A 70,595-nucleotide genomic window follows, 5' to 3' on the forward strand; every position below is an offset into this window, starting at 1 on the left:
TCCCTTGGATTCGGGAACGGTATTAATATCCAATCATATATCGGTATCCATTCATTACATTTTGCACGGAACGTGCGAAATATGTAATCTGGTCGTTAAATTTTCAAAAAATAAAGTGCATCCTTTGCGATGTTCCATTCCACGCCATCTTCCCGCTTTTTTCAGTATAGTCGTTTGATGAACAATATTTCCGAACACCTGAACCTTGTGCAGAATTCTGGATCAGAAAGATGACACTTAGTACATAATCATTGTGTTCAAGTTCATTGGGAATCGCATGTATGAGGATCATGAGTTATTCCAATAAATCCACACGAATATCGATTCGAAGGTCATTGGGTTGTTGTGCTCAGTATTGAGAAAATTTTGATAGGAAAGCACCTAGGCGTATAAATCATGATTGAGGGATTTTTGTAGCCTCTTCGAGCACAGCTGACACTAAACCATCATAAGGAAAACGTTCAAATAACCAAAAAATAGCAGAACATTTAAGGGTCCCTTCAACAAGAAAATATAATAAAATATAAATATGATAAAAATAATATATAATACAAAAAAATGAACATCAAATACAAAACAAACGTTGGTACACGATTTTTGTATTTAGCTTCTTAGAGTTTCAACCAACACCAAAAATAGAGGAATAGAGGTTTCTAGGTGTTTATGTTATTCTGAGTTATTATTATTATTAAGTTTATATTATTATGTTTATATTATTATTATTATTATTATTATTATTATTATTATTATTATTATTATTATTATTATTATTACTATTATTATTATTATTATTATGTCATTTATGTGAGGAATACTTTTAAAATTATGTTCGATTATAACGTTTCAATTCATATTATAAAAATACTAAAACAAAACAACAATATAAAACTGGTAAAGATGAAAATAAAAGTTTAAATATTTTATGTGGTCCTCAAGGATTTTTGGATTTAAATTGAGCTGAAGATTGACACGAGTTCGTCAAGAAAAAAAAATTAGCACAAGCAAAAGGAAAAAAATCAAAAGAAAATTTCTATCTCTCTCATTTTACTCTTCGGCTTTTCGGACCAATTTATAATCGCTCACACCACTTTACTAAGAATTACTACTAGATTCCTAACGTTACTAGTGAATCCTTAAGGACAAAAATATAACAAGTAGCATTTTGGGAAGAAGTCACATTTTTCGTTCCTATTTCATAAATGGAATATTTCTGCAACGTCGCATACATACATACATGTTTCTACAGAATTACCATACATTTTCACTTTTTTTAAAAAATTAAACTGAATTGCACCAGGTTTCAGAAACGAATAATAGAAAACTAGACTTGATAAATGATCATTTTTCTTGTTCTTTCTATCATGCAAGTCTAAGTTTCGACGATTTTTCGGCGAAAGAATAATTTCGACTAGCGATGGGAGGAAGGTAAGAAAAGAACGAGGAAAAAAGTACATTAATGAAATTTAAATAGAAATTGTTTTTAAAATATAAACAATAAGAGTAAGAAATATAATTGACTAATAGTATAAACTTAAATAATAAATATATTGATTACACAGTATTGAGTAAGAATTGCTGTTACTACTACTTACAATTCATGTTTGTCAACAAGCGTGATATGTCGATAATTGATTAGAAAACTGCTTGACTAATAGTATAAACTTAAATAATAAATATATTGATTACACAGTATTGAGTAAGAATTGCTGTTACTACTACTTACAATTCATGTTTGTCAACAAGCGTGATGTGTCGATAATTGTATAGAAAACTGCAGTGAACATGGTGAAGGAAAAGAATTTAATGATCGAGTATGGTTGTAGGAAATATAAAATCAAGCGTATAAGGACAATTGTATTTCTTTTTTACCCAAAGAATAATCATAAAATAATTTTATGGAAGTAATTTGATATTTCCTACCCTTGGAAGTAAAACTGGAAAACTTTTTTTTTCCGACCAGTAGAGAAGAGGCAATATCTGGGATGAACTTTAACTTAATGGGATTATTAGCATGACGTCCAGATCCTAAGGTAGTTCGGAATAGGTAAGTGTTTGGCAACGGTTGAGTAGTCGGTTATAGTACAGAGAACTAAAAAAATCGATCGTTAAATTTTTCGTAAATTTTATATTTAAGGTAAAAGGTATTTAAGGTAAAGCGAAAGAGCGAGAATGACTCGCATCGCTATGTTAATCACTTGGTAAGCAAAATTCTTATCCAGACCAATTTTCGTGGTCATACATTGGAGATTTTTTCGCATTTCCCGAATTATTCTACACAGACACGTAAGCATATGGTATAAATAGATGAAACGATGAAAGATTAGATTTTGATTAGATTTGTAGATTTTAATAAATGAGAAATATTTCAAAGTGGTATAACATTTATTGCAAGGATCAACGAATCAACGGTCAATTTTTTTCTTAAATTTGCTCCTTATATACTTTGAATTTTTAACATGAGCTTCACTTCTTTACGCTACGGTAGATGAAAGAATAAAAGAAGTGGAAGGTAAGCACTAGCCTGGACTAACCAGTAAGCAAAGATAAGCGTAGTCGTCTACCGTGTCTACCGTTTCTAAAGTCCTAGAAGTATCAATGTTTCCCTTAGCGAAAAAGTTGAGGTAGCACTAACCTCAAACCTAATTAAACTAACCTAACCAACCAACCACGTAAAGTTTGAACTCATCTCCCAATCGATTTGTTCTTTACTAGAATGAAGTGCTATTGATGATTGAATGAGTTTTTTCTTTTGGTGTTTTCTCACAGAAACGACGAACACCGAGGGCCACCGAGCAACCCGGCGCACCGAAAGTGGAGCGAAAACATAGAGGGTGGAGCGCCTGGTATATAAACTGGTCACCAAATGTGCGCACACTCGCCGCGTCCGTTCCTTGTTCACACATCCTCGTAGAGCCGCCGTCACGACGTGGTCGTCATCGTCGACGACGACGACGATGACGACGGCGATGACGACGACGATGTGATGTGGCTCATAGAACAGACATCGTCCTTCAATTCACGATTTATCTACCGTCATTCGTTGTACCAAAACACTATAAACGTACTTTTTACAATTTTTTAAAAATTTTATACAGTGGCTAAAGCTAGAAGTGCTCTCTTCTTGGATCCATCCTCCCTTGAAGAACTTCCTGTGGAATTTTCGGAAATAGGAGCATAAATTCTAGAAGGAATTTTTTCCTGACTACAGTTTTCTTTGTGCCACAAGTTCGGATTTATTTCCTCAAATATTTCTCATGGCGACGATCCTATTCTTCTTTTTTCGCTATTGATTTTCATATTTACTTATTTATAGACAGAGTTCTTTTTCTGTGATTTACGCTGGACCTTTGTGCTCATTTTGAAAAGCTGGAAGAAAAAAATCCAAGAAAAAAAATCCAGTTGCTACTTCAGTAGAAAAATTCCCGTCACGTCAAGAAAAATCAATTCAGTTCCCCGTTACAGCGCACAGAAAATCTGGAAAATGTATTCACCTTTTTTGTGCTGTCTGCCACAGCTAGAACCATACAATCCTAAAGAAGCAAAAGACCTTGAATGCCATCGGATTAAAGAAGTTACAGTGTACGAACTACTGTGAAACCTATGAAACCGAAAACGATTATTCTTCTGCAGTTGTTTCATTTCTATTTTTATTCCTCCCAATCCGCTTTTCGTTGCTCTCATGGATCCGTTCACAGCAACTGTTTCTTCTCTACTCTGAAATATTTTTTCGGCAAATCGCTTTTACCTAATGCCGCTTCAGGCTCGAAGAACAATTCCGAAAAAAAAACCGATTTTCAGGTTTTTATTCATTTCCCATTCGTTATTTTACCCTTTTTATTCATCTTTTAGATCCATCCATTATTTGTTTACGTTAGAAGTATCGCGGCTAAATTTGTCTTTTCTTCTACCGTACTCCTCATATTGCAAACGCCCTCATCGTTCCTATCTTTAGCAGCGGAATCGGTGCTATTTGTGTAACGAGAACTCAGAATAAAGGAAAAGGAAATATTTTTTTCGCATCAATGAAGACGCTGGTAATATTTCGAGATTATTCTATTGATATCAGTCGTCGAAATCAGGCTCATTCGAGCATAAACATGACTTATGCGGATTTTTGAACGTGCTGCCACTTCCCATTATCCTAGAACAATAGGGTGATTGCAACTTGTCGATAGTCCAATTTAGCAACAGCTAAGATTGTTAACAAACTTTATTACGGCTATCGTTTCGGCGTCGTCGACTTCGTCAGAGCCTGAAAAGTCAGATCATTTGTGATATATCCTCTCAAATTCCTCATCCGGAACAAGTCATCATTCCCTAAGATGCTACATCCAAAATCGAAACCGAAATCGAAGTCGAACTTTCGCAATTTTGGAATGGGGTGATAAATATATTGTTCCAGTGAAAGGAAATTGTAAGAAACCCCTATCACGCTTGTTATTCCGCGAATTAGCAGCGACGCAGTTGTGACACGGCCATCTCAGGACAAGTGGTATGGACGAGATCAGAAACAGAAAAAAAAAACACATTTATTTCTCATTTTAAAAAGGAACCTTCGTTTCTTTAAGTAAAAGTAATTAACTCTTTATTCTGGAATGGTGGACTTAAAATTGTATTAGATTTATTATTATTGAAAAATTACTACATTATTAACCAATTACATAATTATATGTTATTATTATTAGTTTAAAAAATTAATTATTATGCTTGGGAATTTTTGGACCTATAACCTTTTGAAATGCATTGTTCGATTAGTATTATATAATATTATTTTATTATTAGTATTATTATATCATGACATATGTAATTAAATTTAATCTCCCGTAGTCTAGGGCAGAAATTGTATATACTCACTCCTATTTTTGACCGATATTCTTTTTTTAGAGTGATATGGCTGCAAAAATCTGTTTTCCCCACATAACATTTCGCTTTCGTTCCTCTACTTTTAAATTTTTAAGGCTTGTTTACTTTGATGAAAGGACAAAGGATAAAATCACTTGAATCCGCTTGGGATCCACTACCACGTTCACTTCAATTCGGAATCGTTTGAGGTTTACGAACGTGTAACTGGCCCATACAATGACTTGCGGTGGCTAACCGATGTGTTAAGTCAGTGTTTTTATCCTCCCAGACACGTCTGGTACCAATTTATCCCGGAAGGATGAAAGGCTTCATTTGCACTAGCGCGGTCCCGAACCATTGACCGTTTGGGCACAGCGGAACTCTAACCGACTGCGCCATCGTCTGCGTCACAAGGAAGGTCCCATTAATGCATTGTGAGGATTTTTTGAAACGAAAATGCATGATTATACCTTCATAAAAATTTGTCATAGTTAGTTTTGCATTAATTCAAGATGCAGAAATTCCAAGCATGCATATTTGAAGTTTTCTTCGCTTCTTTTTAAGTACTTTTAAGTCGGCACACTTACTAACAGCGACAATTTATAATTAAGATGAGTATATTATATTGTAGCAGATTTGATGTTTATCTAGTCGTTTCACTGGTTTTGCGTTTAGTGTATTTTGAAAAATTACAAGAATCTCCCGGACAATAGGGATGGCGAGAGAAAGGGAGCACAAATGAGATGGATTTCAACGACGCAGTAATTTAGGGCCATGAGAAATATAGGACCTCCTATTCTTTTTCTCAAAGGACCTTTGTATCGCTTCTACATCTCATTTCATCCACATCCAGATTTCAAGGTTGTCCTTTTAAATTTTTCAGATCGTATTTGTGACTCAATTGGTAGTGGAACGTTTTAAGATATCCTGGTTATAGAATACATAACTCTGATTTGTTCTGACAGCTTCTCATCAGCGATCAAACCGGCTAAAATCCCCAGATTTTTATTCTAAGAATTTTAGAAGAAGGATTCAGATTTAAGTGTAGAAACGTGAAAACATTGGTTTCTCCTAGCCCAATGAAGTTGTTTGATGGCACTGGAGAATTTCAAAATATGATTGGCCCATGATTCGTCGCATGAGCACAGGAATCTGACTATTCTAGCCCTTAGTTGAGGGGGGGGGGGGGATTCCATGCACTTAAACGTGTACAAGACGAAAACTCCTTGGAAACTGATGGTGAGGACCGGAATTTTTCAAAAAAAAACAGTGCGTCAATCACATTTCTCTTTATGGTATCTTAGTAAAAGTGACCAAATGATAATTGGACTGCTCATACAAATCTGACGCGAGGTTGGGCGAAAGAGTGATTTTTTACATTTTTTTACGCTCATAAACATAGTCACGCGGCGGTATTCCTAATCTAACGTGTGGTTCAAGAAAGAAGGAGCGTTCTCGAAAATTTGTTGCAGAGACGGATGAATGGTCGGGACACAGAGTGACCTAAAAAATAGGCAAACGAAAAAATGAGATGGCTGAGGAACCTAACGGCGAGAAAATAGTGCCTCTTTATTTTTTGTAATAAATAGATTTTGAAAGTATTGAATAATAAATGTTAAACACAACATTTTGTTTCCCTTCATTTTATAGGGAAAATTTGTTTTATAATAAATTAGCGGACCACTTGAATTGTTAGTATCAAAAAGTTCATAACATATTTCGGTTGAAAAGGTACAGATCAGTCATTTTTTTGGGAATCCTGTACAGATTATTAAGGAGTGTTGGTTGAAGATACTGTACTATAGCTGTACTGTAGTTTGTTTTTTTTTGCAGAAAAAAATATCCCCAAGTGACCTTTTGAAAGAAAAGGTTATCTGAAGGTAAAAAGTGCTGTCATTGGTAAGGTTTTTCAGAAGCTGTTAAGCGAACTTCTTGATAATGCACGTTCTTCTTTTGCAGAGAAATCCACGGATTTTTTTCTTCCAATTCTGAGTTTTTTCTTGTTAGAAAAAAGAACAGTGTTCGTGTAACCTACTAAGACAAAAGAAAAACTCCACTTACAACATTCTTATGCATGTATCGGCAAGTAATTTTCTCTAAAACCAGGATTTTACGGCGATTGTTTAGTATTAAATCGCTGTCGCCAGGGTTTTTTTCTCCCGAACCGCTGGCCGGTTTTATCCATCATTTACTGGCGTGAGAACTCGCCGAACTTTGAAGTAAAATATCTCCAACTGGATTCTCCTGCCGCCATTTCCGAATTCCATCGAAAAGTGTGTCGGAAAATTGTTTTTCCACTCAGCTTGGATGTTTTGTTTTTGATTTTCTTCCTTTCCCGAATGTTTTCGCGTCTGAAATCATCAGATCCCTTCAAAAACGATCACAACTCGCTAGCACTGTAGTCGTTCAACGAAACCAGTCATGCGTTGAATAACAAAACTCATAGATAGAAACTCGATTGGTAGTGGTGTTGATCGACCGATTCGGTTACTGAAAAGATGTATAAAGGTGTTCCTCTGTGCTGAAAGCGAAAAATTTAGGAATCCATAAGTTGATCCTTTTTTTTGGTTTTCCTTCAGCAAAAATTTAATAGGTGTAACTGAATATTTTCTGTTTCACGGTTCTTACACATTTTTCTGGAAGTTTCTGGAATGCATCGGTCGCAAAAAGCTTGTTTTTTTCCTCTATGACGTGGTGTTTTCTACAAGCTTCTCTTTCGAGGGATTTATTCATGACAGCATTCTTTTCATGGCGTTTCCTCGTTTTTCCCGTGCACACGAATGGCAACACTATGAGGTGAAAAATTTCAGTGGATTTGTAGAATTACTGGGAGTTAGGTGATTCATAAATGGCGACACATGATGTCAATTTTTTTTCTCAGGAGTACGAACGATTTTGTGGAAGTCCTTGCTTATTTTTACAATAGCCTGTTATTTTTCCTACTAATGCGAACAATTCTGTGGAGATTCTTGCTTAGTTCTGTAATAGCCTGTTATCTGAAGAAGTGGAGTGCAGTTCTGTTTATAAATGGAATCATTACCGCCACGTCTTTGTGCAGCGATGTGAAAAATTTCATATAAAGGACATCTCTAACTGTCACGGTTAAGGTCCCATTGTTTGAAACTTATTAATTATATATGAATTTTGTATGAAAGCTCAGTAATCGAAAAACACACCTTCTATGTAGGAAAAAATTCCTGTATTTCTATTTCTGGACCAGGGACCAATACGGAAAAGTGACAAGTACATGACTACCAATATTTTAAAGCCTAAAAATTCATTCACAAAGGAATGTTAGCGCAGGTGAAAGCAAATCCAACTTCCCCGTAATTCATTGCGATCGACGAGTGGCCGGTCAATTCTTTTTTTTTGGATTCTCTGAATCCAATGAACTGCAGCGTCTGCCGATGCCATCATGAATCTTCTCAAGGTCTGCATCGAAGAAGAGATAGAAGAGAGAAAGGGAAGAAAGAGAAGGAAAAAAATAGAGGAAGGAGATATTTGTGGATTGTTGGGTTGTTTTGATTTATTATGGAGCGATAAATGTTGCCACATCGTTGATTTTTCAGGTTGTCATTTTATTTACAAATTGTTCTTTTTTTATTTTACATTTTCACTTTAGACTATTTGAAGACATTCTCGCCATAATAATAATAATAATAATAATAATAATAATAACAATAATTTTAGCTATAATTTTAGCTTGAAATGTGGAGTCAGCAAAGAACTTTTAAACCAGTGAAAGCGATGAGTCTTCAATTCGGACATTAGGAGGGAGGAGAGAATTTAATTTAAATCATATATCGAAATGAAATTAAGAACTGTAGGCGGTGTGACCGTTTTCTCGTTTACCATACAACGATAACAAACTATCCATATACCTCGTTATCCACACTATTTAAAATTTTACCTACTGATCTATCAGTCTTTTGTTTTATTCTCCCAATAATACCATAATTATTTCATTTGTTTTACTTTTATTTATATATTATTTCCCAATATGTACCTCCGTATTCGGTTCAAATTTTGCAGCGAAAATGAAAGATGTTTTTCAGGCGTCAACCGCAAACCTTCTCTAACATATTGTAAGGAATTAACTGTTCTATCTATTTATTTTTATAAATTTATTTAATTTCTATTTATTTATTTAATTCCTATTCATAACGTGACGTCATCTTTACGAAAATTCTATTTTTTAAATCTTTATTTTAGATTAGGAATAATTGTAACACTAATGTTTCGAGGAGAACACCTCGAAAGGTTTTTTTTCTTAAAATGTTTTGATAGTTTTCTTGATTGAGCATTTTCCAGATTTTTAAGATTCCATTCTAGACCAACCGAGATTTTACAATTGGTTAAGTAACCGACGTGCACTTTATCTATAGGATTTTGCAGCAATATTCTGGATAAAATTTACTTTTTTCTCGAGTCAGAACTGTATTCTCTTCATTTCTTTCACGTCAATTGTAGATATCTATGAATATTCCTGATCTTTTGTTTAGCTGAGAACAAACAAACTTACGAGCATGGTTTTCTATAAAATTATCCAGGTATTGCCAGGCGACAATGGGAGAATGCAAGGAAAATCCTCGAATAATTAACTAAACCGGTAGTAATCATCACAAAGAAAGATACAGCTTGCGCGTTGAAAGGTGGCTCGCAGCTTCATCAGTACGCAGAGAATTCGTCTCTCCCGCAAGTGTGGTCTGGCTGGAACTTTCCTCCGGTGAGGTTCTCTTGACTCCTCGTCCTTGACTACTTTCTGTTTGATCATGCCAAAATTTTTACTATCACATCATTTCGGCATCGTAATAGTTCTCCGGTCATTTCGCACTTGCAGCGGTTCAATAAATTCAGAAAAATAAAACAATTTGCTACTAGATTAGTAACGTACCAGTTATTTTCTGAAACTTTTCCGTAAATCTGATGGTCTTGTTTGGTCTCCGCTGGTTCTCTTCTTTTACGATAGGGGAGTTTGTTGGGACCTTTAAGGGATGAAGGGACCAGCTTTGATCTACCTTGTTTAATTGCTCTCTCTCTTTCTCTCTCTCTCTCTCTCTCTCTCTGAATCCTCCTCAACTCAAAATTGCTCCTGAACACTCTTCCCACGCCCTTTTTGGGCATTAAACATAAACAAAACTAAGCAAAACATAATCATAAACAGCATGAGCAGAATCTTAATTCAACCTAACTTGCTTATTATTTTAACTAGTTTATTTTTCGATTTAGTCGGCAGTGTTTTGAAATAATGTGGGATAAAAGAGAAACAAAGAGAAACAAAGAGAAACGAAAAGAAATTCGACAAGCGATTTTACATTTATAGTGATTCCCCATAAATTTGAGAGCATTCGTCTGAGAGTAGCTGCGAAGAAAAAGGAAAACAAAAGCCCTTTACCAAGTAGAAACTTTAAAAACATATTCAAAAGGAATTTGATGAGATGAATCCCAGAAATTGTGCTCAATTCCATTTATTTTTCTTCTTTTGAATTCGAATAGCAAGAGAAACCAGAGAAAAGCAAAACGTTTCAAATTTCAAACAAATTCCCTCACATTTTTTCTAACAATTTCCTTTTGTTCGGTTAGGCTTCCAATGCACTGATCCAGAATTTTAATTCATTTACTATATACGATTTGTGCAACTGGCCATAACTCCCCCTTAGAAAAACCATGAAAACTTCGACTTTACTAGATTTTTACAAATATGTGGAATTTTTGATGTTTTTTTCCGCTAAAAAAAAGAAAACCTCAGTTTGACTTTCCATACTTTGTGCGGACGAATGTAGTCTACAACATTAATGCAAAAAAAATCCTCTGACATTTTTTCCCCGTGTCTAGATACACCAACGGACATGTTTTTGTTCAGAAAAACTCGACATAATTCTAGCAATTTGTCACTCAACCCTTATTCCCTTTCTAATGGCTGGTTTCTGAATGTTCTCGTTTGTCGTTCTTTTCCTAGGACCTCTGTCCTCTAATCTCACATCAAATGGATGTTCGCGCAAGAAAAAAAAACTGTTTTCTTTCAGAACATTGATAATTTTAACCGAATTTCAGACGGTTGGGTCTGGCTCCTTAGGAGATTATGGAGAAAAAGAATGAGAGCGATATTGTTGGATATCGTCGATTAACATTTGCCGGTGTTACGGTGGCAGCAGTGGCAACAATGACATCAATAATCGTCGTACCTCTACTATTTTCACATGCACAAGCTATACAATCACAACTGGATGTGGAATTACGCTTCTGTGTTATGAGTACACATAATCTTTTCGATGAAATGATCAAGGTATGGTACAACAATTTTTACGCCACTGAAAAATTCTTTTTTACGATCAATTCTCGAAAAATTCTCCAAAAACGTGCTGCCAAAATCATCTTGACCGTTCATCTTTCCTTATGGAATTCGCTTTCGAATAAGCTATTCAATTAAAATTCCAATTCGAATAAGCTATTCAACTGAAATACCATTTCCTATGGTGACCATGATCGTTTCACGTCAACATGACGTCGTGACAGTGATTAATTTCCTGATTGACGAAATAGGATAATATTGGTTGATGAGTGGACAGTTGGACACAAGTAGTCCTTCTAGTCGTGTGGGGTTTCTAGCCATGAGATCGTGAAAAGGGAGACAAGCGCTGTGAAACTAATACAAATTCCGATTCCGATTTATGGAGTCATGAAATCCAGATTATAGGACATTTAGTTGATTCCTCAGGGAAAAAAAGAGTTTCCAGTGTTTGACGCGGAAAAAAAATTGAATCGAACCTCGTTATGTGCAGCTGTGCAAGGAAAAAGTGATGTACCTCATACAAGCATGGTATCCACAAAATATGAACCTCATTAGGTAATTGAGCTTGCGTAGAAGTTTGAGATTGCCTAGATGTTTCAAACACAATCCAAAGGAGAACAGAGACGAGAAAAGCCAAGAATTAGAAACTGTACATAGAAATTGAAAACATAACAAACATAACATAAAGATATAGGATTTTTTTTGATAAGTTTTTTTTTTGAGGATATATGGATTTTTGTCAAAACGACACAGGCGACAAAACAATTGTAAATGTTTACTTAAATGAAACTTACGGTTAATTTCGTTTTACTGCTAAGCAAAGGCATTTCCCGACGAATCTGGGGTGGTGTGGGTTTCAGGTGGGTTATGATACCTATACGGGGTCGGGGATAACGGGGAGGAGGGTGATTCCGTCCATCTCTTCCTGATTGCCCTAGAAAAAACGTACCCGAAGATGCGGTGCGTACACACGGCTGGCGCGCTCCAATCGAACTCGTCGTAGAAAACAGTGCGCCGGAACGCTCGAAGCCGTATCTTCTGGGCGGTTTTTCGCGGCGATTAGGAAGAAATGGAAGGAGTTACCTTCCTATCCACAATCTACGACTCCGTATAGGTATAACCCAAGTGAAATCCGCACCACCCCGGATTCGCGTGGTGATGCTTTTAAGTTTCTGACTTTGGGTTAAATTAATTTTTAGGTCAAGTTTTAATATCTGATAAATAGCCCTCGTATGCTTCAAAAAAGTGTCAGAAAACATTGTCGATATAGAATTCCTTACAACCATGGCGATTCAGCTACGGCGCACTGTAGTTAGGAGATGTGCTACGTGTGCATGTGTTATTCAGATCAGGAAGCGAATATTCAAGGAAAAAGTGGAATTTAATCAATGAATTTAAAGCGAAATTTTGCTTTTTAAGCTTTTAAGCCATATAATTCCAATCTTGATGACCTCTACTACTGTGGCATCTTGTCTTTGCACTTTTTTTAGATAAATAAAGTAGTTTGTGAGAAAAAACATAGGAAATTACTGTGCGTAAGTTTTCTTTTTTTCAAAATCCATTAGTCACGCCGTCTGTTTGAAAATCATTTCGCACAAAATTTTGAAGAAAAAATCCTTAGCATTGGTATTTTTGCAGGACATATCATAGAACATTCGTCATAGCAAAGTGAATTTTGAAAATTGCTGCTATTCGTGAATGTGTTCGTGAATCCAGGCAATTTCCCTCAGTTTTCTTGCAAACAACGACTTGGCGATTTTTAGTGAGGCTAAAAATGTTGTTTGGTATGTGGCTAAGCGATCCATACTGTAATTGAAGAGCATTGAACAATCTTTTCGAATTGAAAAATAGTTTGGATGGTGCGAATTTTGTCATCTCACCCTACAATTTGCATCTAATAACCTTTAACGTGGCGCTTGGGCTGCAAAAATTATTTTACCTTTGTTCGGTAAAGAAAATTTAACCATTTGCAGGGGATGCATTTTCTATCAATAGACACCCATTTCCTAATCTATTCCATCTCTACTTTGTGGATTATAGTGTTTTTCGTTGATTAAACTTATAGGTTTGACGTTTCTCAGTGAATAACGTCAGCGATTACGGACTAAGAGATTGTTTTGTAACCAGAATAGTAGGACATTTTCATGCAGCTCTTTTGAAAAATTTTCAACATTATGAAAAAAAAGTGCAAAGGAAGTTGCAGTTCTAAAGTAGAAAGAAAAGTTTCATGATCAAAAAATAACGTAAGGAACTGAATTTGCAGCAAAAATTTGCGATTGAATTTTTATTTCTACATTTTGTGGTGGTATGAACGTAAAGAAGCGTCTTAGATCTTTTTCAAAAAGCGTCCGAGGAAGTTGATGATGCTTTTCCTCAGGAAAAATCAGCAAACTTCTATATCCTTTTCTCGAACTCCCTTTTCCGAGTCTTCATTTTTTTTTAGGGGAAAAGAGTACTATAATAAATACTATAGTAATTTTGGCTACTTTGATATATAGAACTTTCTAGCTTCAGGGAAAAAAAATTTCGGTTCGGGACTCTGACATTGAGGTTTTTCAAGATCTCGGTTGGGAAAAAAACGAAGGGAAAAAGGATGTTAGCAACGAGTTGCGTTTTTATGCAGAAATGGCGCAAATGTGAAAAGTAGTAGTGTAGCGCAATGTAAATAGCAATCGGGTTGGGTTCTTTCGATTTTTCGGAGCACCACTTGGCCTGGTTCCACTTTTACAAATGTGTTCGTCACACACACACATACATAATGTAGTCGGAACTGATTTTGTTAAGGTCGAACATATAACCGGTCATCAAAGTCGCGTGAAACGTCATGGAGGATATGGGGGACGTGGATACGTTACTGCTCCGGTACGTTTGCAATTTTTGAGTATTGTAGTAGTAGTAATAGTAGTAATAGTAGTAATAGTAGTAGTAGTAGTACAGTATTAGTTGTTAGTTTTTTGTCGGACGCAAAAACTCCTTTGGATAACCAAAGAAGAATCTGATCTCCTTCATTTTCCTTCTAGAATTCGTGGTTATTCCGTGTTCAAATATCTCTTCTTCCCATAGACGCAGTACACCAGGAAAATGACGACGTTTGGATTTGTTCACTGAATTCACAGGGTTAAGGATGTAGATCACGAGTGCGAGTACGTTCATCTCGTACTAATCGTGCTGAAAAAAAAGCGTGGGAGTCGTACCTCTCGATCGAATTTTCCTACGAGACACTTAACAACGTGAGGCGTACACACTGCGTGTGTGTGTGCGAGCGTACAATCAATAACCTGCTGCTGACGTTGTCTTATCTGCTGGACTCGGTGCGCTGCCCGCGCTCCCACACGTGTCACGTTGTTCGGTGTCTCGTAGTGAAATTCGATCGATATGGCCGTATCTAACGGCCGGCGCTTTTCAGGATAACTAGAGCAAATTAAACATGATTGCGATCATAATTCCTCCTCTAACATCCTCTAACATTATCTGTCCGCGAGAGGGTCCCAACATTGTCAAGGCGGTATATTCAAGTGTATTTATACCAAATCGGATTGTTTTGATAGCAACGTTGCTGCTGAAGACATTGACCCTTCAGGCGAGTGTTCAATACCTATCTCAATAGCGTTTTGTACTAAGCTTGCAGAAGAAAAATGAATTAAATAGTCCTTCGGGCGGAGCTGTGGGACCCATTACATTGTTAAGATACCATCGAGAATTATTTAAATATACACTGCAGTTTTCGTTGATGGATTTGTACAGTGCCGAATCTGTTCAACTGTGTTCACTTGCACTTTTGTTCGATTCATGGCAGAACGACGGGGACCTATGCGTGCGCCAAGAAGAAAAAAACTACAGTATACTACCTACCATTTAATGTTGTGAGTGCAAAAACTTCACAACTCATAAAGTGGAGCGAACAGAATCCATTGACTGGTAATCGATCCTTTTTTTTGTTTACTGAAAGGTTCGTAACAAGTTTTAAAGTGTCTCGAGAGCCCTTTGCGAATTAACTCGTTCTTTTTGCGCTCGCACATACTTCCGTAGGTGTCCTGAGAATGTCGCGCATGGCGATTTTATGAAATTCACGGAACAAACGGGTCTGCGTGCATTAAAATCTTTGTAAGGCTTTTTTACGGTGCTCTCTCATGTTTCCTGCCAAAGCCAACACTTGATTCGACCACTTAATTAACTAACTATTAATTTAACTTAATTAACTTAACTATTCTTTGAGGCTGCTGTTAATCTTCCATATCCTTGACCCATGGGAGCGTTTTATTGTTCCAGTAAGTCATTGTTAAGATTACATTAGTAAGTCGTGGCACATCCTTTCATGTAGGATAAAATAATTATGATAAAAAGAAGTGAGCTTTGCTACTAACCATAACCAGCGAATCGGTGAACTTATAGTGTACCTAACCGCACTGTCATACTGTATGAACCCTAAAGAACCCATGTAAAAAGTACCATCGCCTTACATTTCTTCGTGTAGTGTTTCAGAGCGATGAAGCTCTCTTCAGGAGCATCCTGTTTCAGGCGGATATCTCCAGTTGAGAGCCCGGTGTAGCGCAGTAGGTAAGAGGTTCCGCTCCGTCTGCACGACCGATCAGTAGTTTTTGAAACCGCCCTAGTCCCAATAAAGCCATTCATCCCAGTGGGTCGATAAATTAATTCCAGACTTTTCTGGGAGGATAAAAACACTGAAGTGATATGTCGGCTATCCCCGCAAGTCAATATCAGGATCTAAGGTGTGTACAATCGGAGGATTGAATAGCGTTACACAGATTCTCGTTTCTCTTCCACCGCCTCTTCATTTCTTTCTCTTTCTTTTTCCTCGTTCTCCCTTCATAGCTTCTGTTTTATTCGAAAATTAACTGTATCAGAGCCATTTATAGTTCCTTTATCTTATTTATCATTCTTATTCGTATCTATCATCATTATTTATCATTCTTATTCTTATTATCTTTTATTGCTGTTAGTAATTGGTCGCGTGAAAGTAAACGAAGGACCCTATATGTGGGTATTTGTTTGTATCAACACAAAATACCCCACTCTTGATAAATTCTCATGATAATCTAAGAATTGAAGCAGAATTGATTTTAGATGGTGTACCCACGTCCACAAGTGCCCACCTACGTGAGGGTAAGAGTTTGAAAAAAAATCACTTTGGGAAGAGATATCCCTCCTTTTTTTCGAACATTTGATAATTTGATATTTTTAGCCACAAGTGCCAGTTATAAGTCCACAACCTGTCATAAAACAGCAACGGGTTCGCTTTACTTTCTCCTTAGATTTCCAACCTATTTGATCTACATGTTATACTAATAACTCTAGTTTAGTTCTGCATCCATGGACCACCAGGCCCACCAGGACCTCCTGGTATTGACGGATCACCAGGCAATGATGGTCAACCAGGAGCGAACGGTATACCAGGCCCAGATGCTGCCGGTGGAGGCCCAACTGTAGCTGATTTTTGCTTCGACTGTCCACCAGGTCCACCCGGTAGACCAGGTCGACCAGGGCTGATGGTAGGTCTTTGAACAATATATTGATCAAGCTGAGTTACTTGAATTTAGGGACCACCCGGTGCCCCTGGAATGCCTGGTGGTGATGGCATGGCAGTAGCTGGACCTCCAGGTCCACCGGGGCCACCTGGACCTCCTGGAGAAGATGGTTTACCTGGTGCTCCTGGTCAACCCGGAGCGCCAGGTGTGATGGTGTCTGGCGAAAAGGTGTTTGGACCACCCGGACCACCCGGACCACCTGGACCACCTGGGGCACCTGGACTACCTGGACAGCCAGGAATTTCTACTCCAGGCTTGCCGGGACCGCCTGGGGACATGGGTGCTCCTGGCGCTCCAGGGCGTCCAGGGCCTCCTGGATTACCTGGTGCCATGGGTGGTGGTGGTAAGGGCGGAAATTGCGATCACTGTCCTCCACCAAGACTTGCACCTGGCTATTAACTTCGTAACAACTTCGGAAGCTCATTGTTCATGGGTTATTGTAAGCGAAATTGTCCTGATGTCATTTCAAGATAGGCTACTTCATGGTTGAAAGAACAGTAACCTAGTGTCAAAATAGAAATATTAGACTAATAAAGCAGCCGACATCAGAATTTGTTAACAAAGTACGCGAATCAATACGTTTCCTGACACTCACAAATTTTGTCCTTCATACTTTCTTATTATATTTTCGACATTCGCTAGTCGTAGTGATTACTAATCCTCTGGTAGCACTGCCACCTTCTATTGTACTGCTCAAAATTTTAGACTCGGAAATAAAGATCTGTTTCTGAGGTCTTGATCTTTTCATCTCTCTGATGCACTTTAAGTTTAAGTTGTTCATCTTATCAAAATGCGACTTCTGTTCTTGAAAACATCACTCAAAAAATATGTGTTGATCTACGGATTGTGAAATGGAGATATGATGATATAGGATATATTTGGTAACCATGATAATCGTAAATTTAGGCTGTATATACCAATCAAGAACCTCTGATCAATTAAACATAAACAAATAATGCTCTATCTAAGGTTTCTAACAACAATCGCATCATCAAAGCACTGAAGCGAATTACTTCAACTGTTGTGAGGACAGGAACCACAGATGAAGTTAAATTAATGGAGCAGATAATTAATGTGTCCGGAAAATGAGGGAGTGGTGGAAAAATAAGGCGTCAGATTTAACTCTTGCTTCTATCAAAGGAAAATAATAGTATTTGAAAAAGAGTGAAGACAACACTGATGTATTCCCATGGTTTTACCACAACATAACCCGCATAAAAGTCATAATGTCCAAAAGGAGATCTGCCGAAGTGTTAGAAGGATATAGCTAGACTGCTGCTGTGAAAACCGTTACAGGTTCAAGCCTGAAGTTCCATATAATTTTTCAAACATTTCGAAAGTTTTCAAAATAAGACAATTTCGCTAACGCATTTCGAACACGTGGATGTCCTGTTAAGATTGGAAAGTTTCACACTACCTGAATGTATAATACTGAGATGATTTGTCGTTTATTCTTACCCTTATTCTCTTCTCGCTGTCACGTGCACTCCGCCCTTTGGCTGTTCCTCCGGACTAATGCAGCGCTATCGCTCTAGAACGGTTCTGCGTTTTGGGCAGCTGCAATGTACCGATCGCTCTGGCACCACTTACACCCCACCCCACGTATCATTCGAGCCTTGGTCTTCTCGCTGATACAATAGCGGAGCTCTTTCTTAATCGCCAACGATCTCTTACCTACATTCGTTCTCACTTCAGGGAAAACCTTCCGAGACGCTACCGCATCGTTCGCACTGCGCCATTACTTTGGAGACTGTCCTCAGATCAAACGAGATGCCTAATCATTTGCACCGTAAGGCTGCTGCAGAGCTAAAAGCCACGCGGGGGCGCGCTTTGGCGGTTGTGCGGTTTTGGTGATTATTAAAGGCATCTCCCCACGAATGTGAGGTGGTATGGATTTCAGATGGAGTATTCGTTTACGGGATCGTAGATTAAGGAGAGGAGGTGATTCCGTCTATTTCCTCCTAACTGTCGTAAAAAACGGCCCGGACAATGCGGCTTCGAGCATTCAGGCGCGCTATTTTCTACAACGAGTTCGATTAGAGCGCGCCAGCCGCGTGCACACGCCGCATCTTCCGGACCGTTTTTTTTACCCCAGTTAGCAAGAAATGGACGCAATCACCCACCTCTCCATAATCTACTATGCCGTATACGAATACTCCACCTGAAATCCGTACCACCTCAGATTCGTGGGGAGATGCCTTTAACTCTGCGGGCAGCCTAACCTCGGCCCTAACATAGCACCGAGCTAGACGAACTGATACGTTCTCATTAACTGTGAGCGAGTTTTTTTTGTATAAAGTGGTTTCCCTCGTGTGATATCACCTGACTGGCGCGCACGTGACAGCGAAGTACAATTCAAGTTCAAACATACGAAATAGACAAGGCAAACGTGATGGAACGACAACGTTCAAGTAGCAGTACGCAACAAGTAGACAAAAAATTCTATATACAGTAATGTCAAAACGACATGAAGCACGGTGCAGTTGTGTAAGCTATTGCGCTCGAAGCGGTGCGGTGAAGCGCAGCGGTTTGGATCGAGTGAGGATCCCTGCTACCACCGTTCATTGCTGCATTCCACAATGGTCCCACATCGATTCCAACCGCTATCTCCAGTCGGGTCACAAAGCACCGCGCCACCACCGCTTGCGTAACTGCGCTGTGCTTTGTGACCCGACTTTATGTATACCAGTACATAATACAGACAACTGAACTTTTTGTAATATGGCGCAGGACAACATCTGGCACTGAATAAGCACGCAGGTGGAGATTGTTTCTTTCCGAGTCGAAGGGCAAATTGTACCTGAATCCTGGTTGTATGAGAATTAACATAATGTATTGGTAGTTCGTAATCAGAGGTTTTTTAACAAGCGGTGTTTTTGGTTGTTCTTTGCAAATAACCAATGGCAGCAAATTATAATGTCCCCTGGGTGAATATAGCATGACCAATTTAAGCTAAATGCTCCAAATACAGCAAAAATGTTGAGAAGACTCTTCTCCAAAAACAACCAAATACTGGAACGACGGTGATGCTGAGCGAAAAATAAGGTTTTCAATCTTTTCACATTTCTTGATGAATTTTGCACCGACTAAAACAATAATCTTTGATTTTTTTTCGATTTTTTTATCCATTAATATATAAGACCATAAATGTTATTATGAGTATTTATTCCTCTATTTTCTAAAATTTTTGTGCAATTGGTTTCAGTTCGTTTTTATTACTACTATGGGCTGTGTTCCTTGTTCTATTGGGTCTCCTTATGTTTTTTCCACTTTCGATTCTTTTCAGTTCTGGGATTCACAGGCTGTTCTGATCTGGGAGCTGCTGAAAGGTGAAGGAAAGCTGCTGATGGTAACGCCTCGAAGTCGCTCTGTGTATGACAACGCGAGACCACGCACGGCAAAGATAACGCGACAATTTCTGGAGAGCCTGGGGAAAAGTCCGGACTGTAAGGAGGGTTGGGCGACCGTGCCCAACCCTCCTTACAGTCCGTGCCCCTTGGACGTTGCCCCATCTTACTGTAACTTGTTCAGGGTCCTGAAGCAGAGCCCACTAAGTGGTTATAAAAGGATAAAGGATAAAGTTTCTGGCGTTAATCAATCCGCTTGGGATGCGCCCCCACGTTCACTTCAATTCAGAATCGTTTGAGGTTTACGAACGTGTATCTGGCCTATACAATGACTTGCGGTGGCTAGCCGATGTGTCAAGTCAGTGTTTTTATCCTCCCAGACAAGTCTGCTGCCAATTTATCGACCCCGAAGGGATGAAAGGCTTGGTGAACACTAGGGCGGATTCGAACCTCCGATCGATCGTGCAGGAAGCGGAACCTCTAACTGCTATACCACACCCGCCCTAAGTGGTTATATGTTGCCGATAATGAAGATAATTATATTGTTGATATTCAATTTGTATTAATGCAAAGAAAAATTCTTAAGTTTTCTCAAGTGGAGAAGTCCAAATACCCAGTATGTGTCTTAGAATGTGTCCAATTAATTGCTGCTGCTAATTATGCGAATTAATTATGCTAATTATGCTTCCATTTAGAAGTTTTTTTTTTCTTTGGTAAGATGTTCTTCAAATACGACAATCATAGGACGGCTTTTTGAGCTGCGTGTAATTTAGAATTGAAGGTTTTGTTGAACTCAGGAAAGAAAAAAAATCAGGCGTTATTTCACTTGAACTGGATGGAGAAGTAAGATGATTGCGCCAACTCACTTTTGGTTTTTGCCGGCTCTGATTTCAGTTTCTCCGATCTCTTATCGCTTTAGTACGGTAGTGCTGTTCGTGTCGTTGAAAAAACTCAGAAATTGAGTCCTGCCCATTCAGTGTGTTTCAAATGTTGAAAATCATGATGACAAATAGGGTTAGGTGGACCACATTCAATATGTAGAACACCTTCAGGATACTTGAACTATGAGCAAATGGATTACGGAGATAAGACGATAAAAATTTGTGAATTCACCATACATAACTTTTACAGCTGGTTCGGCGCTGTCTTCTTATTCATATCGATATTCCACGTCTGCACACATTAAAACAGCATAGAAATATATTGCTGTCAAAGGCATAAAGTCGTTCTCACCATTCGACGTTATCCTGACATTTTCGACTGCGTCACATTTTTCTTCACCGTCCCTGCTCTTTCAGGATTTAAAAGCGATGTGTATACTAGGCAGCTTACGCAAATGTGTAGATTTTCCTATTTTTCCTCGGTTGAGCAGTAAAAAAAAACAAACGAAGTGAACCTCATGTCTATTCTAGTATGTCGATATTCAAATGTAACCGCCAAGATTGTTAACAAACTTTATTACGGCTATCATTTCTGCGTTGTCGCCTTCGTCAGAGCCTGTAAAGTCAGAACATTTGCAACATATCCTCTCAAATGCCTCATCCAGAACAAGTCATCATCCCCTAGGATATTACACCAGGAAACTAACACCAAAAAAGCCTAAATCGTTGTGCCTACCTCAGTAGCCGCGTTGCCGTGACGTTAGCGGATATCCGCGTGGCGCAATCGCTCCGCTGATACGAATTAGGATGCGACGCGCATATGACTCCGTAGATCAAACCCGCAAAGGTCTTGATTAAGAGCCAGCTCGTTGGTCATGACTAAGCACTCTTCCTTTCTAATCATTTTTGGACCTTTTGCACTTATCCGAAACGCTTCTAAAGTTCTGCGAGCTATAATTTCGGGTTCGTAGGATAGAATTGTGACAGCTATGCAGAAAGGAACATTTTCATGACATTGTCTGCGGTGAGTTCCGAGGAAATCTCCGATCCAAGGTGACTAGTTTTCTCAACACAGCACTAGATTAGTCATCCATGTTATGTTATCTAGATGAGACATGTCTCATCCTCGGAAATAAAAAACAAACTTTCCAAATCGGGTTGTTTCATGCGTTTAATTTCATTCGGACAAGATTTAGCTGCCGTTTCTCTGATCAGATAAAAATTCTGTGGGGATTTCGAATACGTAAGCATCTTTAACTCTTTGCACTTCCCGTTGCCGTCGTACGTATGACATGTAAAATATAGGCTTTAAATGATAAAATTAGCTACTAATGGAGTTTACAACAAATAAATAATATTGCAATAATTTCTGCTTTTCTGCTTTTTCTTCTCTGCTTGGTTTTCTGCCTTATAAAATATTTGAGTTAGGAATAGCATGACATTTGTAACGAAAAAGTGCTGGAGTTGCTGGTATTCCATACGCATGACTGGGCTGGAGTGCAAAAGGGTTAATTTTCATTCTGACGTTTCGACATTACCAAAATTTATCCATTTACTTTCAGACGTTGCACCAGTCAGCTGACATTTTGTGCCACTCCGTTTTAATTTCAGCTTAAAGAATGAATTAGGTGAGTTTCAACTACAGTACTAATTTCTTAAAAGTGCTTCTCAGAGTTAGAGTTCACTTGCAAATCGATTTTGAACCAAAAGTTGCCGTTTGATTATTAACTAATATCGGCTGTCCCCAAAAATATTGAATTTATGCTTTCTGACGACATTGGATTGATTGGGATCTAATCAATGCTGAAATACATCTCGAGGATTTGTCTTCAACTTTTTTTGAGAGGAAGTTTTCCTCAGTTCGCCTGCTGCTCTCATTCTGGTCTCGAACCAATTTTAATCGCTCATGCTACGTGTCGTCGTGAATTTCTGGAGCACAATAATTTATTCCGGAGTTGATGGTTTCGGCACAGAATACATCAAAAACCGAAACAATTGAGAAAGACGAAATATGTATATGTGAATAATAATTATCTCAAAAGGCCTATGTTCAAATTACGGAAGTTACGTAGTAACTTTATAGTACTTTCATTCTGAATCGTCTACTACGTATGTTCATGATGAAGGGCCATTACTAGGAAATTGTGCACTGTTTATAAAAAAATTCGGTGATATCATGTGTTAAGAGAAGCAAGGCACTTTATTTGGGCACCATTTGTCACAAAGACGTGTCGCCGATGACGTCGTTGCAGTTCTCAACAGCGCAGCCAGTTTCAAACGCAGTTGATGGTTATTTGAAGTCAGCTGATAGCGAAAAAATTCACAAGTAGATAGACAGAAATGAGATGCAACGAATGATCTCATGAGATAAAGTTAATTAATTACGCTCGGTTCATCCAGCAGAATCTCCGGTCCTTCCGCCACTCATCAAAATAACTCCAAACCTACAGGGGTTCAAGCAAACATGTTCGGGTCACCCAATACTCGTCGAAATGTCTTATGCCAACTAAAGTTAGAGTGGCACGACCACCTCGAGTTCCAAGTCCACGGGCATTCGATGTTAGCACTTCGAGCTGAGACGGCAACGTATATACGTCTATCTATGTTCGTACTGATGCCAGTCGACGGTTCTGAATACCCCTAGTGTCAACCAAGCCTTCCACCCCTTTGGGATCAATAAATTGGTAAGTGGCTTGTCTTGGAGGTTAAAAGAAACAGCTACTTGATACATCGGCTGACCAGCGCTAGTCATTGTATAGGCCAACACATGTTCCAAAACCTCGACGGTTACGAATCGCAATGAAACGCGTTCACGCATTCCAAGTGGATTGATACGCCAGTGACTTTATCTTTTTTTATGTTCATACACACATGAATCTACACGTAACGTATGGTCGGGTCAATACGATATGAAACACGAGTGTAGTTGCGGTGCATTTACGTACGCGCTCGAAATGACGCGGTGGAGGCAGCATTTGGAACCAAGTTGGGACCTTCGCAAACTACAGCGAGGGGTGGTACCAAGAAGGATTTCACCACGCTCGTAGCCGCTAGGCTCCACCAAAGCGCCTCGAGAGAAGCCGCGTACGCAATTGCGTACGTGCTTCATGTCGTTTTGACCCTACTATACACAAAAACACGTAATATACATATATGTATGGACGAGTCGGTCGCATGCACACATATACGCGGTATTGTACATTAGGTAATAACTAAATTGTTGCTATTCGCGTGGGCAAAGGCAGAGCAAAGTATGAAATGGAATGACAGACACTCCCACAACCCATTAAAACACACTCGCTTCATAGATAACAAGACTTCAATCTTCAGGAACGCTAAACAGGCAAATGACAGAGTTTTTGCCTAAAAATTGATAATTTCACTTGATATAGTACGAATCACAACACGATTGATTCCACGAATTCGTTCTCTCGGTGTCCATTGAATGAACATTATGCATGTGTATAATGTTGATTCTCTTCTTCTGCTGAGCACTTTTCTCGTTTTTCGACACGATCCTCGTCCGGTGCAGAATGTTGTGTGACATTCGTCGTTTTTCAGCAACATTTAAGTGAGCCTCTCATCCTGTAATGTCAAAATTACTTAGGACCTTGATTGATTGAACTAACAATTCTAATAGTACTAATAATACTGCTCCCGGGATATAAACAAACAATACATCTCAAGCTTCCAATGGGGCTTAATTTTTCTTCCTATCATCAAATTTTCTGGACTTTTTCATTCCAAGCATGCCTTCACTATTCCAGATATGAATTCCACTCTCTCAGGAATTCATATGCTTGCGCTCGATCAGCTCCTCTATCCAGTTTTGCGGTGGTGGAGGCTATAAACAACGGGACTCACTCATAAGAAGAATGGCATCGACAAATCCCTAGGCTACGCAGCGCGTCCCCATGCGGCGGATACGAGCTAACCACGGACCAAAAGCGACTTTTTGCTTTCCATCAGAGATTCAAGAGAAGGACTCACTGTTTCTGCCCTGTCAGGTCTGTCAGGTCTGTCAGGTCTCACAACCACAAATCCTGTAAGTGGATCCTGGGAAGAACCTGCAATCTAGCAACCAGGAATTGGAGGAGGCGGTTTGGAGCTTGTCTACAACAAACAAGGTCCACCTGCTCACTCTGGGAGGATGCAGCGTTGTCCCACAAGACCTAAAAGACTGGCCTGGGAAGCCAGCGACCTGCCCAAGGGTTTCAAAAATAATCAGTCAAACGTTAATTAACCAAACACACTAGGAAAGAAACTCCTGGAAACTCCTGGTACAAAAAAGACAGGGATATCGTGATTGTTGGCGTCATTTAAGCTGCCGACATGGAAAATGATTAGAGTGACGACCTGTACATTCAACGACAGTAAGTTTTCATCATAAACGGCTATTGAAGATCTGATTGTACAAGCCAGGAAGGTTGAGTCGGACTGAGACGGAACGACGTCACTCACTGAAAGCTGTATATGACTCCGGAGAAGAACTGTCATTAGAAAGATCCGATGCTAAAGACGTTGATGAAGTTGTTGTCCTCGTCAAGGAGTGTGACAATGGACAGCGATTCTTTGAAACAACTTACGACCCGAGTCGGACGAGAAGATGTGGTTCAACACCAACCTTGATGACTTCCTGGCTCCAACATCATGCTGCGAAGCTGCTGGCATTGGCTTTCTTCTCTACGTTGAGCATGATAGTCGCTCGGTGGAGGAAACCGTAGTGAAATAGACCACATGGCCTTTAGCTGCCTGATGGATGTCGCTGTTGTGCCCAACCTTTACATGAGGTTGAATCATGGTCTCTTTCGAAGATGATTTTCCTGCTCGTGGGGAACAAGGAATGCCACAAACTCCAAAGGGGGAAGTTTTAGGAATATCGTTAACTTCACCGGAGGTATAAATCTATCCAACGATGCAACTCTTTACCCGTACAAAATTGGAGGAAAGGAACAACACCGTAAGAGGAAAAACTGGTGAAATTTACTATAGATAGACGAAGTGTCAACATAAATAGAAAACTATTCCAAGTGTTTCGTTGATTTGTACACGCCGAACCAATTCATCAATAACCAAAGGCCGAAGAGCAGATGAGGACGAGTAGATGGCCCAAACTATATGAGAAATTTGTCCAATATTTCCCTCGTGCAATAAATTCTTCTTGGCAAATACCTCTCAGCTGTTCGCACTAAACAAAACACACGTCTTCATTCCTTATTTTACAAACTTGTCGAGATGGTAAGCTCACAAAAAGCACAAATTTCATTACAACATCCATGACGATGGTAACAGTTGTCATAAACAAACATCTGTTTTTGCACTAGAAAATTAATTTCCTTATTTGTGATTCAGTTCCTGAACCAACGCTCTAGTCACTCTGTTCTAGAAACTTCTAGAACAGGCACGTTCGAAGACATCCTTGTTGTGCTGTTAGTCTCGGCACTTAGGTCAGCGCTGGGAACTTAAGATATCATATGTCTCGTGTCTTCTTGATGACTTTATTTGGATTATCGTTATGTACGTTTGTCAGATGAGAAGAAAAAATGACAAATTCCCTTTGTTGTAGGCTGTATTTGCACGAGTATGACTCTCGCGTAAGGAATATTCCGTGTTTGAAAAATTATCGTGTTCTTCTTATAGTCACTCGTAGTAAGTCTTCTTGTGTCATTTCTATAAGTGATTTATATGGATGTTTACCATTACAGAAAATGATTTGTCAACCGGGAAAAAGAACAACACCGCTTCTTATTGCTGAGTTTTTTGCCTTGAACTCTACGTTATTCACGATTGCATATTTAATATATTGCATCGATTGGATGAACAGTGTAGATGCTTGCGGAAAAGGAGGAGTGTATATCGCATATATTACAGGTTTGTAGCGAAATTTTTATGAGAGATTCTCAACACATTGATCTTCTGAGTATTTTCTATGGCGTACTTTGAAAGTAAACTACATATTTTACTCTTAAGAAGAAAATATCCATAAAAAGGAAGTAAATGAATCTAATTTGATTCAACGAAGACAAACTTAATTCCATGTGGTAAACTGTTTTCTGAAAAGTCAACTGCGAGAAAGTGGGCTGTGATTTTTTGGAGTCGTGATACTTTGTCCCTGTGCAAGGTACAAAGTGTATTGCAACATGAAACTGATCCTGATAACACTGTGATTCATAACAATTAGATTTTTTTTTCAATCGAATTAAAGGCAACGAATTCCGATTAGAGTTCGGAGTGTAGATTATGAGTATTAGAGTGACACTGCTCAATTTTCCAATAACATAAAAAAGTTCGTTTGTTTCCACGAGGTTTTCTGAAAACGTATATACCATCCAAGAGCGAGTGGTTGAAGATCAATGAGGTCTCTCCAACAGTATTTTCATGAAAAAAAAAACAATGAATATGGTGTTTAGGGAACCGAAACATGTACAAGTATAGCGTGTTCTAATGTACCTCGTTGGGACAAATGCCGCTTCACTTGCCATTTTTCTGGACGCTTAGGGGAAATACAGCGGAGCCAGGCTCGTAATCGTTACCTACAACCCTAACTCGAAGAACTCTATATTTGCCCACATGGGACCATATATAGACAGCTACGTTTCCTTGTCGGAATCGAGCAAACAATCAGTTGTAATGGAAACGCAAACCATCGCGTGGACGCAATGAAAAAGGACTGGATTTCCAATTATTGCATTATTTTAGTGCTACAATACTTCAGACCGTCAATATCTTTAATTTTTCAGCAGCTGGAGCAGCTTTTAATGGTGCATTTATGATCAGTGCACTAATGGGGATTTTAATGCACCGTTGTGATAACAGAGATGATATGCTGAAGAGTGTCTTAGTCGGGTGAGTTTGCTCTATTCACAGCAGCAACGAAGGCCAATGCACAAACATTGACCCTTTCGCGTCCATTATAGCTCCGCCCATAGATTAGAAGTAGAAAAATGTTCACAGCGCGATCACGTCAATCATCTACACAACTTTCTCTCTAGAGATCTTTTGACTGGTGGTGCCGGAACGCATAGCGATGAATTTAAAAGCAATACACCACGAATCTGAGGTGGTGTGGATTTCGGGTGGGGTATTCGTATACGGGGTCGCAGATTATGGAGACCCGGGTGGTTCCGCTCATCTCTCCCTGCATCAGGGCAAACAACCGCCTCCAGAATGCTGTCTTGTACGGCGCCATCTATTGCAACGCCCCACCTCTTGCGCCGCCTCCGCCCTGCGATTCGTTGAAAATCAATTCGGACTGCCCCGATAGGCAGTAAGGGATGCTACGCGTGCAGGGGTAGCACGCTGCAATAGAAGGCTTCGTACAAAACAGCATTCAAGGGCCGGTTGCTTGCAGTGATTCAGGGATCGACCCCGCTCTTCTTAATCTACGACCCCTTATACCGATACTCCACCTGAAATCCGTACTACCTCAGATTCGTGGGTGATGCCTTTAATCATAGCTACAACCACAGGATATCTCAGTGATCTCCGCAATTAAGAAATGTTCGGAAAATCCACGGTTGCATACGGATACCTCTGTTCTCCCTTTGAATTCTCTCCAAGAATCGCCGAAATGCTGGACACAGAAGCAGTTTGCATCCTCTGCGATTCGATTACAAATGTCATTGTGAGCGAAAGAGAGCATTATTGTTGGCATGACAGTCAGGGCACGCGCACACAGCATGTCTTGGCGTCCTGTAGGCCTGTATTCGAGATGGTTGTGATTTGAGATCGTTTGCAACCGAGCTGTTGTGCCCACTCTCTGTAACGCCACGGTAAATTTCAAATGGAGCAGCGTTCACCGGTCGGAGGATCTCGATCACAAAAGCCCGAATCCAGCAATCACTCTATGCTGAGTCGCAGTGCTGGCATAACTTCTCCAGTGAAATGACCGCGTGGCAAGAATCCTACCTCTTCCTTTACCGTCTTCCTCTTGAAGGGATCACAGCTACCCATATACCTCACGTAACTACAGCCTGTGTCGCAGCTGGATCTAGTATATTATGCGTTATACCAGTTAACATAGGCTTCATTACTACCCTAATTACCTTGACTCCTTGGTTGTTCCAGGAACTGATTGAGCGGGCGCTTCCATTTCTCCTGAACGCGTGGCACAGTCGCCCAGTGGTTCCGCTTTTCACGCAGGACACCATAACTTTTTGAAGGACTTCGTGAAGAAATCTAACTATCGGGTCGGCGGTCTTCCTGTAGTGCGCTTAATATCGCGGAGAACCTGGTCGCTCACAGTTCTGGTCCAATGGCTTTCGTTAAAACGCATTACGTGTCTGTCCCACCTTATTTTACTTCCCATGGCAAACACGGTGGCGTCTCTACTCTTCTATCACTGACGTAGGAGTGAATTTCGAATCACGGCCCTCGCTTGCGTGAAGCGAGATCCTACTAGCATCACTTTCCCAATTGAGCTTTCAATGTAAAGAACTGAGAATGTTTTTACACTTGATCAAGGGCACTGTTTTCAGAAGCACCACGGTAGCACTAATGGCATCATTTTTTTGTTTATCGTGCACATTCCTTGTGCTCATATTGTTCGATTTCGAATGTATGGACGATGGGAACACTAAGGTGAAGTCTAAATTTTATCAAATTTTATAAGTACTCCCACATTATTTTTTTTTTCAACAAATGCAGCGCTACAATTACAAGGATCGATGAAGTATCAAGAAATACTTTTTCTTGGAATATGGTCTCGTTACTGTAATTATGCGACATTTATTTGTCGAGTACCTTATGTGAAATAATTCTAGAAAACTTTCTTAACAGAAAAGAAAAGATGCTTCAGTTTTTTTCTCGTTCTTATCAGTAGTAAAATCTTTCAAAGTCATTCTTTTTCCTTCAATTTATTATAGAACCCTTATTTTGTGTTCTCCTTCAACTCAAACTTTGAATTACAGGACGACATCACATACATATGGATAATTGGTCTTCTGTCATTTATTACAAACACCGTGTTTGTGTTTTCCACGTTTGTTCTTACTGAACCGTCGTCGCGACCAGCGTCAAATTCCGTCACTCCTGATACCCGAGGAGGAGGGATATTTTTCTATGTTAAACCTCCTCCGCCGTATAGTGAGAGTTAACAGAAATTATTCATTGTCATTTCTATTCTAGCGTTAATAAATCAGTTTCATAGCTTGTATTTTTTCTTATTCAGTGTTCAATAATGTGTGAAAAAAAACGATATCTCCGCCCTGACGCACCGTTTCTGCCCGCCGATTCTCTTAGACCCTTCATTTGATGAGTATATGAGGAAGCGGCAGTATTAGCTGGTGGCACTTTCCAAAAGTACTGTTTGCGCTAAACACTATCTCAGCAGATACTGTTTAGCATCTCACCATGTCGCATGTTTAGACTATTCTTAAACGCAGCATACCACGAATATGAGGTAGTGCAGATTTCGGGTGGAAAATCCGCGTACGGGGTCGTAAATTATGGAGACCGGGGTGGATCCGCTCATCTCTCCTTGCATCACTGCAAACAACCGCCTCCAGAATGCTGTTTTGAACGACTCCATCCTTTGCAACGGTCCACCCTTGCGCCGCCTCCGCCGCGCGATTCGTCGAAAATCAATTTGGACTGCCCCGATAGGCCGTGAGGGACGCTACGCGTGCAAGGGTGGCGCGCTGCAATAGAAGGCATCGTACAAAACAGCATTCAGGGGCCGTCTGCTTGAAGGAGTCAGGGAGAGATGAGCGGAACCACCCCGGACTCCATAATCTACGACCTCGTATAGGGATACTCCACCTGGAATCCTTACCACCCTAAATTCGTGGTCTGCTGCCTTTATGTGCAATTGGATCTTGTTTATACTCAGGATTCACTAGTATTTCAAGGAATACGATGTGAAAAACACTGATACAAACAGATCGACTAGAAAGGCCGCTGAATAATGTAATTAAGTTTTTCTTTCTTGATTTGTTTGAGATAAAGCCAAGAAAGGGTGCTGACCTTTCTTTATTGACAGTTAGGGTTTCCGTGGTTTCGCCTTCGTCCTGGAAGCCGAAGCCTGTAAAACTCAGTGCAGTCAGTTACTTTGTCAGCCGTCCCAACATCTTGGAGTAAATATCGAAGCGGTTCGCAAAATTAAAGAACATTAAAGGTAGCGCTAGCGCTTGCTTTACTTGCTGAATCTTGCGCCGTAGATGAACAACTTCCACAACAATTATGATTCACAACGGTTTTTATAGGCCCGCAATTCCCAAACATTAGGAGTTTTCCAAAGTTCCTCTCGTGACTTAGGTGCTACTATTTCAGACGCGAGAGACAATATCGTAACTTCATCCTCTCACTCGGAGTTCTCACAACATCACAATACATTCTACGGTATGCCACGAGCAGAGCGGAAAGATTTGATTTTGCGAACCCCTTTAGATGCCCCTCTATCTGAATAGACCCAATACCACTGCTTTTTTCCTATCCAATATTCGCCACGGATCTGCACGTGATAAAACATAAACCAATCCTGTTACCATGTGATCACCATCTGCTGTACTGGTAAACAACGCAGCCAGAAGTTGTGCACGAACGGTCATACGCACGATTACGTATCAGCTGACACTAGAGGTTCGCTGTTGGTACTCTAAACCCTCACGTCATTCTTGTGGGTTCTCTAAATAGGTTTGTTCGGGTTCTGTTAGCTCGGAGTTTACAAGAACGCAAAGATGAAGGGTAGTTTTCAATAAACTTGCTTACTAATAACAATAACTTGCAGAGTAAAGAATTCCTATTATGGTTCACTTTAAATTTACTTGCATTCATTATTTTTTTGGTTCCTCATGAGGTATGCTTGGGCTGCAACGACAGGTGAATCTAGCGAGGGCTACCGCTCAGGCTAACTGCTCGCGGTAGCACGACGCTTCGAGCATCCGAGCAAAGGTCCGTTTAAGGAGAAATTCGGCAGTGTTTAAGACTGGACACGCATATAGTCGGGTAAAAACGGCTGCGCTCGAAGCGATAGAGCATAGCGTTTGGGATCGATGGAAGATCGTTGCTGGATCCACTCTTCGCTGCAGTTCGCGATGATTCCACCTTGATCTCGACCATCAGTTTCACCGCACCGCTTACGTAACTGCATCGAGCTTCATGTGGTTTTCATCCGACCATAGAAAAAGAGCTTTAGTGCAGTATTATTTAGTGTGCAATTTCTTGGGTTCGTTCAAATTTCGTGAAAATCCAGAAAACTGATAATTCTTACACCCTTTCTTAAAATTTATAATCTTATCCATAACGTTGGAATAGGAGTTCATTTTTGCTTGGTTTTTTTATGTTCAAAGAACTAACTTTTTTTTTTCGTATACCCATCCTTTAAAGAATCCCAAGGAAAAAGCGAACGGTGAGAGGATAAAGTGAAATCCGATGAAAGGCTTTGTGCAGCATGGAAGTTTTTAAACCATTAAGAAAAAATTCATGGAGTAGCTAGGCAGTATGATATTGAGCGTCGCAATTTTATGACCACTAATAACTCGGGGAAAGATATATTCGCACGTCAGTCATTGTTTTGTACATATTTTGAATGGTAAAGAAACCATTTATCATAGAAAATAACACATTGCGGCACCGTTCACGGAACAAGATATCCAATTATTATGAATCATTGGAAAGATATGTTCGTTTATCAACGAGAGAGTGCGCTTCAGTTTTTTGTAGAACAAAAAAAAAACGACAAAAATAAGAAAATAGCCTCAGATGTGTATGCTATGTATCTACAGAAGTTCTACAACTCTTGTACATTTAAAAAAAAACTACATTTAAAAAATTGGATAATAATTAGTTCATCTTTTTAATAGAGAAGTAAATGACGGAAAAGAGAATGACGTAATTTTCTTTGACATGTCATAGAGGAAGCGATAAGAACATATCTCTTCCTAGTACTGTTTTCTTATTGTTATTAGGAAGATGCTAACCTAACTTAATCATATCAGACTCGTCCGCTTGAAATCGTTAATTTCATTATAATATCCATTGTATAACGAATATTCGTTGAATGGTTGTGCACTTAATATCCACTCACCACTTAATGCATCATGATATTTTTTCTTTATTCTCTTTGGCAACGTATATACGTACAAGCATATTTAACTTGTAGCTAAAAAAATTGTTAGGAACGACTCGTTCAAGGCATCGTATCACGATTTTGACGTGATGCGGAACTCACAGCGAAAGCGCAGAGTACGGTAAGTGAATTGCGAAACTCAGCGTGGTTCTGCTCATCCTTTCCTAATAGTCGCATGGGAACCGCTTTAGTTCCTACGAGCTACCTTCGAACACTCACCTTCGCAGCGACGTTCCGGTCCTTTCACTGACCTATTCATTCGTTTCACTTGAATATGCTGGTGAGAAGACGTTATTGAACTTCGACTGCTCCCACTTGGATGCGACGCGTAAACAAGGGTGACGCGTCACAACTGATTTCGTAGGAAAGAACGTCGTCTTCCACGCCGTCTTAGGGAAGGATGAGCGGAGCCACGCTGCGTTCCGTAATCCACTGTATCCCGAACTGTACGCTTACGTCGTGGATACTGCACCACGTAAAATTCGTGATACGCTGCCTTTAAACAATCCTCGCAGAATAGTAACGGTATGTATAGCCTGGTAAATTCTACTATATTGTGAAAATAAATCGTATGTCATCCAAGTCAAGTTCTATGATACTTTCTTTTGAAAAGATATTTTTTATTCCATTAAAATAAAAACCTCTCTCAATTTCCGAAATATAGAATTTAGCGATGGTAAAAGTTAATTTTAGCCCATTTCTGTTTTTAATCGTATAATCGTTCAGAGTTATCACGTCATGAAGCTCCTCTTATGCATGGCTTTGATCTTTGGCATTCCGACGGTGATATTCTTTATCACAAACCTAATATTCAGCATGCAATGGCTGAAGAACAAGGACGAATGTGGAGGAAGCAGTTTATTCATGACCTATTTTTCATGTAACGTTGTCTTAATACATTTTAAATTGAAAAAAGTAGGAATTTTTTTGTAGAATTTGGAAAAAAATCCTTTTGCAAAACTTGCCATAGTTTTTTTTATCCGCTTAAAATGACCACATGATTTTTTTTCCTGCAAGTATTACTTCGGGAGGGCGGGTGTAGTGTAGAGGTTCCGCTTCCTGCACGATCGATCGGAGGTTCGAATCCGCCCTAGTGCTCACCAAGCCTTTCACCACTCCGGGGTCGATAAATTGGTACCAGACTTGTCTGGGAGGATAAAAGCACTGACATATCGGCTAGCCACCGCAAGTCATTGTATGGCCAGCTTCATGTTCGTAAACCTCAAACGATGAACCTGAAATGAAGTGAACGCGGTGGCGCATCCCTAGCGGATTGATTAACGCCAGAAACTTTATCCTTTATTGTTTCGGGATGAAAATTAGGAAAATCATTCCTGACCATGTGTAGTAGAAACTTCTTCCTAAGAACTTATAATGAACGAAGTGAATCATCGATTATTTCTAATTATTGACTATTTTTAAAGATTTATTTAGTTGCTGGAACTGTATATTTCGGTGTTGATGCTGCATTTTCGATTATCGGTAGCCTAATTCTTTATTTTACAAAGAAGTTCCGAATGCTAAGCAGATATGTTTTAATGTGAGTACTAAGAACTTCCCTTTTCTTATTTATGCTCGCCAGATAATTTTTTTCTCGCTTTATTTTCCGTTGACGCCGAATCGATTCATCCTAGTGTTTCAGCACGATAGTTGTCTCATTCGTTTTTGTTATCATCGAAGGAATAGCACTAGCCATAAGCATCCTTCTTTCCTTAGATACTTCTTGTCTCAATGAAAAACCTGTTCAGGTGTGTTATTTTTTTTTTGCAAAGAAATTAATATTGCTCACTGATTCCACAATAAAAATGTCGATTAGATCCTTTTCAGACATTTTTCGTTGCATCGTGGATCCTTGTGATGGTTGCGATATTTTTATTTGGTTCGATTCTTTTGTGTGCGGTTTTCAGCAAGAGAAATTTAGGAGTATTGGAAAGTGTTGGTTCAGCAGAATCAAGGCATGACGATGCCTGGCAGTAAGCAATTTTGGAGCAGCTTCAGAATTTGTTAAAATTTGCTCGTTGTTTTGTTTTACGGCGAAACTAAATAAAATACTGATGAAACATTGGTTGAAATTGGACACACAGGAGCAAAAAAAAAGAGAACTATGAATAAATGGTTGTATCACATATCAACCGACAACGAAATAAGAAATTCTTGAATATGTATATGCGGTTTGTAACCCTCACTTGTCAACGAAAAATCATACAATCAAATTGTACACAGTACAAGATATATAAGCAAATAGAAAAAAAGTAACATATACAACAAATTAAAAGTGAATTAAGAGCCTATCCTATAAGGCTACTATTCCTGATTCTTTACCGTGGTTAGGATTTGTTACATCTGCAAACACACCTTCACCCCTGTCTTCTGAATGTTGAGTCGAATCAAGCGAAAAGATCGAAATCAGCAGAAGAACTAAGGAACTGATTACGTTGTATATGGCAATCATGCTCATGTAGATCACATCTACCTGAAAAATCCATCTGTAGTTAATGCATAAATTAGCTGAGTAGCTTTCATAGGATAAATTCGTTAAATAAAAACTATAGCCTTTTGTGGTTATCTCTCCTCAAACTGATCAACCGAACCCCCGCACCAGATTCACGAGATAGTCAAAGCAACAATGGAATTGTTCCTTTTCTTCATCCCTTGCTCAGTGATGCTTTCTGGTTTTGCTTGGCCATGAGCTTGATCAGAGTGGATGCCAGCTAGATTTACGTCAATGAGAATCGTTTCGAGACAGCGCTGTCTTGGTCGTCCGCTTCCGAAGACATTTATGTCTACGCAGAACTTATGGATAGTGTAGTTGTCACCTGTTTGGATATGAACGTATGTATCAGAATTTCACGGATCTTCTCATCTGTGGAAATCGTGCCTACTTGCTCTCGGATATTTTCTTTCCCGATGTGATCAAAGCGAGTGACTTCAATCTCTAATCGGCGACAACGCACAGTGAGTGTGAAAAATATGCAGGAGTCACTGAGATTCGAGTTGCGGCGACATAATTCTTCACCGTACGTCTTCCACTGGCACACAGCATTTCTAATATTAACGTTGCTGAAATTTTTAGCTTTTTAGCTTGAAATTCCGGTGTTATTAATGTTGTAGCTTGAAATTTCGGTGTTTGTCGAGATCTCACTAGATATGAATTAAAGGCATCATCTCACGAATCTGGGGTGGTACGAATTTCGGGTGGAGTATTCGTATACGAGATCGTAGATTATGGAAAGAAGGATGATTTGGTCCATTTCTTGAAAAAAAAAAAAAAAAACGGCTATTTTCTAGAAGGAGTTCGATTCGAGCGCGCCAGCCGTGTGAACGCGCCGCATCTTCCGGGCCATTTTTTACGGCAATTAGGAAGAAATGGACGGAGTCACCCCTCTTTCCGTAGTCTCCCATCTCGTATGCGAATGCTCCACCTGAAATCAGTACCACCTCAGATTCGTGCGGTGATGCCTTTAGCACACTTGAACGACACCAGATAGATATCTACATATGTAGTACACAAGATGGATGTCTTAGGATCAGCAAAGACATAGCGCTACTTCAAGGTTATTGAGGTTATTGAAAACAATAGGTAATTGTCTTTCAGTTCTCCCATGTCTCGATCAAAGTCTTCTTTTAAGAGGTGCCTAGGGACAAGGGTCAGTGGTTTGCTCTTTTTTCAACCTAAACGTGATTAAAAACATTTTTAGATGTAACACGGATCGACGCTGCTACAATTAGGTACACTGCGATTTCGAGGACCAACTCGCTCAATTACCTTTATTTCGCTTCGAGGGTTGTATCCGAGCGTATCCCCGCTTACAAAATTGACTTTTGTAGAGAAGCTTATTGGTTGAAGGGATATTCGTTAGCCGAGACCGTTTGAACTCGAAAAAGACGGTCTTTCTTGTGATGACATACGGAAAATATTGATTTTTAAGGAAGCAAAGAGTCTTGTCATCTCGAGTGATCTTGACGTCGTTGAGGCGAAGGTGTTAAGCTTGACGGGTAATGAGCTTCACACGATCACTAAATCCGAATAAAAACTAGCCAGATGTTCGATGGAGAATCTGTTACCACTGTTCGTAATTTTGGCGTTCATCTCCTCATTCCGTGCGAAAACGAACGCAGTGATGCCGGAAACGTAGCATCGCACGGATACGATGACATGAAGCTAAGGCTACGCGCAAGTTTTATTTATTTATATTATATTCATGTTTATTTTTATAGTTTTATTTTTTTTCGATTTATCGAACAAGATAGGGTTAGTTAATTGCTGAAGCGGATCCCACTACGAAACGATACCTACTTCGAAAAGGAAGAAGAAAAAGAACTGTACGTAGAAGAAGCTCAAATAAACTCACTTTTGTCTCCCCGAGGAAACATGACGGATTGAACTTGAAGTACAGGTTTATGAACATCGCGGAAGATGTCATTATTGCATAAAGGAGGCAAGCGCACGAACATCTAAATTCGACACTTTTTGGACAACTATGGGTTACAGACTGCCGCAGCTCAAATTAAAAAAAAACTCACAGAAGGAAAATAACTGTAAAAGCTCGGTTGTAGCGTTTTGTTTTAGTTATGATGCAAAAAATGACTGTGAAGAATGGAAATAAAATACCATTAACAACCGTTGAGGTGGCTGAAAAAAGTTAATCGTTGGTTTTTCGGTTTTACTCGAAAAAAAAAACACAATCTCTCTCAATTCTGTTGAAAAAGATGAAGAAAACATCTGATCCCGGAAGACTTTTATTTCCCAGTTTTTCAGGTGTACTGCACCAAAATAATGAATAGTAACACGATGTATAGTGAATAAAATACCTGCTATGTATAAAGGCAAATCGCTAGCTTGTCCACAGCTCAGCGTATGTCCCATCCAATTCAACACATAGAGTGAATAAAAACAGGAAAGAAGAAATGAATTCACCATAAACGCAAGAGAAATATTACGGAGAGAATACATTCTGTTCACAAAACTCATATCCTAAATATTCAACGATAACCGACATCGGAAATATAAGCCTTCGTTGAATCGTGGATGGGATGAAAGGAAAGAAGGAAAGGATAGAAGTTACGCCGACCGGAGTTCGTACTTCATTTTTCAAAAAAAAAATATTCATAGTGTTTGAAATCTCCAAGTGAAGTGATATAGTCATCCATGATGACGGAAACAAATATATGTTTTTCTGGTTGATAAATCGTTGTGAATAATTAGTACCAATGCGAAATGTCACCACTTAAAGGAGATGTTCGAACACCGATGTCTAAGAACTACAGATTTCCCTTCTAGCAAGAAGACTTTAGAGTTTATCACTTGTTGATAAAGAAGAAAACGTCTGCAACAGAGAATCCCCTGGTCACTATTTTATACCAGAAACTGTAGTCTAGTGAATCGCATAAATTGTTCGGAGAACCTCTCTTTCGACATTGCGTAACGGACGTGGAGCGATTTCACGATAAAGCTTCAAACTTCATCATTTTCATCAGTCATATCAGTCTTGTGTTGTGTAAAATTCGGCCGAAATTCTAGTGAACTTTGTTCCATCTTGTTTTTTTTTTGTTTTATGGCACACTTGCAGGCGTTCTCAATAAATAAATAAATATCCGAACTTGGAACCTGCTCATTCTTTGCGCATTATCATAAACACGATAACAGCAATGCCGAACAATGTTCGATGGCGTCAAGTTGTAGTTTGGTTTGGTGTGAACTTTTAGGGTACTTAGATCTAATCTATTTTGATGCTATTTCATCAGGGTACACTCACTCAATTACTCATGCATCAATATTTCCGGACGAAGAAAAGGAGCGAAAAGGTGAACAAGGCACGCACGAAAAAGTAAAAAAAAAAGTAAAGAAAGAGTAAGAAAGTAGAACGAGAGTTGAAGATTTTTTGGAAGGATACTTATAGGTTTGAGAGATGATGTGTAGAACTTTAGATACTCTTCTATCCGCTGTCTTCTGCGTAATCTTTGTATATCAGGACTTGATCCTCTTGTTGTTGTTTGGGTAAAGTACAGTAAATTATCTACTTGAGCCATAGGTTAGGTTTTGTGCAGGTTGGCTGACGCTAATAGAGTTCTAAATCGAATAAAACAGTTACTGGTTCAATGGTAATGTTTATTTAGAAACTGAGTGAATAGCATACAAAATTGTCGGCTACTTGCGGCTTATACAAAACAAACAATTGCCCACAAGAAGGCCGCGTCCTTGCCATATGATTTGACAAAAAAAAAAAGGGAAACGAGGACATTAACGTCACAAATCGTTATGTTAGGAATTCGGAATACTTCAGCAATACAACAAAAAATAAATGAATTGCTTATAAGCTATTGCTTATTAGAAGGTATAATGTCAGCTTCGAATTAATAAATTTTTCTTAGACTTAGAAAAACTTAGACCAGAAAGTGTCAAATCAAGAATGCAGCATGAGTTGGTGGATGGGAGGAGGGCTACCAGTGAGAATTTGAGCAGGGAAAAGTCTAAATTCTGACGACTGTAGGGAATGTTGTAGGGAATGTTAGGATGACCGTTGCTGCAGTACAAAAGAGTGATCAGCAATAATTACGCAGTTGACGCAGCAGTCGCAACTTCCAATGTTTCTCTTTAAAGGCATTAGTTCACGAAACTGAGGTGGTACGGATTTCAGGTGGTGTACTCGTATGTGGGATGGGAGACTATGGAGAGGGGGGGGGGTGATATTCCGTCCATTTCTTCCTAATTGCCATGAAAAACGGCCCGTAAGATGCGGCGCGTGCATAAGGCTGGCGCGCTCCAGTCAAACTCTTTGTAGAAAATAGTGCCCCAGAACCCCCGAAGCCGTATCTTCCGGGTCAATTAGGAAGAAATGGTCGGAATCACTCTTCTTTCCATAATCTACACTCCCGTCTACAAATACTCCACCTGAGATCCGTACCACCTCATATTCGTGGAGTGATTCCTTTAAGGCAGCTCACATAGCGCAAGTCTAGCGGGCTGTAGACAACGTCTGGGAAAACGCTGCATCAAGCACCGTGACGCGTGTCCTAGTTTTCTTCCCATGTGCAAAAAGCACATGGAAACCGTGGCTTTGAACGTTTTAGGAGTTCTATACTCGATAGAAATCAGATGAAGGACAACTGTGTCAGGAGTATGTTGTAGACGATGAGATAGGAGCGATGATGGGGTCAAATTCATTCCTTCGAGAAAATGTTCTGCATCGGCGATAGAGAATAATCCCAAACTATCATTCCCGAGCTTTTACACTGCTGGGCAAGCGTCTCTCACATGATTTACCTATGGTGACGTCTTACTGACGCAATATACAGATGTTACTGTACTGTGTACTTTATTGAACATTATAAGATTTGCGTGTAAGATGCAAGCTGGTAGTAGATTGCACTACGACTTTTACTGTTGAGTGCGTTACAGCACTTGCTTTCCCACGGCCAGAACACCTACAACACGAGAATTATGATAGAGAAACAGTTTTCAGAACAGTAATGAGAATCGCGATGGTAGGGTCCCAGTACATAGATGATTTCAGCGGTTACCGTTGAAATAAATATCGTTCTAAGGACTAACTTCGACAGTTGTTCAGTGACTTTTAAGAATGACTGAGGCTCAGTTACATCAGATTCTTTTCCCCTTTCTTTGAAGTTTTCTGCAGAATGCCCAAACTTCTCCTTCTTCTAGGATGACATACAAGTGTTCCACAGAGAAAAAAATGTGACCTCATAACCAGTGAGTGACGTATGACACTTTTGCACTATCAGAGCGTTACTAAACTCCAGATATACTACATTAGTTTCATTTGATGGTCCACCTTGAGAAGAAAACAGTTGATATTCGCACTGAACTGAATTGTTGCCCTGGCAGTTGGTCAGACTTTAAGACGTGCTCCTCTAAACCAACTATAGGAGCCCTTTGTTTCTTCAAATGCTTCAATTATAAGATTTTTTATGATGCAATGAGCGTTGTTGAATACGAGAACTGACTCAAGAACATTGGTGGTTATGTGGACGCGGACAAGCGTCCATATATGGTTCCTCTAACCGTATTTGTGTGGGTGGAGTTTTAATGGGAAATACATTGTGACTTTTTATGGAGGTTCGTTATAGAAATTATAGACTGTATTAACCATTAGATTTTTAAAGAGGCAAATCATGAGATTTTTGTGTTTTGAAAAGTGTTCTTTCGCTTGAATACATAATATATAATTCATGTGTTACTCGTTATCATGGCTTGAGTAACATCATACTGCATACGAATTTCTTTGTTTTTTCCTACTCGAAAAAAAGACCGTAACAAATCTACTGCTTCACTTTGTTAAACGAAATTAATCACCAGATACGCATGCTGTGCTCTGTTGCAGGCTTCGGTCTAGTCTCCGCTCACAACACTCATCCATCTCTTATGAATCTAAACTCTCCTTACTTAAACACCACATTACCCAGAAAATTTCACATGATAGGTTTTTCTTCTCAATTTCCTTGCTCCACTCACTATTAAGATCATCGACATTCTCTCCCATCACGCCTCTCGTTGTCTGCAGAAGTAAATAAGCCTGAAAGAATATATAAGGCGTCTCCATGTAAGGATTCAATTATGTATTTCAGCGATCATTAGTCTTGAAAAATGAATTAGTGAAGAATGTTCATCGTCTCTAGACTTAATATGCGTCATTTTAGTGATGATGGACTATCATTGAGCTAGTGAGTACTTTCGTCGAGATCAAGAAGTTAGCCGTATTGTGATACAAGGAGCAAAAAAAACACTGTGACCAATTAAATTTCCGAAGTAGAAAGGTTCATACTACTACACCTATCAAATGATAAATGCGCTAGATTATGGGCTTCGCTAAATCTTGTAATGTATTATAAAACGTAGCGTCGAGTTCGACAACTGTGTGAGCCGTGAACGAGGTGGAAAATGAAGAACGGAGAGGTAACTAAATGGTCACACTTGCCACGAAATGTTTGGAAGAATTTGGTGCACCTTGTGTAGCTCGTGGAAAGAGAAGAAAATAGGCAATTATTGAGAAATTCGCAGAAATCAAGATATTAGGGGGGTCGGTTCGAGGAAGTCCAAAAAATACATATAACCCAGGTGATGTATTATTGGGCTGACGGCCATCCAAATACTATTCAAATAGTCTGTGTAATGCTAGTGAACATTTTCCCCCATCATTTGCTATGACTCCCTCTTCTTTCAATGATGGATGGTTGCCTCCCTATGACCGCGGCGTGTACATTTGCTACTAAAGGCTGCTACCAATCAACAATCGACCAGGTCAATTTCGCCAATACGGGCTGATCAACAGAAAGCGACAAAAAAGGAATGCTCTTCAAAATAATGGTAGACGGGTGCTCACAATATGTTTGTTTTTCTAATGACTGTTAACCGCGAAAAAACATTAGCCATGCTGATGAATGTAAAATTCTATTATTGTTTGATTGTGGCGTAAAACTTATAAATGTTGAGGTTCAGCAAGAGAATATTTAAGGAACAGCGTGATGCGGCTTCACAGCTCTCCTCCATTTCGCGCGCTTTACGCTCCGCTCACTTTTCCCTCTATGAAGGGAGCCGTTCCTTTTCTCTCTATAAAAGGAGTGTTTCGAAATTCATTCCTTCAACGTGTCAACTGGCAAGCGGTAACCAGAACGGACTCAAGTAACGGATGTGATCATACGCGAGGAACCGCGCAACTTTTGTGCAATAACGCGATCTGAAGCGTAACGATAACATTTTTCCAGAGGTTAGTTTTCAGCTACCACCAAGATCGTATGTAGACGACATCGTTGTCAGTGGACCCAGGTTAGCTGACCGGTGTAAGCAGACATTCGCTGTCCTAGATTCGTTCTGGAGCATATGGCATACTATGCAGTACTGTCAGTGCTGATCCAAGGATACCAACGCCGTCTACGTCAAACAAGAAGTACACCGATACGCCCGAAAGTCAACGACGTTGTTATCATCGAGGATGTTAAGCTACCTAGAGGACAATGACAATTGGGAATCATCGTCGAACTTATACGCGGGCAATGTTGTACGGGCAGCACAAGTTCGTACACATGAATGTAAGTTGCTTCACTGGTCACTAAACCATCTTTACCCTTTAAAGATAACTGCTCAAGGCGATCATGTCCCAAAAGTTAAGCGTCACAAGGTACGTAAAGCAACACGGAGGAGTCAACCAACAATAAGAGCTAAGAACATCCGGTTGTATTCTATCTAGTCACAATCATATTAACTCGCATTTTCACATTCACGTGCTTACAGCTTTGCGTCCCGTCGTTGTTGCGAAATATCGATTCACATTAGGAACACATCACAAATCGATGTACTTTAGTCTCCATATGCCGGAATAAAATCTCCATACAGGATATTATGCTCTAATTGCGACCGTGTTACCGCATTCAGGTCACATGATTCATCCTTTGTGACCGTTGTGTCCTTAGATCTGTTGCGAAATCTTAACATTGTCATTGTCCAGAGCTACACGTTTGTCGTCATATTCGTTCTATGTCTGCTACGAATTCACGGTCGAAGGTCAGGTATCTACTCATACGTTGCGCAATTTTACACTTATTTTCTTTGCTTTCCTTGTTTTGGTTTGTTAACTACAGTTTGATTTGCACATTACACGTTTCGCGCACATATTGCGTTGTCGCTTGTTTGCAGTTTGTTTTTGCTTATTTGCATTGCTTTCCCTTATTGCTATTTTTGTTTCTTGTTTCTTGTTCCTTGTTCTTCTTTTCTTTTAGTAGTCAGTATTTCACTGCTTGTAGATACAGACTTGCGCGCTCAGTGTCTACATACATTTTGGAGTTTAACTTCTATTCTCTTACTCTTATGCCCTATTTCTCTTATTTATTGTACACATAGGTGTTTTTAAAGCATTTATGTTTGCGATAATCTTTTCTTTTGCGCTTCTTGGTTTCCTTTTCTATTTTTATTGTAAGCGTATACGAATTCTTTAAACACTCATTGCTCATTGTTCCCATAAACCCTCATTATTCAACGTTATTCTTCATTAAATGTTGATTCTTCCCCTCTCTCATTTTCATTCTTAATCTTTCACTCTTGTTGTAAGCATATTGCTAAACGCTTACTTTCTCTTTGTATCTATTTTTATCTGCACTTTCTTCCTCTCTATTTCTTTCTTCCCTTTGCGGCAAACATGCACACTTACGCTTTTTTCACAACTTTCGTAATTTTTATTCTCTTTTTGTCTGGTGGACCTTAGGTTTACCTTTGTGTCGTTATTGCTCAATTCTATTTTAGATATTGCTTATTACCAACATCGCAACTATCGTGTCCACAACTACTGCTTTTCACAACTCACAACTGCCGCTTTCCGCATGATACGGGAGGAACGGTGGGTATTGGGTATTTTGTGAGTTGGCGAGGCAAAATCCCACCCAATATATTCCCCCAGCGCACAAAACGCGCTCGTAGGCTGAATTAAAACTTTTGGATCTCTACCTTGTCGACATCACGATCATATCAAATCGCCGTGCACAAGAGCCGATCGCATCTTCGTGCCGCAATATGTCAACGTCTATGTTATGATTCTCAGCGGTCGCAAGAATGTGTATATGTATATATGAAAGTTTAACTCATGTCGTCGAAAAAGTACCGTCTTCATCTCGCCGTAGACGACCCTCACGCGTATCGTTATGCTCACCTCTGGACCTAACCAACTGCCAAACGCTAGGAATTAGGCCTGGCTAGTAGTCTACGGTTAACTTGTAGGTGTTGTACATTCTTAACTCGTAGATGAGGGCTAGCGTAGGTCTACCATCTTGTCGTCGTCGGGAGTGTCGCGAATCCCACGCGACTGCTTTTCAAAACATTTAAAAGACGCTCGCCACGGACGCGAAAAGGACCCACAGCTCTCCTCTGTATTCGCCCACTTTTGATTCCATAAAAGGAGTCGTCAGTGTTTCGAAATCCATTCCACATGCTAACTGGCAAGCAGTATCGAAATCAAGGAGCGGATGCGATCGAGCACGAACAACCGCGCAACTTTCGAGCGATAACATGAGCCGAAAGGAGAATCGGAGCTGGGGCAAGTTGGAGGTGACCCCCATTGGAGGTCCCTGAGGCTGTCTGGCAGAGTGGAGCACATGTTCCCGAGTCCAGACTTTACTCACACCTTCGGAATTTGCTCACACCTTTGGACTTGCCGGTCTCATTGTGGGTGGCTGGTTAGGCTCTACTATTTTCACATCATATTGTTATGTATATATGTAGCTCGGGATGAAGGCTGAGTAAGTACTCAGAGCGGACTGTATGCAGTTGAGTATACAGGACCCACAGAAGATTGGCGAAGCAATTCATATGTGTGCAATAAATGTATACGTGTGTTGCGAGAGACTCTAAGAGTCCTGTCCGCGAGTGCCTGCAGGGCGACGGTCTGCGACAAGTGTAAGAGCACAATGTACGAGTCTGGAAGAGGCCAAGGTAAGAATAAGATGCTGTGATTCATGGCGGTAGCCTTAGGGCCTCCAAGTAAATGTAACCGCGAGGTAGGGCGCGAACCATCGATGCCGACGCAAGCTTGGTTGGCTACCGCTCCCTCGTGTGGATCAGCCCTGGATCCGACGATCCGCACCAACCGCTTTCTCCAGCATGCTAAGGGCCCAATGCCAGTTCCCTAAGGGACTCAAATATTGATGAACCTCCGGAACAGGACCTGGGAAACTAGCAGCCGGGAACGCGACAGCTGGTACTAGGGCGGTTCCGAACTTTCGATCGCTCGTGTAGACACAGCGGAACCTCTTACCGACTGCTGTACACCCGCCCTTTAATAAGAGTAATAATAGTTACAATAATAATAGTGACAATAAACTATTACAATCATATTCAATGTTGTTACTCTCATTGACGGAACTCAGAGCTTTATTTTCAATGAATTTAAAAGATAACAATGACACAATCAAGCAATATAAACAATGTGAACATCCTTTTCCATGGTAGTACAATAAAGGACTAACGTTTGCCTTTTCGTTAAACAAAAAAAGGAGCACAGTGACAGTAGGCGAAGATGTCCCCATGTTGAGCTTTTTAAATAGTCGTTAACTCTAAGATTCTAAAATAATATTCAAGTAGGCTAGTTCTAAATGTGAAAATAGTTTATTCTGACAAAAGCGATACGTTCTAATAGTTTTCAGAAGTCATCTCTAAAAAAAATTATGAGTAATGCAATGAGCCAAACATTAGACACTGATTTCTCTCACGCATATCTTAACGGTTGTTTCGCTTCATCTTGAACAATAATAGGTTTCGGATCAGGAATATGGGCTCCAATGAAGAGATGATAAGTCCATGCTGCCAGTACAGCACCAACTAGAGGAGCTACTACGGGAATCCAAAAATAGAAACTATGATACCTATAAAATATAGTGGTGAAATGGATGTTTTACACTATACAAACCTCTATGAAAAACTCACGTGAACGCTTGTGAGCCATAACCGAGGGACAACATAAAAATACGCGGACCTAGATCACGCGCTGGATTGATTGGATAGCCAACATTCATGCCCATACTTGTGCCTCAAATTTTTTTCATGGTTAGAATAATCGGAGAAGTGTATAGCATGGCTCTGGCTTCAGCTCTGTCAGCTAAAGTCAGGGTCATGTATGAGATTTAAGAGATTCTCATGTCAAAAATGGTCATATTAACATAAAAGGTCGATTAAGAGTTAACGTAAAAGCAACCGCTTTGAAAAAATTTCGTGGACCTAGATCACGGGCCATAATTGATGGAATCTTAGGTACTGTCGAAGCATATCGTGACTCTTTTGCATGCATTCCATTTTATTTGCATTCCTTCTCTTTGATTGATATGAATTCTGTTGTAATGTTGTGTTGCCACTCAGATACATGTATAAGCAGCTTTAAAGCAACTTTATTTGCCTATTTTCACTCGCTTCCTTCTTAGGAAGTCGGAAAAAGTGAAAGCGTCAAAAACGTGATTAGGGACAATTCCGTGTAAACGCTCCTTTACGCACACCAAAAAACCTGAGGTAAATATTTCGTACGAATGATCTACTGCTCAGAATTCGTCTTTGAAGTCCAAAAACTCTCAGACTGAACTTTTCCAGCCAACCCATGAAATGTCTGTAGAATTCATAATAGTCTTAATAAACCAAAGCGGTGAATCCAAGCCTCACGTAGTGAAGAACTTCCTACAAAATTGCAAAAATGATTCTGAATAGCAAAACTCAGCCGGAAATAGCAATGAGAGAATTTATCGTGAACTCGGAGGTTGCAGTCTCAGTAATTACAAAATTGTAATCATTACTCCATTAAAAAGTAAAATAGAGGAAGCTCTCGATTACGTCGGGCCTAATTTGCGACGTTTCCGTCATTCTACCGGTGTGCAGACCAACAACAGCATTTAACGGTTAGGTCAGTATAGGTTACACGTGAGCGACGCATATGTGATCTACAACATGGATCGAGTACCCTACGCCTTACGTGGAAAAATTGGAATTTAGATCGGTTCTTTAAGGAACTTGTAGCACTTTATGAAAAATTTGACTTCCTGCCAAAATTATACGAAGACTCTGTCAACTACTGATTGCCTTTAAAGTGTCACTGATCCACAGATCAAACTTTTTTTTTCGATAACTTGAATACAATCAATAAGTTAAACCGGTGAAAACACTGGACATTCGAAAAGGAACTGACAATTGCAAAAAAAAAAAACAACCTTACATTTTCTCTACACCGATACTCTAAGCAAACTCACCAATCATCAGAACTACGAGACCAAATAGAAGAGGATGAGCTGGTCCAGGAACAGCAATACGTTTGTCTATGATCACACAAACGAAAAACATAAGAAGTGCAGTGCCAGCAACCTGAAACGATGAAAAGTAAGAAAAACTCGCAAGAACAATACAAATTTCTAGGATCTCTAGTTGAATATTAAAAAAATCTCTAGTTGAATATTAAAAATGTGACCTGATCAAAAAAAGCGGTGGTATTGCTAACGTGTAGAGCTGGGAATGAGCAGAAACAGAGTGCAGTCGCTTTTGGACCAGCGATTGTCCGTTGATTTCCAGCATATTTTATGAACTGATCTGTATTAGAACATTTATTGTTAAAAGAATTCTTTTAGCTGTTTATCACTTACTTTTTACTCCATAAATTACTCTCAACTTCAATTTACTATTAAATAAATTACTATCTACTTCTATTTACTTTTATTATATTATTTTATGTTTATTTTTACTAATTTAGATCATACTATGTATGTCTATTATAAAACTAATTCAACACACCAAAAGTCGACGTGCAGATCTCTCTCAAAAGTACATATATCGATTGAACTATTCTCGCGGATCTTTCCTGGGAAATTTGCAGCGTACGCACAATTTTTTTTATTGATGAGGTTTGTTGAACTGTTTACAAGGAGCGGCAACGGGAAATATCGGCAACTACAACGACAATTTGCAATTAATTATATAAAAATATATCCATAATAATTAAAGGCTAAAGGATAAAGTTCCTGCTGTTAATCAATCCGCTTGGGATGCGTCCCCACGTTCACTTCAATTCAGGATCGTTTGAGGTTTACGAACATGTAGCTGGCGTATACAATGACTTGCGGTGGCTATCCGATGTGTCAAGTCAGGAACCTCTAACCGCTACACTACATCCTCCTCATCCACAATGATTACGTTACGTTATTACGTATTATACTATTATTATTATTATTATTATTATTATTATTATTATTATTATTATTATTATTATTATTATTATTATTATTATTATTATTATTGTGTACTACTTTTTTAAGCAGAACCAAGATTGTTATTGATCTTTATTCTGGCTAACGTTTCGGCGTCGTCGATATCATATATTATATTATCGATAAGGTAAGTAAATTTCTTAACTTTTCGAAAGTAAAGTATGATTTGCTGAATTATTATTATTATTATTATTATTATTAACGTTGTTGCGATAAGATACGTAAATCGACAAGTTTTCTTAACTTTTCGAAAGTATAGTGTATGTTTTGCTGAATTACTGATTATACCGCAACATCGTAATTATTCTACATAATTATTGATTAACTTGTAACTATAGAACTTTTTCCGTCAGATTGGAGCCAATCAGGAAGACCAATCCCGAATGTTTTCGTCAAACGCGTGTGTATCTGTAACTGCTGTCCTAATATTAGAACAGCTAATATTTTTGATGGGAAATTCACATAATCGAATATTATCTGGTCGAATATTCGAAATATGTCGAGTGAATAGGAGGAGATGAATAGGTCATATGTATGTCCTATTCACCTAGTTGAGTAGTTAAGGTTTCATCATTGTTACTAACCATAATATATTCCAAATGCTCCTACTGTACCAACAAATGCTCCAAATGTTTGCGCAATACTGTAGCAGATAAAATCCTTCACTGAAAGTCTGCCCAACGTAACAAAAGCAAGTGATACAGCTGGATTCAGATGTCCTCCTGTAATATGGTACAAATTTCCGCTGTCATTGAATAAACAAGCAACTAAACAAATAAACATATAAATAAACAATTGTAAAAGGTATAATTAGGTGGAATTCTTGGAATACAGGCGAATTCACCTGAAGTTTTACTGCATGCGTAGACCGAAAATGCGATTGCCATTCCCCATCCGACATTCACTTGGATCCATGTGTTCAGCTTTTCACCAGAAAGAATAAATTGCATAACAATACCGATTCCGATGAACTGAAATGCACAGAGTATAAACGTAACGTTTGAAAAGTTGAATTCATTTATTAAAGATCAGGAGTGCTAGGAAAAAATGTACCAGTAGCAATGCGGTTCCGAGGAATTCAGAAAGAGAATTACGTAGCGTTGCATCTTTGATTTGGATCTTTTGTCGGAGACGCTCTTCCGGATAAACAATTTCCGTCATTGCGGATACAGGTTAGGCCGCCTCTGCCTGCAAATGAAAATACATATACAGTTCATTCCATGGTCTGCTGCAAACATCAATTAGCGGATAGTGGATTTATCACCATCGAACAAAATCGCAAATATTATGAAATACGCCCCATAATACGTGTTTGTTCTGTGCACCACAACACATTGATGGTTTACGTAGTGATCGAAATGGGAATGAAGAAGAAGACGAAAAAAAAAAAAACAGTGCATGCTGTCACTTTTAAGTACTCAATAAACAAGAGAATAGCCAAAAATTCACGTGAACCGGAAAAAAATAGAGCACTTTTATACAACTGCTCCTTTGATCGTGCCACCTTCTTATCTCTCAGACACCTCCCTGCTTGTTTTTGTTCTTAGTACGGTAATATAAAAAAAATAACAGCGAGGAAGAACACATAGTTCACTTTCTACGTTCTTTTTTTCTAGCATTTATCTGAAATCTATTGAAATGGGTGTGGTGTTTCATGGGTATTTCAAAAAATATCTCCTTCACTTCTTGAAACCTTCCCCAAACTTCATAAGATCCTAACTTTTTTAAAATAAACTTATAGTATTATAGCAGAGTTATTTAATATTTATTTATATCCACGTTTTCATAATTTTTATAATATTATATATTTGTCGAAATTTATTTACAATATACTTACTTGTGATTTTTATGTGGTTTTTATTTTTCGCACCTCTCAGTCCTCACATCTGACAGCAAGATCGGGAGGGAAATGGGCGGGCCATAGCGGTACAGGCCAAAAAATTGAAAGATTTCAGCAAACTTTACATATGACTACGAAAAGAAACTTCTATCTTTGATAAACCTGATATCTTTGAACTATTTTAGAATAATCGCCGAGATAAATTTCCTACCTTGAATATTTCTTATTTTAAACTGAAAAGAGTCCATATTTATTCAGAAGATAAGCGAAAATAAGAAATTCTCCGATGGAATAATTACTGAAATTTTTATTAAAGTAAGAAATCAATTAAGAAACCAATAAGACATAGATACAATGAAACAATAAGGTATTTTCCGTACAGAACCCATTATTATTCCCTGATCATTTTCATTCATATCATTAAGAATGTTGCAAAGTAATCATAGTTAGAAATTTTTCTAGAAGTGTCTTCCGACCCGTGAAAGATAAGCTTAAAAGCATCACCCCATGAATCTGAACTGGTGCGGGTTTCAGGTGGGTTACTGGGTCGTAGATCATGGGGACGAGGGTGATTCCGTCCATTTCTTCATAATTCCCGTAAAAAACGGCTTGGAAGATGCACCTTCGGGCGTTCCGGCACGCTGGTTTTTACGAGTTCGATTGGAGCGCGCCAGCCTTGTGCACGCGCCGCATCTTCTGGTCCGTTTTTTACGGCAATTAGGAAGAAATGAACGGAACCACCCTCATCCCCATGATCTACTACCCTGTATCGGCATAACCCACCTCAAATCCGCACCACACGAGATTCGAGGGGTGATACATTTAAACCTAAGAACAAGGGTTATTATAGTGACATATAGGTCTCGTCACCAGCCATCAATGAAGAATATTTCCTTGGTCATACTTTTCCGTAGAAAGCATATAATAATATACGTCCTGCTTTCGAAAAGTCAAGAAAACGTGCCGAATTACGGATCGTATTACAATAGCTTAATTTTTTTTTAATTTTCTTAATTTTTTTAAATTCACAATAGCTTAATTTTCCCTTCGATTATTATTATAATTTGATTGATTTTAATTCGTCGTAGCTCGACTTAAATTATTCCGCGCATGAAGGTTAGCACAATTAGTTAAGACAACTGACAACTTCTTTGTTCTTCTGTTTTTTTTCGTATCTCTACGGATCTTTCAAAACCATCCATCCTATTCCCTATCAAAAGATTGGCAGTTCTTTTTGAACTTCAACATTTTTACTTTTTATCCGAAGCAGCATTTATCTTGATATCTTTATATATCATATTTTTTATCTTTATATATTATCTTTTTTATCCACGAGGATAGCTACATATTAATAAATAAATGCCAAAACATATGTGGAAATCTCATTTTTTTTTTGCGAATTAAAAGATAAGGAGATGTGCGCGAGGGAATCATGGATAACAACTTGGAATGGGAAACCTGTCATTGATAAATATGTAGACAAAGAAAAAAAGAAACCAGGAAGTAAAGGAGAAGCTATTAGTATCCAAGAAAATCTAAATACGGTAGATGTGAAAGCTTCCATCTCGAAGCATTATAACACTTATTGCACAAAAATTCAAGAAATTAAGTGAAATCCACGGATTTTTGACTGCAAGGCCAAGCCAAAAATTCAAAAAGCTCATTGAGCACTCGCAAGGCGGGCCGAGATTGCATCATGCTCATATTTCGCAAGATTGGATCAGATCCTCGCGACCATGTTGTTTTCTCCCTCTCCAATCAGGCGGAACAAGTCATTTGCATATATTTGCGAACATAATGAAACAATTAGTTAGAATACATGATCTCCGCATGTGTTAGTGAGAACACGATGCAATAAATAGATAGCATATGTAGGCGCCAACACATCCTGTAACACAACTTTTTTCGGCTTGTCGTCCGAAAAAATTTGTGCTTGAAAAATTTCTGGAAACAAATTTTTTTAGGACAGATGGTTAGTCGTTGATATGACCATGAATCGAACGAAACTGTACGTTGGGGGGAACTAAAAATGTACATTGAAGACTTATTTCGCTTCAATCTAATCAGTATTTCAATGGAATTTCCTATAAATTCATGAGAGTCTGTCTTGTGTCTGATTTTCCCACAGGCTGTACCTATACGGCTACAGAGTACGTCACCAAATTGAAAGCAATCAAGTTGTGACCGTAGCCTTATTTCTATCCTTGTATAAATAGCTGCGAAAATGAAAAGAGTAAGAAGGTAGCAAACGTTTAAACAACAAAAAATGAAAAAAATTGAAGCAGAAGTAACAAACCAAAAAAAAAACAGAATTATTAGTTAGGTAATACATATAACAAGTTGTGAAAACCGGTGATTCGTTTGGAGTTTGCTAAAACTCTTATTCACTTCTTGAATTGATTTCTTGTATTGTTGTAGATTATTTGTCTGTTTTTCGAATGTATGTTTGTTATAATGATTGTTTTGAAGGTATTTTTTTATGTGATGTGATACACAAAAATGCAAGCATCTCATGAAATAAACACTATAATATTCGTGTTTGTTTTACTTACTTTACTTTTTACTTCATTTTTTCTACTCTACTTTCTACCTACTTCTACTTACTCAAACGTACTATTTATAGTAAGGTTAATATTTTAGTCATTTAGACTAAAGGTTAGATAATTAAAAACTTTTCTTTAAGGAATTAAAAGTGCTAAAAGTTTCTAGTAGTTGGCAATATTTGGCCATCTTAAATCTGGCAACAAAATACACATCACACAGGATGAAGAAAAATTGAACCCCTTCACTAACGAGGATCCACTACGAATCCTCGTTAGTGAAGCAGTTCGATTTTTCTTAAAAAGGATTCAAAGGCTAATCCTTTACTTGTTATGCATCACACGTATACCACCTCGATGAGTTTCGAAACATTGTGATTGTGCTAAGTCGTGCTGAATCCTTTTCGAAACCCTGCTTGCTCGCATGGCTGCCCTTCATGTGTAGTGCCGAGTGTGAATATCGAATGGTCCAATGGCAAATCTTTATCAGCAATGGCACTTTTGGATCGGTGACGCTCAGTAGAGAATAAGCACTTACACAGAGATGTTATTCGACCGAAAGTCCTTGTGCTGATAAAGACCAACCAACTGTACACCCTCTATCCACACATAACACTGCATAACCCTTCTGTTCTTCGTCGAAGAATCGAATTTGTACCGCCCGCTACATAGAGCCAATAACGAGAACAAGAATACACTGAGGTCAGCTGATGCGCTGCGTCTTTACATAGTGCTATTACGATGATACGACGGCGAAGTCTTCACTGCAATTAGATTACGAGTATATCGAGATACGATAGAGGTTGGGCGGCTATAGCCGAACATCACACCTGTAGGTGATATGGATCGCAGTGTTAATCTGGTCCTTAATGCATATTTCCATCCACTTCCTATCAGCGGATTATTTCGTTGTTAGCACAACACGAAGGTGTTACCTTGGGACTCCACGTTATGTTTTTACTCATAATAATGCGCACGTCTTTGTTGCAGGACTTAATGTTTAAAAAGCCTTGAAATTCACAGTTCAGGTGAAACAGCAGATATCACCTATTCTCTTACTGCGAGTTCTCCCATAGCACCTTGAATGTTACCTGTCACTCTTGCGACGTAAGGTACTGCAAAATCACTTTTTTTGAGCGGATTTTTTGCCTGTCCTATTCGTCTCTGAGCATGAATGCAACGTTTCACACTATAAATGCATTCTCCATCGTTCAAATGGGAATTTATTTATGAGATTTAATTTTAAATATGCGAAAAGCATCAACACATGTGTCGAGTGGTCATCCATCACATGTCTCTAGGAGTATAAACCGCCCATGGCAGAGGAAATTCCTCGGTCACATAAGCCTTCTGACCGCTGCTTTGTCTATGTCTGCCTGTGTCTGCTTGTGTCTATGCGGCTGTCCCTTTTCCATGCTTTTGCGTCGAGGGCTTATGCGCATATTGAAGGCTAATAAGGTATATTTTTCGGTGTTCTTATGACGTATTCACGTAGAGACAGAAGGAAGCTCACCTGTCGTATCCATCCACATAATAAATCCATTTTGATTTCAACGAACAGGTACGAAGAGAGTATCTCATCGCTTTCATAGCCATGATTTCGTAGTTTAGCTCTCGATTAATGAAATCATTCCTGGCAAATGCTTTCGCTTTAGGACATTCCGTTGCTGTCCACGAATTTCACCTCCCGTGCAGGGACGCGAATGCTATCGAGTGTGCGCCGCCTTGTGGGTGTGTCCACAAAGGCGTGCAAAGGCCGCAGACGATGCTTTTGGCTATGGATAATTAGCAGACGCGCATAAAAGTTTAATGGGAACTGTACTATTCGGAAGTCGTAGACAATCGTGTTGGCTAAGCGTTATTTCAGCCTACACACAAATTTAACCCCATTCCCCTACCCTCCCCCTGTGTTCGGCGTCAGTGGAACTTTACAAAACACAATGAAGATGACAACAAAGTATTGGAAACCACACCCGCAAGCAACGGCCACTGATGGACAGCAGTCATTTGCTGTTCTTCCTTCGTAGCCTTTCTTAGTATGTGTTTTCTTTAGTATCGGGGGTTCATTTTAATTTATCTCTGATATTTTAAAATGAAGAGATTTGTCTATTTGAATCACCACCACTATATTTCAAATCCTTTTTTTTTTGACGTATTGGAAGACAAGGTGATGGATGCATTGTGGCACTGTCAGAGAAATGAGTGCAAGTAATTGAGTGTAAAGTGCACAGCACATTCTGCAAGAAACAGAAACCACAACCCAGCACGTCCAGTGACTCCACCTAAGCTTATCCAACATTATTACAAAATATAAAGGAAGATTTGTGCACGTGCGCATTCACATTTTAGAAAATATAATGCTAGTGCATAATATAAATAGTATTGTGTTAATTGGGGCCGCGTCTACGAGACTGATTGCTAACTTCTCGCGATGGCTCTGCCTATACTAAATGCAATCAGGCATTTGATTACACGCTCTGTGCACGGACGGGCTATATTAGTTGCAAGGTTATATGGCAGAAGCTATCCAGATATTGTAAAAAGATGCTGTCTTCCTGCGCAGCGCCAATGCTCAACCCAAAAAAGTCTAATACAGTAGTTAACTTTCTGTTTCATTTCACAGAACTGCCGGACATTGTCAACTTGAGACATTAGGGTCACTGGGTGTCGATGGGGCAGTTCAAACGAGACGCCAAGTCTACCAGGTTATGGAACAGAACACGAATGGATGAGTTCTGTTCGAGTTATTGCTGTAGATCGAGTAGGTTGTGTTTAAGAACGAAACACCTCGGTTAAAGGCATCACCCCACGAATCTGAGGTGGTGCAGATTTCAGGTGGGGTATTCTTATAAGGGATAGTAGATTATGGAGAGTAGGGAGGTTACGTCCATTTCTTCCTAATTGCCCTAAAAAACGGCTAGGAAGATGCGGCGTCGCAGGAGGCTGGCGCGCTCCAGTCGAACTTCCTGTAGAAAATAGTGCGTCAGGACGCCTGAAGCCGTATCTTCCGGGCCGTTTTTTTCGGCAATCAGGAATAAATGGACGGAATCACCCTCCTTTCCATAATCTACTATCCCTTATAAGAATACTCCACCTGAAGTCCGTACCACCACAGATTTGTGGAGTGCTGCCTTTAAGATGCGAGGAACCGCGTCAGGCGATAATGCCAGCCTACCGATTAAGTGAAAGGTGAGTGGGTCATAAGGTATATCAGCACACATATGCGCAAATTGATGAATTAGGATAGATGAAATGCAGACAGAGACAGAAAAATGAAAATGTGCACTAATCTAAGCAAAGGAATGATGGCAACATAAAGAGAAGGCTATATAAAACGATATAGAGCGATTGTTAAACACGCACACAACGTTCAGCAGTACTTGCACTCAAAAATATTTCCTCACTGAGTTTTCGGTGATGACAATGTTTTATTTTTGATGGATGTGTAAGGACCACCTCAATAATACAGTGATAGAGTTTTTGTTGCACAAAAGAAGTGATGTGCAAAAGTTTCGAGAAAAAATTAAGTAAACAAAAAGCAGGGGAGAGCGATGAAAAAAGAAAGGAAAGAAATTGATAGTAGCGTTTGAGCAGGATTGAAAATTTTTTTAAATAGTTGAAGGTTAATTCTACAGATGGAAATTCTACGACACTGGTACGTGCATTATGAAAGTGGAAAGTTGACGAACGATAAGTATAAACTACTCGAAAGTAGTCATCAATCCCTTTAGAATGCGCTTCGCTCTTTGACCTAAATCGTTATAATTCGTTTGAGAACACGAGAGCGTTTGCCGCGTAACTTGTGGGAGCTGGCCGATCTATAAAGTCGGATTTCAACTCCCCCGGACTAGTCTGCTATCGACCGAAAAAAATGAAAGGCCCGCTTGGCCTAACACCCGAAGCGGTTTCGATCCAGCCTCGAAAGTTCAGGCGCAGCAAGGAAATTTGAGTTCATTTCGTGGTTTGTTAGCCTTCGGCGTCTTTCGCTTAGACATTGAAAGGAATGTTTTCGCTGAAAAAAATCTAGACTATTAAGAATGTTCCAATATTATTTAGACGTGGTTCCATTCCTCTTAGCAGAGCGGGCTGAGCTCTAAGCTAGAAGTTATCCGCTCAGGATAACTTCCATATATAAATATATATATATATATAAAATCTGCAGGAGAAAGGCTAGATCATGCAATGGATTTTTGCAAATCTCCGGAGCTGGGGTCAAAATGACTTTCGAAGTTTCCTCCTAACCTTTTTTAATTTTCTTCTTAGGAACCAAGAGATAGAAATTGACAATAGTTGCCTGGTGTTATAAAAATGATAATTGTCGTTCATTGTGATGAAAATTGTCCACTAAGATTAGAAATCTGCTTTTCTTGAATGCATTTAGTAGAAGATAGGCTTGAAACAGTCTTTAAAAAAATATAAAAGAGAAGGAGAAATCCAGAAAAAAAGATTTAAGCAAATACTCGAATGAGGAAGTGGAAGAAGGGGAAATAAATGACAAGCAAAAGTAACAATGAAAGGAATGGGGAAGGGTTAGGTGAGGAGACCGTAACCAGACACGCGAACATCAGTGTAGCCTCACATAAAATCTTCAGAAACTTCGTAAACATCTGGAAAAGACCGACATCCACATGATCTCATCGTGCATCGTTGGTCGGTCGGTGGAGCTCATAAAAAAAGGACCAGTACCAAGATATCAGTGGAATCAAAGTATTAACTTCAAGAAATGTATGGTGTAGGATCATTTTTTTAGGTAAAATCCATGCATAAACTTCGAGAGAGAGAACAACAGCAGTTCAGCTGTTCGCTACTGAAGCTGCTGACCATCAATTGTCAGCTGAACAGACTTGCGTGAGAAAAAATCGCAGGCTGTTCAAAGAAGTCCGTTCAACGCTATGCTGATATGCACGTTTGATCCAGAACGAAAGAGCTTTACACCAACAAATAGTCAAGGAAGAAAAATTATTCACTGAAAACGACACAAACAGAAATAGACTTTTCTTATCTCATCAGTAATTTGATAAGGAGGGAAAAATCCAGGAATGCTCCAGCTCTAGAGCATGTTGCAATTATACTCGGCTACGGTTATTGCAAGTATTTGCTGCCACGGTCTCACTATCATGATTTTCGCAAAATGCGCTCCTATGACCACCTCACCTTCACCTTGAAAAAAAAACTAAGGAAAAAATTAAAGCAGAAAATGACACTAAAACTTACGTTGACAGAAAGAATTGAATTTTTTTTCAATTTTAATTTTTTTCAACTTAAAAGCCTGGAAAAATTTCTCCTTAACGTTGGATCAAAAATGAGTTTTTTTTTTGCTCGGAAACTGATTATGAAACCTATGTTCAAGAATAAAACGATGAAATTTTATAATAATTGGATCTCGGGTACTATTGAGAGAGAAAGGTAAAACTTTTTAACGTCTCTAATGACGACATAAAGATTTTGGTTTTTTAATTTGGAGATTTTTTTTTGAAATTTTTCGTTTCTGACATCATGTTGAAGCAATTCCCTTTTTGAATCTCCCTGTGTTTTTTAAACCGACAGTAGTTCTATCAAATCATTTTCGCTGCTTCTGGGTGTTCTCAATCATGGCTGCGTTCCGGTGGTGGATTGCAAAAAATAGCCATTCATAAATTTTCCATCAGAAATAACTGAATAAAAAGAATAGAAGCCGAACAATAATTTATTTTGACGCTTGAAAAATTGCGCACAAAGAGCCTAATACGTGCACACAAATTGTTTCTCCAATTCCATCTTAAATTTTAACCTTTTCTTTTTTTCTCTTTTTTCTTATTAGAAATTTTCTTTTGTTACGTCAAAATCGATAATTACAAAGTTATAAAATAATTATTAAATAGAAAAAAAAATGAAAGAAATATAAAATAATTATTAAATAGAAAAGAAAATAAAAGAAAACCTTACACCTTACGCCTTACACTTACACCCACGTAACTTAGAATCTAGACACGAGTTAAATATTATAAGCTAAAAAAGAATTAAAAATAAATTCAAAATAACCGAGGAAATTTATTGCCATAGACTTGATTTCTAAAAAATTAAATTTTATTAGTATAAAACAATATACAATATATAATAACAAATGAGCAATATGTATATAAACATTAATATAAAGTATTAGTTTTTATTAATATTGAAGTGCAATATGAGTATAAGATAGTATACTACAGTATAAAACAAAGAAAAAATGTTCTCCTACGTAATGAATTGGAAAATAATTACCATCCGTGCATCCTCGGATCATGCAAAGGCACTAAAAATGGATACAATAAAACATTAGATGAAATCCTATGGACGGGGTACAATGAGCAGCCTCATATCCTAATAGAAGGCAGCAATCGCGAAGGACAATCGAAATCTTTTCCTTGAAAATCGAACTTAAAAAGAGGTATTGGAGTAACCTTGACGAACAAAGTATGAAATACTCGGGTCGAAGTTTTTTCTCCATTATCAAAACCGTAGCCAGATGATTCTCGTCGGTCGAAACATTTCCGTTTTTTTTTTCTTTACCGGCTCTTTTTTTCCCCCTCGTCTGATAGATGTTACAGTTTTCGTCACAATGGATTAATGTGAAAGACAAAGATGTCACTGTGATGAAATACCGAATAAGGCACGTCCGCTGCACGTACAGAGTTCACGCAAACATCATCGTTGGAATCGCAAAAAAGCATTTACCGTCTGCAACGATTTTGCAAACCATAAAACTGGTAAAATACTTGAATTTCAAAGGTGAAAAGTGATTGATTGGATCGGTCTCGCGGTCGTTGACACATGTGATTTTTGTATGTTTGATTACACTTCTGTTAATATTGCTCTGTTTGGGAAAAGAACGAAATTTTCCTGGATTCGAAAAGATAAATGAGACAAGGAGTTTTTGAAAATTTGATTACTGTAGATAAGATTAACAGCTCTCAGAATAGTGTTTGAAAACAAAAGTTAAGAAAAAATTAAACAGAAATGAAAATAAATGATAAATAAATGATAATATAAATACGGTATAAATATAATATGATAATAAAATAAATAAGACGGAAATAAAGTAATATAATAATAAATAATAAATAATTCTAAGAGTAATCAACGACAATCTTTAGGGAACAAGGCAGTAATATGCTACTAGAAGACCACAAGGAATATGATATCAATTTAGAGCCAGGTAAAATATGAAAATTTTCAAAGAGAAATGCCGCTGGGAACCTTTTGTTGATGGCAACGAGGAAATTTGAAACCGATGCGACATCCGTGCAGGCACACCAACACAGCATATGTTCGGTGACCATCCCAAGTGTTCGCAACTATGATCTGACGTCCGAGATCAACGTTGTAATAGCAGGAATCATCTCGACAAGTTCCACATTAGCAACACTTCCAGACATCATGCGGGTTTTCGTATTTAATCAGGTTAGAAACGACGAAAGAAAGAGAAAAAAAGAAGAAATTATAGGTCATCCACGAAAGTAGCGGTTAGAATCGCCCTCTCCTCGATTTTGAAACGGTTCAAGACCGACGAAGGATGAGTGCTTAAGGGCTAGGGCTCTTTTATAAATCGCTTTGTGATCGCTTCGCCAACGAATTTGAATTTAAGTCAGAATAAAGACATGCGACATCAGACGTGAACACATAAAAATCCACATAACAGCCTGCATGGATCAATCGCCGTCTTAGATCAGCCGTTCTAACACTTCCAGAAAAATCCAGAAAGAAGTGGTTTTAACTGATGGACTTCGAGAAGTTGAGAAACTGATAGATCTAAGCAGTAGCTAAGCATCGCCCGTAAATTCGTAGTGGTTACCCTTTTAACCCTGTACTGCACCAACAAACTTTCTAAATTGGAAAATTAGCAGAAAAAACAATTTTCAGAGTAAGATGGAATTGGGTAAACAAAAAATATTTTCTCGGTGGAAACAAAAAAAAATTTCGCACCGAAATCGATTTAAAGAAAAATCCTGCCAGGTTATTGGATATCCACAAACGTTAACTGACTAGATCTCGATTTTATTAGATTATTTATTATTATTTATCATTTTATTTACTATTTTATTTACTACTTTTATTAGATATTTATGAAGTCTACATTTTATTATGTCCGATTATTATTTTATATTAAATAATTTATATGTCTCATGTATTATTTTCATATTCGAATAATATTTTAAATTTTATAGAAGTTTTATAACGTCAGCGCCAAATAACTACTAATAATTTACAGAGTGAAGCGGAAATTTGTTGGGGGGGAACAAAAAAAGGAGATTTTGCAAGGAATTTGTTCACAAAAAAATCCTAATCAGGTTATTGGATATCCCATAACGCTGATTGGCTTGATCTCGATTTCATAGAAATCTACGCTGAATTTTGTCTTTATATTATATTAAATAATGTATGCTCCCCATCATTTTATTTATTATGTTGTAGTATTATTTATTAGAAATTTTATAAACGTCAAAATTTCCAATAAGTGATTAATTATCAAAAAAAAAATCAAGCTCGATACTACATTCAACTATGCCTAGGTTCATTGAAAGTCGAACTTTTCAACTGCTTAGTCAAAATTTCCATTGTGGTTAAACAATTGGCTGTACTGTGGGGGAAATTTTTATATTTACATGATATTTTTGTAATTTTGAGGATAAGAATACAATCTAGAATCCATAAAATTCATATAGAAGTAAGAATGAAGAGAAGACCAGAATGTCGGCTAGGTGGCGAGCTCGATCAATGCCTTTTTATCGAAACAATACACATTGTTGGAGGATTTGAATGCAACGGTGTGATGGATGGAGCGATCAAGTGTTTTTTGCAGCTGACAACTGCTGCTGGAACGTGAGTGATTTTTGTGCCGAAGCACACCGTTGCAGCAATCATCTGGTTTTGTTTTTCTTTTTTTTTTTCGTTGCCTCATTTAGAAACAACACGACAAACAAAACTTCGGCGGATTCTATAACGTAGAAGTGAAGACCTTCTTGGATTTTTTTCCTGGTTTTTTTCCTATACTTCTACGATCAGCCAACGATGGTAATGATTGGCGATCGAATCGACCTTGGTAATTTAATCAAAAAAATAAACGAATAAACAATAAGACTTTCTTTTATGTCCAGATCATTTAAAAAATACTTGCTATATGGCAACGAAAAAAAAACCGGAAAGGTGAGAGAAATAAAATTTTAAATAAGTATAACTTGATAAGTAATAATACAGTAAGTGTACTAATATTTTATAGAAGTTCCATCTGAAAACCTCCTACGCACACTATTAGAAAACTTGCCATACGTCTTTTTTTGTTTCAAGTGTGTCCTGTTAGTGAAATCCATTCGTTAACGCAAGGATATGTCTTCTAGAGGTCTTTGCACCTGGACACATTGCGCACAATGGTAACTAGCTCCGAAATCAGTTCGCCTAATCATTAAAGGATAAAAAGTGGACTGCACAGCGTTAATCAATCCGCTTGGGACCCGCCACCACTTTCACTTCAATTCAGAATCGTTTGAGGTTCACGAACGTGTAACTGGCCTATACAATGACTTGCTGGGACTAGCCGATGTGCCAAATCAGCGTTTCTATCCTCCCAGACAAGTCTGGTACCAGTTTATCGACGACGGAAAGGTTAAAGACATGGTTGGCACCAGGACGGAATCGAACCTCCGATCAATCGTGCAGGCAGCGAAACCTCTAACCGATTGCGCTACATCCACATTTGGGATAATCGTTAATGGTTATTTATTTCAACTAAGCGATACACACACTGCTTAGGTGTATGTAAATGAACGTGACACCTATGTAGACTGTGACAATTTCTTGGTCATGCTATTTCATTTAAAAAAAAAGTCATAAAAAAGGAGTTCCATGTTCCATCCCATGTTTGTAAGCATCCATGTATTGATCGCCCGGATTATTGCGCACATTATGTATGGACCTTGGTTTCGCCAGTTGTACAATGGTGTTGTTTTTCTGTTTATTTCCTGTTTTCTTCAGTTATTTGACATTGAGGAGGTCTGAGAGTCGTGCTAATTTCTCCCTTACGTTCAGTTTCGCTGTGCACGATTGTGAGAAGAAGTAAAAGAATCACTTAATCTACAGTGAACCGAGAAATCCTGAATTTGATTGATTTTCTTCAATAAACTCGTCAATTTTCTCTACGATATAAGAAACGACAGGTGTTCACCGTTATGAGGTGGATAGTATATAATGGATGGATGGATAATGTGTGACAACGCCTGTAATATACTGTAAACGTTCCAAAAGAATAACGAGTCGAAAAAAAAAAATCGCGAACACTAACAGGCACGATTTTCGAGGAGCAGTTAATGTTCAGTGACGTTTAATATATGCCATCTTTTTCTGGTCGATCTTCCTCCTTCTCTCCTATGTCTGCCTTCCTCTTTCTCCTTCCTCATCTTTCTTTTTTTCTATAATATCCATAAGTATGTTCTAAATCTATGGTTTTCAAACCAGAAAAAAGTTTTTTTAACGAACATTTGTTGGTGATTACGAAAAAAAATGGAAATTTTGATTTATCAAAATTAAAAATTTATCAAAAACCACATCTATGGTCGTTTACACTCTCAAACACACAATGTGAGGGCACCACACAGGACAAAATATTTTTTCACCAGCCTTATGTACGCATCTGCAACCAATTCCTAGTTATCTCACAATTTTCTTCTGAACTCAAATGGTTTTATTTTATGTTCTCGTATAGAAAGTCCAGTAAGAGGAAAAGTAAATCAGACAGAACTCCTAAACTCTCAAACAGACAATATTGAACATAGTGAGAATATATAGAGGCATCGTACTTTATCAACAAATATTTTATCGAAGAATATGGACCTCAAAGTTTACTACAATTTTTGAGTAGCATCATTATTCGCTAAACAGTTGCAGATTCTTACACTTTAGTGGAAATTAGTCATCGATTTTATGGGAAAATTCCATTTCCCTTTTTTTTTAAACAAAAATATTAATGTTGTTATTTAAAAACTTAATTATTAATCAAAATATATTAAGAAAGTTGGCAGACGTGTCGCAGTTGTTAGGTCTCCCCGTCAGGGCTCACAAGCTAATAGGCTCGTGATCCTGTGACTGCAGGATCGACGAATGGTTCGATACCTCCCAAGTGCCAACCAAAGATTTCATCCCTCCGGCGTCGATAAATTGGAATCAGACTTGTCTGGGAGGATAAAAACACTGAATTGACACAGTGGCTCGTCTCCGAAAGCCATTGTATGGAGCTAAACACGGATTCGTGAACCTTAAATGATTCTGAATTGAAGTCGAACGCTTCGGTTTCGCATTACTGTAATGATTGATCAAGGTCGTGCACTTTCTTCCTTCGCCCCTAGCCTAACTATTTATCCTTTACACTAAGAAAGTATTAAAATCTATTGAGGGCTTAGGATCTCATGTAGGAATCCGACAATTGCACGAAATACGATTCAAATATTCCAAGAAAGTGTTCTGATCCAACAATCGCATCAAAGCTCACAAAGCACAAAAAGAAATGACAAATGAGTAAAGAGAAAATCCTTTTTATCTTTATTTTTTCTTAATCTATGGAAAAAAGGGAATTTTTAAGGACAGTAGGACGTAGCTACGCGACACTGAACTGACGAACATTTTCGAGTATTCGAATGCTGGAGACACTCGACGCCAGGATTCTCACTCGAGATAAGACGTGAGGTCTCATCGGATATGGGGGACAGCGACGAATGATTAAATTCTAGGCGCGAGGCGTTGTTGTTGTTGATCGAGAAGGTTCGGGAAATCTCTGTATGTCCACAACTCAACAACTCATCTCTGGCGAAAATTCGAACAAATCCCAGCAGGAGATCAGATATCATCGCATTGATTGAATCAATAAAAGTCAAGGTGAGAAGTTCCAGGATCGGTCTACCTCTGATGTACATATGTAGATTACATTAATTTCACATAAAAAATTAGAACCTACATATAAATTCCTATTCCTATTCCTATTATTCCTTTAAATATTGAAATATTCCTTTAAATTTTAACTGATTTACACTTGCATAGTCGCTTAAGTAGCAATTTAAAAAAACTAAAGATAATAAATAAATTTTGAAATGTAGATAACCAGTGAATAACCTAAAATAAAAATGAAGTAAAATAATGAATTATAAGCAAAATAACTAGAGATGAATAAAGTAAATTAACCGCATTGACACTTAATTAACTTTCAACTAATTTACTTTTAACTAACTTTTAACTGATTTGTTATTGATCAATGTTTTTTTTTGCAACTAAACGGTGGGAATTTTAAAAGTAAATTTGCAAAAAATATTCAGTAAATATACAAAAATATTTAGCAAAAATACCTACACCTGGAGCTCTGCACTGGGATGCTCAGTAAACGGATTTGGTAATTTTTTCATGCAATCAAGTGCAACCTCTCTATTTTTCTTTTTCTTTTTCTTTTTTTTTTATGATTAGATGAATAATATCAACGCTTCAAAATGTTGACATGTTTCGATTCGCGTACGTAGCAGGGAAAAAGTGCTGGCGTTGTGAAGAACGATGAATTTTTCGGTATAGATGGCTTTATTGTCACGTAATAAAGTAGTATCTTGATTATTAGGTGCATGTCTTGAGGTCAAAGCAGTTCCTGGTTCCGGAAACGTTATGTCGAAAGAATTTTAAGCCCAGAATCAAAAAAAGAGCGAAACAAGTTTGCATCTGCTGTAGGAAGGAGTCAGAAATTTAAAAAAAAAACCTGAAAATAAGGAATTTGAGAAGAGGTCATGCTTCAAAATCAAAATGACCTAATGATTGAGAAAATTGCGTAAGCGGTTGCGCTAGATATGGGACCCTCGAACCAGAAAACCGTTTAGAATACGGGTCCCATAGTGCCATTTACATAAGCTTCACTTCGCTTTGACCTTTCCGTACATGCGCGCAACTTTACCGCTCAAATTTGCTTTTAGATCTCAATGAAAGTGAATGAACAACATATTTTGATCTTTCCGGAGTCATATATCCTCAGAACGAGTGGATTGAGTGAATCAAAAGCTGATGCACAAAGATTTTACGAAGATTTTGCTTCTTTGGTCAGTTGTTTCAAAAAGAGGCCGAAAAATTAACTTTGATGCTAACAAAAATACTTTTGGCAAATGTTATGCAGAAAAAAACCATTTTCAAAAACGTAAACTCATAGATTTGAGATGGGCAACGCCTAGGAGGTTTCGCCACGACTACTCTGTCGGTGCTCCGAAACCGTTCTGGAGCCAACCGGGGCTTTTCACCACTCCCGGGTCGATGAATTGGTACCTGGGTTTGACTGGGAGGAAAATACTTCCTTGGTCCGAGGGCAATTCTATGTTTAGCCAATGTACGCAAGGTAGCATTTGTAAATGCATCCATAAATCTTAAAGGATTCTGGATTCTGGATTAAGGTGGAACGCATTGACGCATCTAAATGGATTGACCAACGACAGCAACTATCCTTTCACATAAAACTAGATTCAGTACCATACTTGACTACAGATAGAGCAATTCGATTCAGAAAAATAATATAATTCCCTATTATTATCGCAAATACGAGGATTTCATGGGGAAATTTTTGAATTTTATTACTAAATAGTTCTTCAAGTCAGTTAAGGAACTCCTTTTTTATTTTTTTTCCTCTGTGATTCTTAAGAAAATAGTAATGGAGAAAGCATCGTTGGATATCTTCTACACATGTTGACATCGAATGTTGTTTTGTTACAGTTAGCAGTACAGTTATGGATTTTTTTTTTCGTGGAATTACGCCGCCTATAAAAACTACACTTATCTTTTTCGCCTCAAGGCACCAGATGCGCTACAATCACACCTAAAAACGAAAAGTGTGCAGCAGTAAGGTCCGTTATCCTCTTATCATATGAAAAAGATTCTAGGATCCATAGCACATGAGCAGACGGAGCGTATACCGTCTGCCATGCAAATTTTGTGTTATCCGGAATCTCAGAGGACCATGGTCGAATTTTCTATAGATCTGAGATTCGTTTCTTAAAAAAAAAGAATTTCAAGGATTAAAAGGAAATTATTTTTATAGATAGAAGTTGTATAGCACTGATAGTTCCAGTGTGAAGGTGCAATCCACGCGTGATAAAGGATAAAGGATAAAGTGCACGGCACTGATCAATCCCTTTAGGATGCGCCATACGTTTGACACCAATTCGGAACGATTTGGCGGTTGCGAACGAATATGCAGCATATACAACGAAATTGCTGTACCCAGCCGATCTATCAGGTGTTCAATGATGAAAAACTTGGTTGGCTTCGGGGCGGCTTTGAACCAACAACAGCGCAAACGCTGTAGAAACTTCTCAAGATTGAGCTATAACTGTCTAAATCTAGCTATAACTGCTTTTCATAACTTGTGTGATGTGCAATTCTTGGCTTTTTGAAATTTATTGAGGACTAACCCAAACACGATAGAGAAGCACTTTTGTACAGGAATCCCTAGCTTATTAAACTCTCCGGAAAACACTCCGGTAATCCCTATAAAAAACCCTAGAAACTCGTAAACTCGTGGTACGTGGTGGGCTGTTTCGTTACTAAATCCAGCAAATGAGGTAAGATTTAGCCGATGTGTTGTTGCTTGAGTTTACCTACCGTTTATATGCTTTCTGTAGGGTAATAAGGGGCTTGAGCGGACAAATTACTGCTTTGTTTTTTTGCAGGTTCTGACAAAAGCGAAAATCCAGAAACGTTAGCTGTTAATAAATCTCAGTACCAATTTTGGCTATACAGGTCAATCAAATCAACGAAAAAAGCAAAAAAGTTTGATAATCATTTTGATTTTTTCTACTCCTTAAAATAATTTGGCTTTGTTATCATAATTTTTTAAAAGTTTCTTAGTTTTACTCACAGTTTTTCAGTTTAAAATACTTTCTGATTTTTTCTCATAATTTCTGAGAGACTTCTATAATGTTAAGCTACGAGGAGCTCAAGACTGGTATGGGAACACTTCTGTACAACAACCGCTTAGCTAACTAATCTGGCGCTCCAAAAAAAAAAACTGTTCAGCTATCTTTTCAGTTATTTTCCTACTGTAGTGCAGTGATGATGTAATTAGAACAAAAAGTGTCAAATAAAATTGAGGCTACAATGGATTATCCATAAATGCACAGCAGATTTAGTTTGAGAACGAAGCTTAGGCACACGAAAAGGGAGAACTTTCCTGGAATTTGACAAAAAAAAATCTCCTAACAACTTGTGCAGCGGAGGAAGGAAAATCTCCTCTTTCCCCGAATGATTGAGTGGAATGCGGTGATGAATCGCTCACCGTAACTCATTTAAACTCGTTGCCATTAGGTTTCTAAAAAATCCTGTTACGAGAAGGTTCCGCTTATCGCTTACCTCATTTCTTCTATCGAGAAAATAGATGTTTCCAGGGAAGAGAAAAAAAAAGAAAGAATGTGGTTAAACCGACATCACCAGCCACTGACCAGATTTTTCTTAACCTGTACCTACCCATATTTGTTTTACTAAAGGTATATTCTATTTTCCGATCAATCACTCTATCCTGGAATAACCTATGATTTTTTTCCTTAAACATTGTACAAAGGTCTTTTTTTTAACAACTATCACATTCCAACACCTTTAAACATTGAAAATCATTGCTGTCAAGACAAATTTATCTGCATTTTTCTTTACATTAGATGCTGGTTTCATTGATGAATTGCTCTGGTTGCTGTTGCTGATGATTTTTTTCCTGGAACGGGATGTGCTTGCCTACAGAGTGTAATTCTGACTCAATGAATTGATTCTTTCAGTCGTTTTCTTCTTATGAAAAAAAACCTGGAGCGACTGAAAGCAGGAGTTAACGATTCGCGGTTAATGTTCATTTATTTTATTATTTATTTCATTTTTCATTTAATTATTTAAAGAACATTCATTTTACATAAAGCCGGTTTATTAAGAAATTGACGATGTTCTTGTTGAACAAACTCGACAAGTAGACTTTGGGTGGTAGATTACGAGTATGAGAGTGGCACCGCTCGATACTCTCCAATTGTCCGTGGGAGCGGTGTTTGTTCCCACGAGACACGTTAGAACAAACCGGCTTTGTTTAAAATTCAACGCTCTCAGCAGTCTGCTTACTGTTTTTACTTAAGTAAGTTGTTAAGGAGACCTCATTGATTTTTGACCGCTCGCTTGAAGACGCAGCGCGTGTGCAGAGGCGGCGCGTTCTAGCGTAGCTCGTAGGAGTTAAGGCCGTTTCTTACGCCGTTTTCCAGAACGATTAGTGAGAATTAAGCGTGGTTATTTATACTCGTGATTCAAAAATCCGAACTTTATATTGTCCTACAGAGTTAATTTTAAGATATGTTGCCTTTAAGTGAAGTGACTCTAACTTAGGGCGATGAATTACACTTTCTTTTCTGCTGTAATGAGAGCAGTCTTGATTGTTTCATGTCGGATTAACACAACTTTACAACGAACTACAGTAATCATCAGTCATAAATCATCAGTTTAGTCAACCTAGACTTTATCATTGAAAGAGATAGATTTTTCGTCCGCATAATTCTTGAGCGGGAGCACAAGGAAGAATCGTTGTATTTTGAGATTCTGGGTCTATGAAGCGAACCAGTGTGATCTTTCATAGAACGAATTAATCAACTGCAAACAGTGGGTTTCTCGTCGTCTCAGAGTAATTTTCGAACAAGTAGGAGTGGCACAATCTTGATCGAGACCAAATCGAAATCATCAGATTTCGATTTGGTCTCGATAAAGATTGTGCCACTCCCACTTGTTCGAAAATGAACATCATGCACGTGAAGAAAGCGAAGTGAATTCCCACACCGAAAACAGAAAGGAGCCCTTGAATGTGTACCATTTTCGCTGGAGGTGGTAGCAAAATTTCGATATAATCATCCCTAGCCTATGGTTTTACAATAGAGAATTTTTCATCGACTTGAAGAAACCCTTCGAATCAGTTAAGACAGAAGCAGTCATGTAAGCCTTGGACAATCAAGGGGTCCTAAAGAAATTTTGTGAGTGCGGCAGCAAATTTAAGAATAAAATTCCCCATTCTACAATAATGTCACAATCGATGTGAAGAGAAGGGTTCAACTGGGTGACAAAATCTCACCCAAGGTATCCATTGTCATTCCCGAGATGGCGACGAAAAGATTGGAATGGGGTAATATAGGAGTGGAACCTAACAGTCGGCTGTCACACTATCTTCGTTTCGATTGTACTACTTTCTTAAGCTGAACCAAGATTGTTATTGATCTTTATTCTGGCTAACGTTTCGGCGTCGTCGCCTTCTTCAGAGCCTGGAAAAATCAAAGACATGTGTAATCTACTCTCTCAAACGCCTCGTCATCCCACAAGATATGATTTAGCAAACAGATTATTTAAGAGCAACGTCAGAAAAGCAGACCAGCGCTCACCTTGATAGCCACGAAATCGTGATGTTAGCGGACCACCAGTTGTGAGAGTTGCGCCGCTAGTATTAACTAGTAACGATGCCCCCGCCTCTGA

General features: G+C 38.7%; 5 protein-coding genes across 10 annotated transcripts; 3 read left to right on the forward strand and 2 right to left on the reverse strand.

The window, feature by feature from the left end:
• Positions 1-10,924: 10,924 nt before the first annotated feature.
• RB195_016912 (uncharacterized protein) lies at positions 10,925-17,079 on the forward strand (the record flags this gene model as incomplete). Its single annotated transcript, XM_064183657.1, has 6 exons — positions 10,925-11,128; positions 13,919-13,996; positions 16,220-16,258; positions 16,338-16,385; positions 16,456-16,644; positions 16,693-17,079. The coding sequence occupies 6 exons, from the start codon at positions 10,925-10,927 to the stop codon at positions 17,077-17,079; spliced, it is 945 nt and encodes a 314-aa protein (XP_064039538.1).
• Positions 17,080-26,616: 9,537 nt separating this feature from the next.
• Positions 26,617-34,983, forward strand: RB195_016913 (uncharacterized protein; the record flags this gene model as incomplete). Of its 3 annotated transcripts, XM_064183659.1 has the most annotated exons (10): positions 26,725-26,779; positions 27,649-27,754; positions 29,386-29,488; positions 29,818-29,992; positions 33,370-33,500; positions 33,702-33,855; positions 34,410-34,515; positions 34,618-34,723; positions 34,803-34,835; positions 34,897-34,983. In XM_064183659.1, the coding sequence occupies 10 exons, from the start codon at positions 26,725-26,727 to the stop codon at positions 34,981-34,983; spliced, it is 1,056 nt and encodes a 351-aa protein (XP_064039540.1). The 3 variants fall into 3 exon arrangements, with proteins under 3 accessions (XP_064039539.1, XP_064039540.1, XP_013291865.2); XM_064183658.1 differs by lacking the exons at positions 33,370-33,500; positions 33,702-33,855; positions 34,410-34,515; ... (1 more) ...; positions 34,803-34,835; positions 34,897-34,983 and having other exon boundaries at positions 26,617-26,779; positions 29,818-30,003; XM_013436411.2 differs by lacking the exons at positions 26,725-26,779; positions 27,649-27,754; positions 29,386-29,488; positions 29,818-29,992; positions 33,370-33,500 and having other exon boundaries at positions 33,714-33,855; positions 34,803-34,952.
• A 285-nt stretch (positions 34,984-35,268) lies between these two features.
• On the reverse strand, positions 35,269-37,947 carry RB195_016914 (uncharacterized protein; the record flags this gene model as incomplete). Of its 4 annotated transcripts, none has more annotated exons than XM_064183660.1 (4): positions 35,269-35,448; positions 37,328-37,430; positions 37,500-37,608; positions 37,788-37,947. In XM_064183660.1, 4 exons carry the CDS (start codon positions 37,945-37,947, stop codon positions 35,269-35,271), a joined length of 552 nt encoding a protein of 183 aa, XP_064039541.1. The 4 variants fall into 4 exon arrangements, with proteins under 4 accessions (XP_064039541.1, XP_064039542.1, XP_064039543.1 ...); XM_064183663.1 differs by having other exon boundaries at positions 37,788-37,842; XM_064183661.1 differs by lacking the exon at positions 35,269-35,448 and adding an exon at positions 35,621-35,686 and having other exon boundaries at positions 37,788-37,842.
• A 4,978-nt stretch (positions 37,948-42,925) lies between these two features.
• Positions 42,926-44,345, forward strand: RB195_016915 (uncharacterized protein; the record flags this gene model as incomplete). The annotated part of the gene is made up of 4 exons (XM_064183664.1): positions 42,926-43,006; positions 43,067-43,164; positions 43,439-43,494; positions 44,230-44,345. 4 exons carry the CDS (start codon positions 42,926-42,928, stop codon positions 44,343-44,345), a joined length of 351 nt encoding a protein of 116 aa, XP_064039545.1.
• A 1,838-nt stretch (positions 44,346-46,183) lies between these two features.
• RB195_016916 (uncharacterized protein) lies at positions 46,184-49,874 on the reverse strand (the record flags this gene model as incomplete). Its single annotated transcript, XM_064183665.1, has 7 exons — positions 46,184-46,340; positions 46,402-46,504; positions 47,706-47,817; positions 47,921-48,039; positions 49,298-49,435; positions 49,558-49,684; positions 49,767-49,874. 7 exons carry the CDS (start codon positions 49,872-49,874, stop codon positions 46,184-46,186), a joined length of 864 nt encoding a protein of 287 aa, XP_064039546.1.
• Between the last annotated feature and the right edge of the window lie 20,721 nt (positions 49,875-70,595).

This window comes from Necator americanus, chromosome II, assembly GCF_031761385.1.
Source record: "Necator americanus strain Aroian chromosome II, whole genome shotgun sequence".
NCBI lineage: Eukaryota > Metazoa > Nematoda > Chromadorea > Rhabditida > Ancylostomatidae > Necator > Necator americanus.